Genomic DNA, 60,948 nt, shown 5'->3' with positions numbered 1-60,948 from the left:
GATCCCAAGTATTTAAAACACACTGCTTATGGTAACAGTCAGTCTGTGGGAGGCAGATTAATAAGTGATATTTTCCCTTCCTACTTTCCAAATTTTCTTAATAAACATATGTTATGACTATAATCAAAAAATATATATTTTTAAAACGTCTACTATGGGGCAAGCTAGGTTCAAAAAACAGAAGTCTGATAAATGTAGTTGACTTGCTATTGACAAGGAAGACATTTACACTGGAATTCTATATTTTGAGATATACCATTCTTCATAGAAAAATTGTAAAATACAGAAAATACGAAGATGGAAACAAATCACAATAATCAAACCACGTAGAGAGATTTAGTTGTTTTTTTAATAGAATTGGGCACAGGCTGTTTAGAAACAACCATCTTTCACATCCATCATAACGATAGCATTAGTGTAGTTTGTTTAGCAAATGTTTACTGTGTGCCTATTATGTGCTGAGCCTGCTATGTAAGAAGTGTGGCTCTCTGGACAGGAGACAGAATACTAAAAAAGACAACTATTTATCTTTGGCTGCCTGGCGTGCTTCCTCACTTCACATGGTATCAGCAGTTTAGCATTACAAACGTCCTTTAGAGAACCAGCCCTTTCTCATTCTTGGTTCTAGTGGCTTGAGTGGACTGATCCCAGCCTACCCAAAGTGGATTCAACTCCTAGCAATTCGTTAATCTAGCCCAATAAAATGTCAAGTACAGGACTCTTATTGAAAGCGTTCAGAAAAGAGGTGGACTCTCACACTAAACATTTGTAACTAAATAGAGGATGTCAGAAATTCCCTAGAAAGGAAGCTATGATAATAAATGGGTTGCTAGATGGGTCTAGTAGATGGTGGCCATACTTTGTTACTACCTTGTGTATTGCTCTACCATAGCCCTCCCCAAACCGTACTCTGGCTCCTGGCATTTGTCTCTTCAACCAGATGGTCTAAGGGAAGGAGACACATCTCCAACATGCTTGGTTCCAGCACAAACTGCTAAAGAAACTATCCTGATGGATTTAGCAGCATGGCCTTGAGGCATTGGGGTTCTATCACTGGGAACTCAGGTTTCTGGTGCTTCAGTACCTCTACTGGCTGATACCATATCCTACAGTTCACTTCATATGCTTGGGTTCCTGCTCTGGGCTGAATAGGTAGTCTACTCTGAGTCATCAGCTGTGGGTGCTGATGTGGTCACTGCATGATTTTCACACAAGCACCCAGAGGACGTCATCAGGCAGAAGCAGTGGGGGTGGGCAGCATTCACAGAAAATCTGTGATGAGACACCACAAAACCAGAGGGGAATATGAAGTCACGAGCCTGCTCCACCTCTTTCCTCTCCCAAGAGCTAAAAGAGAGCAAGGAGGAAACAACAGCAGCTCCAACCAGGACAGCCTTTCTGAGAACATGCAACCAATCCTGCTCCTGCTGGCCTTCCTCCTGCTGCCCAGGACAGATGCAGGTGAGTGATCGTCTCCACCCTCGGGGACCCAACCCCATCCCATAGGTCTCCTGCCCTTTCTCCACATTCCTGATCTATCTATCTACCAGGAATGTTCTGAACTCTAGCTCCCATTGTACCAAGACCCCCCAGGTGTGATGCTGGATAAGTTATCAGCAGGAATGGCAGAGCAGAAGGCCGTTCTCAAGAAGAACCAGTGGGTACTATCCCCTCTCCAGAGCCCACCTTTGTCACCTGGAGAGTGGGACTTTCCTAGAAGTAAATGGCAGAGGATGGGAAACTAGAAAAGAGAAATATTAAATTATTCTAGAGTAGGCCTGGCTTCTGTTTCTGGGATAACACAGGTCCTTCTCTCACCGTCTACTTAGGAGAGAAACCCAGAGCTCAGCTGACAGCAGAACTGGTGCAATCACTGTCCTCAGAACACTGTTAATGTGTTTGCTCAGTCCCATTCTCCAACTCTGCTTTTCTTCCCTGGCCTTTGGTGGCTCCCCTCTTTCCAAGAATGAGGCACTATGGCAAGCCTGAACTTCCCTGTTTTCTAGAATTCCACCAGCACTGCCCTCATCCAGAGGCTAACTGGAGCCAGTCCATCATACAGCCATGAACATTTATTGGGCACCCACTACATGTGAGGCTCTAGGAAATAGGATATGACAGTATCTAGATCCTTCCACTTATGCCCTGGCTATTAGAAAGCAGCACTATCCTAGAAACCATGGGACTCATAGGTCTTGGAAACTCACCTGAAACAAAGCAAAGTCAGGAAAGGAATGATCAGGAGCCTCTGGGATTTCACTGTCCCTAAGACAGGTATGCTTGCCTTTGGCTATACATGGAAGAAAGATTTACAGACCAAAGTCTGCTGTTCTTCCCTTTTACAGAGCAGGAAATTGAAACCCCTTCCTCCAGGCCCCTCCCAACTCCAGGCTATCCCAGGTTCCCAAATGCCCAGGAATTCTGGAGCCATCAAGCAGGTGCCCACCCAGCAGATTCCATGGGTGCACACAAGCAGAGAGACTTTTCCTTCAGGGGAGATCATCGGGGGACATGAGGCCAAGCCCCACTCCCGCCCCTACATGGCTTATCTTATGATCTGGGATCAGATGTCTCTGAAGAGGTGCGGTGGCTTCCTGATACGAGAGGACTTCGTGCTGACAGCTGCGCACTGTTGGGGAAGGTGAGGAGCAGAAAACAGCCCACACCTCCCTGGAAACACTCCACAGAGACCCCTGCCTTTTTCCCAAGGAGCTCCTTGGGCTCCTGGGAACACATATCCAGGAGGGCTCCTTAGAGGGTGAGAAAAGGGCAGGTAAGTTTGTGGAGAGGGGGGAAGGTTGGTTCCAGAGGCGCTGCTGAAGTAAGAAACAGCAGAGTGACCAAGCCTGCCATATTTAGAACTGGGGGCATACTTTGGCATAAGAATACAAACTGAAGCAATTCCACCTGTGTTTCAAGGGGGAACCGACCCCTGAGAAACATGGTGCAATTACCAGAATTCCAATTCCTGGGGACAGACTGTCCCCTTAATTTCCCCTCAACTGCAGCCCTGCCCCAGCTGTCACCTGCTCTTCACTGTCTCTGGGCTGTATCCTCTGTGACTCTGCCCCCATCCTCACTCTGCTTTCTGTGCAGCTCCATAAATGTCACCTTGGGGGCCCACAATATCAAGGAACAGGAGCGGACCCAGCAGATTATCCCTGTGAAAAGAGCGATCCCCCACCCAGCCTATAATCCTGAGAACTTTTCCAACGACATCATGCTACTACAGGTGAGGCACACTCCTGCCACTCTTGCTCTTCTTGAGCAAGAAGTCCAGTTGGTTCCACTCCCACTGTGATGCAGGCCCTTCCCTCCTTTCCATCCTGGCCTTTTGGTTAATTCCTGTGCCTCAGAGGAGAGAGAAGACAGCATAGTCCCATCACTGTGTCAGGGCCCAGAAGTTCGTTGGCTGACCTGAACTTTCTTGCCTCTTCCCCACCAGCTGGAGAGAAAGGCCAAGCGGACCACAGCTGTGCAGCCCCTCAGGCTACCTAGGAACAAGGCCCAGGTGAAGCCAGGGCAGGTGTGCGATGTGGCCGGCTGGGGACAGATGACCCCCATGGGAAAATACTCACACACACTGCAGGAGGTGAAGTTGACAGTGGAGGAAGATCAAACGTGCGAATCCCACTTAGGCCGTTATTACGACAGTACTGTTGAGCTGTGCGTGGGGGACCCAGAGATTCAAAAGGCTTCCTTTAAGGTGAGACTATGCATCTGCCTGCATTGGCTCTGGGGAGAAAGATGTTTGGGGAAGATCTGAGACCTGCAGACCTAAGTAGTGAGGGACTCATTCACCCACTAGACTGTGATCTTTCTCTCTGGAAAGAGAAAAGGGGACTAGACAGAGCTGGGGAGAAATTAGGGCCTCTGCAAACTTACAAGGAGGCTTATGGTGGATGGTGCTCCTTTGGAAGGATGAATTTGCAACACTCTACCCACTCCAGGTCACAGATAATTAGGAAACTGTGCCCACTGGGAGTGCAGTAATTATAACCAGGCGTGTCTTCAGAGGCCAGTACCCAACGTGGTTAATGGGCTGGTCCTCCATGGTAGATGTCAGCCCTCCTTGCCCGTTTCTGGGTCCTTAAACAGCCAACGGTCCCACATTTCTGCGATCCCAGGATCTGGGGGAGATGACGGAGGCTGGCCGCTGGGATGAGGTGAAGCAGTAACAATGTCCAGAGCCAGAGCTTGGCAGCTGGGGGCCACCAGCAGCCTGCCCTGCCCTCTCATCTCCCACATGCTCACTGTGCAAGTTGGCCTTTTCTAAGCGGGGACTTGAGATGGCAGAGAGGGCAGGACCCAGAGGAGCATCAGCTCACTCCTTCCACTCTCTATTCACAGGGGGACTCTGGAGGCCCCCTTGTGTGTAACAAGGTGGCCCAGGGCATTGTCTCCTATGGTCTAAGCAATGGCAAGCCTCCACGAGTCTGCACCAAAGTCTCAAGCTTTATACGCTGGATAAAGAAAACCACGAAACGCCACTAACTACAGAAAGCAAACTAAGCCCCCGCTGTGATGAACCACCTTCTCAGAGCCGAGTCCAGATTTACACTGGGAGAGGTGCCAGCAACTGAATAAATACCTCTTAGTTGAGTGGAAAGGCTGGTTTCTTGTTTATTCATTGACCCTCATTCTCAGGCACCAGTTCTGTGCTATGCAGGCCAATGACACAATTTAGCTGTCTTCTGCTTTCTCCTCTCCCCTCACCCCTTGCCTTGCCACCTCCCCAAACCCCCACACAAAGCTGATATTCAGCTGTTTCCCATCCACACCAGTTTCTCCAGGGCCTGCCCTTCTGCCAGGGCTGAAGCTGAGCACCATCAGGAGACAACATGGACCACTTTGGTCCTGGGGCTTAGCGAAAACTTCTTACCTCCTTCTCCAGTGTTACATGACAGAGAAAAAAGGGATAATACTATGGGACCTAACTCCTCATCCCCCACTGGGGCTCCTCATTCTCCCCTGGGCTTAGTTTCTCTACCCTCCTCTGAGCTCAAAGCTCAACTCGTCCTCCAGCCTCTTGGCTGCCCCTTCTCTTCATCCCTGCTGAGTGTTCTCAGAATCCACCAACTTTTGTCCTCTCCAGTCCACGCTGACCTGATCCGGGCCCTTCCTCATATCTACCCACCTAAGATACCCAGAGACCCATGTGGTTCCATAAGGGCCTTGCCACTTAGATGCCAGCTCATCTCATGCCCTGGCAGAGAGGGGCCTCAGAAAAACCAGGCCTGTGTGGCACCAGGTAAGACCCACGGAGGACAAGGCTGGCAAGGTCTCTCTCCAACCCTTGGCTCCATCTCTCCCCTAGGTAGGGCCAGCTGAACCCCTCCCATCCAGCCCAGTGTCCTCCCATACACTCAAGGTTCACTGCCCACCTGGGCAGTCAGCAGGCTGAGCCCCTTTAAACCTGTTCCTCCTGGTCACTGCTGGCCTCTAGGCTAGGATTCCCTGCTAGCCACCTGGGCTACATCAGCCCTTTGGGTTCAAAAGGACTCCTTTCTGCAAAAGGACTGGAAAGCACAATCTTTTCTATCAATCAACAAACAAATACTCATTGAGCACTTACTATGTATCAGGCATAGAGGGTAGTAAGAGAACACAATAACAGACTCTATCATCTGAACCCAAGTGAAACTGACAATGTTGAGAATTTCCATCCAAATTGTTTCGCTCCCTTTCTATCCTTCAGATTAGTTCACAAGATCGAGATTGCGATGCAATTAAAGTATTTGTATCTTATTTTTATTTCTGGTTTTTCTGAGGCCCCTCTCTGCCAGGGCATGAGGTGGCCTGGCATCTTAGTAGCAAGGCCCTTATGGAACCACGTGGGTCTCTGGGTATCCTAAGTGGGAAGATATGAAGAAAGGCCAGATATTCATACAGTTTGTATGAATATTGTCATGTGTGACTCCAGAACAACAATGTATGGGATTTGAAAACGACTTTAATCATTTACTTTCCAGACATGAAGTTGTCAAACTGTTCAATGGAGCATCGTCTTCACCTAGGGGAAGCGTAGCAGGGCAGGAAGAAGACAACTAGGGCAGGCTGATTTTCATTTGTTTAAAAAGTAGCAAGGATGAACGTTATTATAAAGATTCAAATTGTAGGAAAAACACCCATTTGATTGGACCACCAGAAGCATAATCCCTGTCATTACACAAGCTCCTGCCTGTACAGAATGAAAGTAGAATCAGGAAGGCTCACGCAGGCTGAGAAAATGGAGCAATGCCTCTATTGTTTAGGCCACTTGATTACTGCTACATTTGTAGTTTCCAAAACTACCTGGACTTGTGAATGTTAGGAAGTTCTTGGCTTGGAGGTCACCGATAGAGTATATGACATTTTGTTGAATGAGGGTTGCCCTGTGTTAAGCTCACCCTGCTAAACACTCCCAGCAGTCACCTCTCCAAGGTCTTGCCGCTAATATGGAGTACTGCCTGGGAGTTGAACAGAAGTACTAGCTCTAGGTTAGTGCTTCCCTGTCCCAAATATACACAGCACTACACTATTGTGGCATGGAGTAAAATCTCCCTCTAGGATCATGTAATTATCAAGATCATGCCCTTTCTCATCTCAGTGTGCACTAAGCATGCTGCAACACAATCCCTTTTTTTTTTTTTTTTTTTTTTTTTGACAGAGTTTCACTCTGATCAGCCAGGCTGGAGTGCAGTGGCGCAATCTCAGCTCACTGCAACCTGTGCCCCCTGGGTTCAAGCGATTCTCCTACCTCAGCCTCCTGAGTAGCTGAGATTACAGGCATGCACCATCACACCCGACAAATTTTTGTATTTTTAGTAGAGACAGGGTTTTACCATGTTAGCCAGGCTGGTCTTGAACTCCTGACCTCAAGTGATCTGCCCACCTCGGCCTCCCAAAATGCTGAGATTACAGGTGTGAGCCACCACACCCAGCCGCAACTCAATCTCTTAATCTTGGGCACTTTTATAAAATAAGTGGGTGTCACACAGTTTCTGATTTGGAACTGGAAAAAAAAAAAAAATCCCTGCACCTAAGAAATACTAATGACTTGGCTCCTTCATTGGAAAAGGAAAATGCAGGAAGCAAAACAAAATAATAGTATTTTTTAAAGTTGCCTGGTCACGTCCATAATCAGTTTAGGTATGATACTTACTTTGGGGAAATGGTTCTGTGGTTTAAAACAAGTTTGAAAACCATTGTTGTAGGCCTTTTTCCACTTCTGAGCAAGAAGAAAGAAACAAAGTTTCAGGAAAGGGTAGTGACTGACTGAAGATATCACAGAAGTTAGGACAGAGCCTGACCAGAGCCCACACCCCTTGATGACCAGGCCAGAAAGTAGCTTTAAAAGTCTTCGAATGCTCACCCCAAGATGACTTCCTGGAATCTCCAGACAATAATTAAGCTTGTGCTCAGACACCTCCCTGGAGAGAAAGACTGTGGGCTTCTCCAGCAGCTGTTTAGTGAGAAGTATTCAAAGCAATTCCCTTTGGTAAGCTGAAATCTGTCCACAGGTGTATTTAGGTGGACTCAGAGGCAGGTAAGTACTTTAAACATGCTGACTCCTTCAAATCTCCTTGGTCTGTGGAAGTTTGCCCCCAACCCCTACCATATGAAGAAATAATCTTTCCCTTGCTTAAAATCTCTATAGTGTCCCTACTGACTCTAGGAAAGGAAATGCCTCAGCCCACTGAGATCCACTCCCACCATGCTTCCTTTCCTCCAGGACCACAGGAAGAATCAGGTCCCAGCACAGCCAGGGAGAGAACTGCCAAGTGGGCTCATGGAGAATATAGACTCCAAAGAAAGCAAAATCTTGTTAATTTGTTTCTGGGAATATGTATTGTTATGACTGCCTTCCCAGCCCACCACTATGCTTCTCCCAGTACCACTCTGTGTGAACTTACACAACTTATAGGGTTTACTTCTTATCTTGGTAACCCACACAAGATTGTTTTTGACCAACTAACATATGTCACCATGACAGCAATGTACCATATCACTTAGAAGCAGCTGACCTGAGAGAATTGCAGAATAGCTTATTGAAGACTGAAAATAATGACAGCTGAGAAACAGCTACCTGCAAGATTGGGATGCTGTGCTACAGGATGTAGCATATGCTTTTAAGCAGTAATAAACATATAGTGTCGGTTCTTTCATAGCTAGAATACATGGTTTTGGAAACAAAGAACGTTTCCAAACATTCCTTGCCCCTTTGATTAGGAGTTACCCCCTGGTTATTAAACCTAATGAGCCACTTTTAGAGTTTTTGTTTCTGTCTCCATAATCTTGAGCTTTGCTGGTCTAGAGGTCTCAATTCCTGAGAAGGAAATCAACAGTCAGATAAGTAGGTTACTTTAGCAGCTGGGTGATTAATCCTGATTGCCACGGGAAGATGGGATTCACTGAGATACCTCTTAATATTTTCATGACCATTAGTGAAGGTCATTGGAAGACTACTGTAGCCCAATAAGATAAGACTACTAAGACCCTTTTTTTTTTTTTTATACTTTAAGTTCTAGGGTACATGTGCACAACATGCAGGTTTGTTACACATGTATACATGTGCCACGTTGGTGTGCTGCACCCATCAACTCGTCAGCACCCATCAACTCGTCATTTACATCAGTTATAACTCCCAATGCAACCCTCCTCACCTCCCTATAATAGGCCCCGGTGAGTGATGTTCCCCTTCCCATGTCCAAGTGATCTCACTGGTCAATTCCCACCTATGAGTGAGAGCATGCGGTGTTTGGTTTTCTGCTCTTGCGAAAGTTTGCTGACAATAACGGTTTCCAGCTGCACCCATGTCCCTAGAAAGGACACGAACTCATCCTTTTTTATGGCTGCATAGTATTCCATGGTACATATGTGCCACATTTTCTTAATCCAGTCTGTCACTGATGGACGTTTGGGTTGATTCCAAGTCTTTGCTATTGTGAATAGTGCCACAATAAACATACGTGTGCATGTGTCTTTATAGCAGCATGATTTAGAATCCTTTGGGTATATACCCAGTAATGCAATGGCTGGGTCATATGGTATTTCTAGTTCTAGATCCTTGAGGAATCGCCATACTGTTTTCCACAATGGTTGAACTAGTTTACAATCCCACCAACAGTGTAAAAGTGTTCCTATTTCTCCACATCCTCTCCAGCACCTGTTGTTTCCTGACTTTTTAATGGTTGCCATCTTAACTGGTGTAAGATGGTATCTCATTGTGGTTTTGATCTGCATTTCTCTGATGGCGAGTGATGATGAGCATTTTTTCATGTGTCTGTTGGCTGTATGAATGTCTTCTTTTGAGAAATGTCTGTTCATATCCTTTGCCCACTTTTTCATGGGGTTGTTTGTTTTCTTCTTGTAAATTTGTTTGAGTTCTTTGTAGGTTCTGGATATCAGCCCTTTGTCAGATGAGTAGATTGCAAAAATTTTCTCCCATTCTGTAGGTTGCCTGTTCACTCTCATGGTAGTTTCTTTTGCTGTGCAGAAGCTCTTTAGTTTAATTAGATCCCATTTGTCAATTTTGGCTTTTGTTGCTGTTGCTTTTGGTGTTTTAGACATGAAGTCCTTGCCCATGCCTATGTACTGAATGGTATTACTTAGGTTTTCTTCTAGGGTTTTTATGGTTTTAGGTCTAACATTTAAGTCTCTAAGCCATTTTGAATTAACTTTCGTATAAGGAGTAAGGAAAGGATCCAGTTTCAGCTTGCTGCTTATGGCTAGCCAATTTTCCCAGCACCATTTATTAAATAGGGAATCCTTTCCCCATTTCTTGTTTCTCTCAGGTTTGTCAAAGATCAGATAGCTGTAGATGTGTGGTATTATTTCTGAGGGCTCTGTTCTGTTCCATTGGTCTATATCTCTGTTTTGGTACCAGTACCATGCTGTTTTGGTTACTGTAGCCTTGTAGTATATTTTGAAGTCAGGTAGTGTGATGCCTCCAGCTTTGTTCTTTTGACTTAGGATTGTCTTGGCAATGTGGGCTCTTTTTTGGTTCCATATGAACTTTAAAGCAGTTTTCTCCAATTCTATGAAGAAAGTCTTTGGTAGCTTAATAGGGATGGCATTGAATCTATAAATTACCTTGGAGAGTATGGCCATTTTCAAGATATTGATTCTTCCTATCCATGAGCATGGTATGTTCTTCCATTTGTTTGTGTCCTCTTTTATTTCACTGAGCAGTGGTTTGCAGTTCTCCTTGAAGAGGTCCTTTACATCCCTTGTAAGTTGGATTCCTAGGTATTTTATTCTCTTTGAAGCAATTGTGAATGAAAGTTCATTCATGATTTGGCTCTCTGTTTGTCTGTTATTGGTGTATAAGAATGCTTGTGATTTCTGCACATTAATTTTGTATCCCGAGACTCTGCTGAAGTTGCTTATCAGCTTAAGGAGATTTGGGGCTGAGATGACGGGGTTTTCTAAATATACAATCATGTCATCTGCAAACAGGGACAATTTGACTTCTTCTTTTCCTAACTGAATCCCCTTGATTTCATTCTCTTGCCTGATTGCCCTAGCCAGAACTTCCAACACTATGATTAATAGGAGTGGTGAGAGAGGGCATCCCTGTCTTGTGCCAGTTTTCAAAGGGAATGCTTGCAGTTTTTGCCCATTCAGTATGATATTGGCTGTGGGCTTATCATAAATAGCTCTTATTATTTTGAGATACATTCCATCAATACCAAATTTATTGAGAGTGTTTAGCATGAAGGGCTGTTGAATTTTGTCAAAGGCCTTTTCTGCATCTATTGAGATAATCATGTGGTTTTTGTCTTTGGTTCTGTTTATTTGCTGGATTATGTTTATCGATTTGCATATGTTGAACCAGCCTTGCATCCCAGGGATGAAGCCCACTTGATCATGGTGGATAAGCTTTTAGATGTGCTGCTGGATTCGGTTTGCCAGTATTTTATTGAGGATTTTTGCATCGATGTTCATCAGGGATATTGGTCTAAAATTGTCTTTTTTTGTTGTGTCTCTGCCAGGCTTTGGTATCAGGATGATGTTGGCCTCATAAAATGAGTTAGGGAGGATTCCCTCTTTTTCTATTGATTGGAATAGTTTCAGAAGGAATGGTACCAACTCCTCCTTGTACCTCTGGTAGAATTCGGCTGTGAATCCGTCTGGTCCTGGACTTTTTTTGGTTGGTAGGCTATTAATTATTGCCTCAATTTCAGAGCCTGCTATTGGTCTATTCAGGGATTCAACTTCTTCCTGGTTTAGTCTTGGGAGAGTGTAAATGTCCAGGAAATTATCCATTTCTTCTAGGTTTTCTAGTTTATTTGCGTAGAGGTGTTTATAGTATTCTCTGATGGTAGTTTGTATTTCTGTGGGGTCGGTGGTGATATCCCCTTTATCATTTTTTATTGCGTCTATTTGATTCTTCTCTCTTTTCTTCTTTATTAGTCTTGCTAGCGGTCTATCAATTTTGTTGATCTTTTCAGAAAACCAGCTCCTGGAGTCATTGATTTTTTGGAGGGTTTTCTGTGTCTCTATCTCCTTCAGTTCTGTGCTGATCTTAGTTATTTCTTGCCTTCTGCTAGCTTTTGAATGTGTTTGCTCTTGTTTCTCTAGTTCTTTTAATTGTGATGATAGGGTGTCAATTTTAGATCTTTCCTGCTTTCTCTTGTGGGCATTTAGTGCTATAAATTTCCCTCTACACACTGCTTTAAATGTGTCCCAGAGATTCTGGTATGTTGTATCTTTGTTCTCATTGGTTTCAAAGAACATCTTTATTTCTGCCTTCATTTTGTTATATACCCAGTAGTCATTCAGGAGCAGGTTGTTCAATTTCCATGTAGTTGAGTGGTTTTGATTTTCTTAGTCCTGAGTTCTAATTTGATTGCACTGTGGTCTGAGAGTCAGTTTGTCATAATTTCTGTTCTTTTAAATTTGCTAGGAGTGCTTTACTTCCAACTATGTGGTCAATTTTGGAATAAGTGTGATGTGGTGCTGAGAAGAATGTATATTCTGTTGATTTGGGGTGGAGAGTTCTGTAGATGTCTATTAGGTCCACTTGGTACAGAGTTCAGTTCAATTCCTGGATATCCTTGTTAACTTCCTGTCTCGTTGATCTGTCTAATGTTGACAGTGGGGTGTTAAAGTCTCCCATTATTATTGTATGGGAATCTAAGTCTCTTTGTAAGTCTCTAAGGACTTGCTTTATGAATCTGGGTGCTCCTGTATTGGGTGCATATATATTTAGGATAGTTAGCTCTTCCTGTTGAATTGATCCCTTTACCATTATGTAATGGGCTTCTTTGTCTCTTTTGATCTTTGATGGTTTAAAGTCTGTTTTATCAGAGACTAGGATTGCAACCCCTGCTTTTTTTGTTGTTGTTGTTCTCCATTTGCTTGGTAGATCTTCCTCCATCCCTTTATTTTGAGCCTATGTGTGTCTCTGCATGTGAGATGGGTCTCCTGAATACAGCAAACTGATGGGTCTTGACTCTTTATCCAATTTGCCAGTCTGTGTCTTTTAATTGGACCATTTAGTTCATTTACATTAAGGTTAATATTGTTATGTGTGAACTTGATCCTGTCATTGTGATATTAGCTGGTTATTTTGCTCGTTAGTTGATGCAATTTTTTCCTAACATCGATGGCCTTTACATTTTGGCATGTTTTGCAATGGCTGGTACCAGTTGTTCCTTTCCATGTTTAGTGTTTCCTTCAGGGTCTCTTGTAGGGCAGGCCTGGTGGTGACAAAGTCTCTCAGCATTTGCTTGTCTGTAAAGGATTTTATTTCTCCTTCACTTATGAAACTTAGTTTGGCCGGATATGAAATTTTGGGTTGAAAACTCTTTTAGGAATGTTGAATACTGGCCCCCACTCTCTTCTGGCTTGGAGAGTTTCTGCTGAGAGATCTGCTGTTAGTCTGATGGGCTTCCCTTTGTGGGTAACCCGACCTTTCTCTCTGGCTGCCCTTAACATTTTTTTCTTCATTTCAACTTTGGTGAATCTGACAATTATGTGTCTTGGAGTTGCTCTTCTCAAGGAGTATCTTTGTGGCATTCTCTGTATTTCCTGAATTTGAATGTTGGCCTGGTTGAGGCCTGTTGTTCTCCTGGATGATATCCTGAACAGTGTTTTCCAACTTGGTTCCATCTACCCCCTCACTTTCAGGCACATGAATCAGACGTAGAGTTGGTCTTTTCACATAATCCCATATTTCTTGGAGACTTTGTTCATTTCTTTTTCCTCTTTTTTCTCTAGACTTCTCTTCTCACTTCATTTCATTCATTTGATCTTCAATCATTGATACTCTTTCTTCCAGTTGATCAAGTCGGTTACTGAAGCTTGTGCATTTGTCATGTATTTCTCATGTCATGGTTTTTATCTCTGTCAGTTCGTTTATGGCCTTCTCTGCATTGATTATTCTAGTTATCCATTCTTCCATTCTTTTTTCAAGATTTTTAGTTTCTTTGCACTGATTACATAGTTCCTCCTTTAGCTCTGAGAAGTTTGATCGACTAAAGCCTTCTTCTCTCAACTCGTCAAAGTCATTCTCTGTCCAGCTTTCTTCCGTTGCTGGTGATGAGCTGCATTCCTTTGGAGGGGGAGATGCGCTCTGAATTTTTGAATTTCCAGCTTTTCTGTCCTGCTTTTTTCCCATCTTTGTGGTTTTATCTGCCTTTGGTCTTTGATGACGGTGATGAACTGATGGGATTTTGGTGTGGGTGTCCTTTCTGTTTGTTAGTTTTCCTTCTAACAGTCAGGACCCTCAGCTGTAGGTCTGTCGGAGATTGCTTGAGGTCCACTCCAGACCCTGTTTGCCTGGGTATCAGCAGCAGAGGCTGCAGAAGATAGAATATTGCTGAACAGTGTGTGTTGCTGTCTGATTCCTGCTCTGGAAGCTTTGTCTCAGGGGTGTACCCTGCCGTGTGAGGTGTGAGGTGTCGTTCTGCACCTAGTGGGGGATGTCTCTCAGTTAGGCTACTCAGGGGTCAGGGACCCACTTGAGCAGGCAGTCTGTCCGTTCTCAGATATCAACCTCCATGCTGGGAGATCCACTGCTCTCTTTAAAGCCATCAGACAGGGTCATTTACCTCTGCCAAGGTTTCTGCTGCTTTTTGTTTAGCTATGCCCTGTCCCCAGAGATGGAGTCTACAGAGACAGGCAGGCTCCCTTGAGTTGCAGTGGGCTCCACCCCGTTCGAGCTTGCCAGCAGCTTTGTTTACCTACTTAAGCCTCAGCAATGGCGGGCGCCCCTCCCCCAGGCTTGCTGCTGCCTTGCAGTTAGATCTCAGACTGCTGTGCTAGCAATGAGGGAGGCTCCGTAGGCGTGGGACCCTCCCGTCCAGGTGTGGGATATAATCTCCTGGTGCACTGTTTGCTAAGAGCCTTGGTAAAGCGAAGTATTAGGGTGGGAGTTACCCGATTTTCCAGGTGTTGTGTGTCTCAGTTTCCCCTGGCTAGGAAAAGGGATTCCCTTCCCCCTTGCGCTTCCCAGGTGTGGGGATGGCTCGCCCTGCTTCAGCTCTCACTGGTCGGGTTGCACCAGCTGACCAGCACCAATTGTCCGGCACTCCCCAGTGAGATGAACCTGGTACCTCAGTTGAAAATGCAGGAATCACCCGTCCTCTGTGTCGCTCGTGCTGGGAGCTGGAGGCTGGAGCTGCTTCTATTCGGCCATCTTGCTTTCAAATCCTGAGACCCTTTAAAAGGAACTTTTGAGTCACTGCACCAGACAAAGAATCATACCAGATAGGCTTCTTGAGATAAAGTCTTCTGCACAGCTTCTCAGAAATGGTATAACACCCATCCGCATAATGACTTCCCAGCTTCCTTGGCCACGGGTCCTTCCAACCTTTACTCAGATACCTCCTTAGAGAGAGATCCTGAGGTCATCAGACTCGCATGCCATGACAGCTGAGCTGAGATCTGCCTACATATGACCTTCACTATTTGCAAGACAAAATAGTGGAAAAGTTGCATTTGGATACAAGTGTGTTCTGAGGGATTCCATTCTCCTTGGTGTACTAATGTTTCTTTTAAAGTGCTAATAATAGCTCCCATTTAGAATTTTTAAATAACATAACAAATGTAAAGTAACTAATGTGTCCTCTGGATCATGGTAAATAATGAATAAATTTAACTCCCTTTACCTTCTCCCTTTGCTATTTTTTCCATACCAGGATTTAAACATTTTTAAAAAACTAAATCTGCTACCAAATGACAGCTTTAAATTTAGTTTTTAAAATTTGTTATTGTATATATTTTTGGGGTATAAAGTGATGTTATGATATATATATACACAATGTACAGTGATTAAATCAAGTCAAGTAACATTTTACCACCTCAAATACTTAACATTTTTTGTAGTGAGAACATTTGAAATTTACTCTCTTAGCAATTTCAAAACATACAATGCATTATTATTATTAACTATAGCCACCATGATGTACAACAGATCTTTAAAAACTTATTCTTCCTGCCTAACTGAAACTTTGTACTCTTTGACCAACATCTTTCCATTCCCCCACTTCCCAGCCTCTGGTAATCACCATTACAGACTCTGCTTCTATAAGTCCAGTTGCTTTAGACTCCACATAATAAATGAGATCATGCAGCATTTGGCTTTCTGTGCCTGGCTTATCTTGCTTAGCATGATGTCTTACAGGTTAGTCCATGTTGTGGCAACAGAATCTCATTCTTTGTTAAGGCTGAATACTATTCCATTGGGTATATATACCACATTTTCCTTATCCATTCATCCACTGATGAACACTCAGGTTGTTGATTCCATATATTGGCTATTGTAAATAATACCACAATGAGCATGACAGTGCAACTATCTCTTTGAGATACTGATTTCGAATCCTTCGGATACATCTCAGAAGTGAGATTGCAGGATCATATGATAATTCTACTTTTAGTCTTTTGAGAAACTCCATACAGCTTTCCATATGACCATACTAATTACATTCTCATCAACAGTGTACAATGATTTCCTTTTCTCTACATCCTCACCAAAACTTATTATTTTTTCTCTTTTTGATAATAACCATTCTGACAGGTATAAAGTGATAGCTCATTGTAGTTTTAATTTGCATTTTTTGATGATTAGTAATGTTGAGAATTTTTTCATATATCTGTTGGCCAGTTGCATGTCTTCTTTGGAAAAATGTTTGTTCAGATCCTTTGCCCATTTTTAAATTGGGATTTTTGGTTTCTTGCTATTGAGTTGTTTGAATTCCTTATATATTTTGGATATAAATCCCTAATTAGATTTAAGGCTCACAAATGCTTTCTCCAAACAAAGCCTCCAGTTTTATTCTTTTTACTCAAGATTGCCTTGGCTATTATAATTTTTTTACATATTTGGCTGTCCTTGAGCAACCTCCATGAGGTGTGGCAGTCACAAAGCCATGTCTCCGTGTATGTGCTGCTAGAAAAGTCTTGAGGGTTGGTTCCTAACAGACTCACAGGGTTGCACTGCCATATTAAATTTACACAAACCATTCATTTTCAAACTTTCAGACTCAGAAAATTTCATCATCACATCAAGATCAGAGCCATATGTTAGGCTGGACTTACATGAGCCAAGATTAGAAAATTATGCATAGAACCAAATCACCATATTTTTGGTGAGAAACTGTTGTCATAGGCCTAAATTTCTCAAGTTTTCTATATGATTACCTAAGCATCTGTGAAGGCTCCTGTCACCCCACTTGAGCTTGGATACCACGTACTATATCACCCCCCCCCCCCTTGCATGAATGTCTTCCTCACTATAAGTGGCTTCCACTCCCACTGCTAGACTGCCCTCCCACAGGAAGGGCCTCCTCACCTTACATGTATTCTGACATCCCAAGCCCACTGGGGTTGCTTAGTGCAGGGTGTCCAAGCCCATGTGGGGTTAGGAGTGTGACCACATTGGAAGAAGGCCTGGTGTGAGTGCTTTCCCCACCCCACACAGATCTAGGCACCCTACTCTAGATTGCTGTGGCTACCCACCCTGCTAAGGTCACTGTTGACACTGTGCTTTGTTTCTTTCACAAAAGTTTTGTTGCTTTTTAAAAGAACTGGAATCAAGATACTTAGAACCAACAAGATTTTCAAGGTCATGACCCTTCTTTTTTCTTCCATTATGAGGGTGTAACCAGGAAAATTTGTTAAGCAAACAGTACAGTAGTCCTCCCCTATCTGCCAGGAATAAGCATTAAGACCCTCAGTGGATGTGAGAAACCACAGGTAGTACTGAAACCTATATACTGTATACTATGCTTTCTCTTATATATACATACCTGTGATTAATTTATAAATTAGGCATAGTAAGAGAATTAACAATAGTAACTAATAATAAAGTAGAATGGAGATGTGGCAAGATGGCAGAATAAGAACAGCTCTGGTCTTCAGTTCCCAGTGAGACCAATGCCGAAAGCAGGTGATTTCTGCATTTCCAACTGAGGTATCCTATTCACCTCATTGGGACTTGTTAGGTGTGGATGCAGCCCATGAAGGGTGAGCAGAAGCAGGGTGGGGCGTTGCCTCACTCAGAAAGTGCAAGGAATTGGGGGGGTCTCCCTATCCCAGTCAAGGGAAGCCATGAGGAACTGTGCTATCCAGTCCAGATACTACACTTTTCCCATGGTTTTTGCAAATCGCAGACCAGGAGATTCCCTTGTGTGCCTACACAACTAGGACCCTGGGTTTCAAGGACAAAACTGGGCAGCTGTTTGGGCAGACACCAAGCTAGCAGCAGGAGTTTTTTGTTTTTGTTTTTGTACCCCAGTGGCACCTGGAACCCCAATGAGACAGAACCGTTCACTCCCCTGGAAAGGGGGCTGAAGTCAGGGAGCCAAGTGGTCATGCTCAGTGGGTCCCACTCCCACAGAGTCCAGCAAGCTAAGAACCACTTGAAATTCTCACTGCCAGCACAGCAGTCTGAAATCAACATGGGAAGATCGAGCTTGGTGGAGTAAGGGGTGTCCATCACTACTGAGGTTTGAGTAGGCGGTTTTCCCTTGATAGTGCTTAGGAGGCCAGGAAGGTTGGACTGGGCAGAATTCACCACAGTCTGCCAAAGTGGCTGTGGCCAGACTGCCTCTCTAGATTCCTCTTCACTGGGCAGGGCATCTCTGAAAGAAAGACAGCAGCCCCAGTCAGGGGCTTATAGATAAAACTCCCATCTCCCTGGGACAGAGCAACTGGGAGGAGGGGTGGCTGTGGGCACAGCCTCAGTGGACTTAAACGTTCCTGCCTGCTGGCTCTGAAGAGAGCAGCAGATCCTGACAAAGAGAGTTCTCCCAGCACAGTACTCAAGCACTGCTAAGGGACAGACTGCTTTCTCAAGTGAGTTCCTGACTGGGACAGATCTCCCAAAAGGAGGTGACAGATACCTCATACAGGAGACTCCAGGTGACATCAGGTAAGTGCCCTTCTGGGATGAAGCTTCCAGAGGAAGGACCAGGAAACAACCTTTACTATTCTGCAGCCTCCACTGGTGATACCCAGGTAAATAGGATCTGGAGTGGACCTCCAGCAAACTGCAGGAGACCTGCAGAGAGAAGACTGCTGTGAGAAGAAAAACTAACAAACAGCAATAACATCAACATCAACAAAAAGGAACCACACACAAACACACACACACACACACACAAAGCCCATCCAAAGTAAATTCACGAGGATGAGGAAAAAGCAGTGCAAAAATGCTAAAAATTCCCTTCTCCTCAAAATGATCACAATTCCTCTCCAGCAAGATACAAAACTGGACAGAGAATGAGTTTGACAAATTGGCAGAAGTAGACTTCAGAAGGTGGGTAATAACAAATTCCTCTGAGCTAAAAGATCATGTTTTAACCCAATGCAAAGAAACTAAGAAACTTGAAAAAAGATTAGACTAATTGCTAACTAGAATAACCAGTTTAGAGAAGAACATACATGACCTGATGGAGCTGAAAAACACAGCATGAGAACTTCATGAAGCTAACACAAGTATCAACAGCAGAACCGATCAAGCAGAAGAAAAGATATGAGAGACTGAAGATCAACTTAACTGAAATACGATGTGAAGACAAGATTAGAGAAAAAAAAAGAAAAGGAAAGAACAAAGCCTCCAAGAAATATGGGACTATGTGAAAAGACCAAACCTATGATTGATTGAGGTCCCTGAAAGTGATGGGGAGAATGGAACCAAGCTGGAAAACACACTTCAGGATATTAACCAGGAGAACTTCCCCAACCTAGCAAGGCAGACCAACATTCAAGTTCAGGAAATACAGAGAACATCACTAAGATACTCCTCAGGAAGAGCAACCGCAAGACACATAATCATCAGATTCTGCAAGGTTGAAATGAAGGAAAAATATTAAGGGAGCCAGAGAGAAAGGTCAGGTTACCTACAAAGGGAAGCCCATGAGACTAACTGCTGATCTCTTTGTAGAAACCCCACAAGCCAGAAGAGAGTGGGGACCAATACTCAACTTTCTTAAAGAAAAGAATTTTCAACCCAGAGTTTCATATCCAGCCAAATAGAGTTTCATAAGCGAAAGAGAAATAAAATCCTTTACAGACAAGCAAATGCTGAGAGATTTTGTCACCACCAGGCCTGTCTTACAAGACCTCCTGAAGAAAGCACTAAATATGGAAAGGAAAAACCAGTACCAGCCACTGCAAAAACACACCAAAATATAAAGACCAATGACATTATGAAGAAACTCCATCAACTAATGTGCAAAATAACTAGTTAGCAAAATGATGACAGGATCAAATTCACACATAACAATATCAACCTTAAATGTAAATGGGCTAAATGCCCCAATTAAAAGGCACAGACTGGCAAATTGGATAAACTGTCAAGAACCATCGCTGTGCTTTATTCGTGAGACTCATCTCACATGCAAAGACACACATAGGCTCAAAACAAAGAGATGGAGGAATATTTACCAGGCAAATGGAAAGCAAAAAAAGCAGGGGTTGCAATCCTGGTCTCTGATAAAACAGACTTTAAACCAACAAAGATCAAAAGAGACAAAGAAGGCCATCATATACTGGTAAAGGGATCAATTTAACAAGAAGAGCTAACTGTCTTAAATATATATGCACCCAATACAGGAGCACCCAAATTCATAAAGCAAGTCCTTAGAGACCTACAAAGAGACTTAGACTCCTGCACAATAATAGTGAGAGACATTAATACCCCACTGTCAATATTAGACATATCTGGACCAAGCAGACCTAATAGACATCTACAGAACTCCCCACCCTGAATCAACAGAATATACATTCTTCTCATCACCACATCGCACTTATTCTAAAATCAACCACATAATTGGAAGTAAAACACTCCTCAGCAAATGCAAAAGAAATGAAATCATAAAAAACAGTCTCTCAGACCACAGTGCAATCAAATTAGAACTCAGGATTAAGAAACTCACTCAAAACCATGCAGCTCCATGGAAACTGAACAACCTGCTCCTGAATGACTACTGGGTAAATAACGAAATTAAGGCAGAAATAAGTTATTTAAAACCAATGAGAACAAAGAAACAACATACCAGAATCTCTGGGACACAGCTAAGGCAGTGTTAAGAGGGAAATTTATAGCACTAAATGCCCACATCAGAAAGCAAGAAAGATCTAAAATCGACACCCTAACATCACAATTAAAAGAACTAGAGAACCAAGAGCAAACAAATTTTAAAGCTAACAAAAGACAAGAAATAACTAAGATCAGAGCAAAACTGAAGGAGATAGAGACATGAAAACCCCTTCAAAAAATCAATGAATCCAGGGGTTGCTTTTTTGAAAGATCAACAAAATAGATAGACCACTAGTCAGCCTAATAAAGGAGAAAAGAGAGAGAGAAGAATCAAATAGACACAATAAAGAAATGATAAACGGGATATCACCACTGATCCCATATAAATGCAAACTACCATCAGAGAATACTATAAACACCTCTGTGCAAATAAACTAGAAAATCTAGTAGAAATGGTTAAATTCCCGGACACATACATCCTCCCAAGACTAAACCAGGAAGAAGTCAAATCCCTGAATAGGCCAGTAACAAATTCTGAAATTGAGGCAGTAATCAATAGCCTACCAATCAAGAAAAAACCCAGGACCAGATGGATTCATAGCTGATTTCTACCAGAGGTACAAAAAGGAGCTGGTACCATTCCTTCTGAAACTATTCTGATCAACAGAAAAAGAGTTACTCCTCCCTAACTCATTTTATGAAGCCAGGATCATCCTGATTCCAAAACCTGACAGAGATATAACAAAATAAAAAATAAAAATTCAGACCAATACCCCTGATGAATATAGATGCAAAAATCCTCAATAAAATACTGGCAAACCAAATCCAGCAGCACACCAAAAAGCTTATCCATCACGATCAAGTCAGCTTCATTCCTGGGAGGCAAGGCTGGTTCAATATACACAAATCAATAAACATAATCCATCATGTAAACAGAACCAATGACAAAAACCACATGATTATCTCAATAGATGCAGAAAAGGCCTTCAATAAAATTCAACACCTCTTCATGTTAAAATCTCTCAATGAACTAGGTATTGATTAAACATATCTCAATATAATAAGAGCTATTTATAACAAACCTATAGCCAATATCATACTCAATGGGCAAAAGCTGGAAACATTCCCTTTGAAAATTGGCATAAGACAAGGATGCCCTCTCTCACCACTCCTATTCGACACAGTATTGGAAATTCTAGCCAGGGCAATCAGGCAAGATAAAGAAAAAAAGCATATTCAAATATGAAGAAAGGAAATCAAATTGTCTGTTTGCAGATGACATGATTGTATATTTAGAAAATCCCATCATCTCAGCCCAAAAACTCCTTAAGCTGATAAACAACTTTAGCAAAGTTTCAGGATACAAAATAAATGTGCAAAAATCACAAGCATTCCTGTACACCAATAATAGTCAAGCCAAGAGTCAAATCATGAGTGAACTCCTATTCACAACTGCTACAAAGAAAATAAAATACCTAGGAATACAACTTACAAAGGACGTGAAGGACCTCTTCAAGGAGAACTACAAACCACTACTCAAGGAAACAAGACAGGACACAAACAAATGGAATAAAATTCCATGCTCATGGATACAAAAAATCAATATCATTAAAATGGCCATACTGCCCAAAGTAATTTATAGATTCGATGCTATTCCTGTCAAACTACCAACAAGACATCAGGAAAGTCAATGGTAGACTTTCCTCACAGAACTAGAAAAAAACTACTTTAAATTTCATATAGAACCAAATATCCAAGATATTTTGTCCATATATCCAAGACAATCCTAAGCAAAAAGAACAAAGCTGGAGGCATCACGCAACCTGACTTCAAACTATACTACAAGGCTACGGTAGCCAAAACAGATACATAGACTGATGGAACAGAACAGAGGCCTTGGAAATAACACCATACATCTACAACCATGTGACAAACCTGACAAAAACAAGAAATGGGGAAAGGATTCCTTATTTAATAAATGGTGTTAGGAAAACTGGCTAGTCATATGCAGAAAACTGGAACTGGACCCCTTCCTTACACCGTATACAAAAATTAACTCAAGATGGATTAAAGACTTAAACATAAAACCTAAAAGCATAAAAACCCTAGAAGAAAACCTAGGCAATACCATTCAGGACATAGGCATGGGCAAAGACTTTGTGACGAAAACACCAAAATCAATGGCAACAAAAGCCAAATTGACAAATGGGATCTAATTAAACTAAAAAGCTTCTGCACAGCAAAAGAAACTATCATCAGAATGAACAGACGACCTACAGAATGGGAGAAAAATGTTGCAATCCAACCATCTGACAAAGGGTTAATATCCAGAATCTACACAGAACTTAAACGAATTTACAAGAAAAAAATAAACAATCCCATCAAAAATGAGCAAAGGATATGAACAGATACTTCTCAAAAGAAGACATTTATGCAGTCAACGAACACATGGGAAAAAAAAAAAAAACTCATCATCACTGGTCAGTAGAGAAATGCAAATCAAAACCACAATGAGATAGCATCTCACGCCAGTTAGAATGGCAATCCTTAAAATGTCAGGAAACAACAGATGCTGATGAGGATGAGGAGAAATATCTTTACACTATTGGTGGGAGTGTAAATTAGGTCAACCATTGTAGAAGACAGTGTGGTGACTCCTCAAGCATCTAGAACCAGAAATACCACTTAACCCAGAAATCCCATTACTGGGTATATACCCAAAGGATTAGAAATCATTCTACTATAAAGATACATGCACACATATGTTTATTGCAGCACTATTTACAATAGCAAAGGCTTGGAACCAACCCAAATGCCCATCAATGATAGACTGGATAAAGAAAATGTGGCACATATACACCATGGAATACTATGCAACCATTAAAAAGAAAGAGTTCACATCCTGTGCAGGGACATGGATGAAGCTGGAAACCATCACTCTCAGCAAACACGGAAACAGAAAACCAAACACCACATGTTCTCACTCGTAAGTGGGAGTTAAACAATGAGAACACATGGACACAAGGAGGGGGACATTACACACTGGGGCCTATTGGGGGGTGGGGGGGCAAGAGGAGGGAGAGTATTAAGACAAATACCTAATGCATGTAGGGCTTAAAACCTAGATGACAGATTGATAGGTGCAGCAAACCACCATGGCACATGTATACCTATGCAACAAACCTGTATGTTCAGCACATGTATCCCAGAACTTAAAGTAAAATTTAAAACTAGAACAATTATAACAATATATTCTAATAAACATTATGTAAATCTGGTTTCTCTCTTAAACTATCTTACTGTTTTCAGAGCACTGTTGACCATGGGTAACAAAAACTGCAGAAATTGAAACCACAGATAAAGGAAGACTATCGTACAAGGATATCAGAAATGTGTCCTAGACAGAAATGTGAGGATACTATTTGACTCCCTGGCATCAGTTTTTACTTCACGTGGAATTAGTAATTCACTAAAGAGATTGCCTTTCTGGAAAACAAACCCTCCTTCCATTCATAGTACACAAAGTTTAGACAAAGCAAACCTCAGTCTATCAAAAAACTAAGCCCAAGGCTTATACCAATCATAGTAGTTTCAACTCTTCTCTGACAAATCCTTCATGCACCTAAAGCAATATGGCAGATTGTACTTTCTGTAATGACTGCCACTGCACAGCTCCCATCCCACCAGCTCTTCTTACATGACTTCAACACTCCTCTCACTGAGAGGCAAAGCCTATGTCCCTTTCTTTTAAATCTGAGAGGGGGCTTTAGATTGCTCCAAGCAATGGAATATTGTAGAATGGATACCATATGACTTCAAAGTCTAGGTAACAAAAAGGACACAGCTTCTGCCTGGCTCACTTTTTGGGAGGATGATCACTCTGGGAAAGCCAGCCATCAGGTTGTGAGAAACAATCCTGTGCAGTGAAGCAACATAGGGAGGCTGTCATGGAGAAGATATGAAGCTCCCAGCATCTACTGCTGAACCTGTGAATGAGTGAACCTTCAAATGATTCCAGCCTCCAGGCTTCAAGTCACCCCTGCTGACATGGAGGGGAGCAGTGTCAAACCATCCACACCAACCCTGATTAAATTGCAGGCTTGTGGGCAAAGTAAATATTGTTATTGTTTTAAACGACTAAAATCTTTCGTGTTGAAGCACACCTTCTTCTGCATTTCTCCACACCATTCTTTCCATTCCTCTAAGCATGGCCTTCACCATCCTTACCTAATCACTAGTGTTTTTGTCTCCTCCACCAGAGCCAAGGAATCTCATCTCCAGTATCTGTAAGTCTTACACAGAAAAGGGCCCCATAAGAGCTCTAGAAAAATCTTTGACCCTCCTTTTTTCCAGATTCCAGGGAATTTGGTGGTGTAGTGGTTAATATCAGATGCTCTGGAATCAAACTGTGATGCTCAAACCCTGGCTACTCCCTCCTCACAGTGTGAGATTGAGCAAGTTTCTTAACTTCTCTTTATCACAACTTTTTCATGTAAAAATAGAGATAGTATCAATACCTACCTTACATAATTGCTGGGATAATTCTATGATAGGATGAACATAAAGTACTTAAAAACGTAAGAACTCAGTAAATTCTCGTTGTTATTATGATGAGTATTTTCTCATTTATTCAGCAAACTAATTAGCCATGTACTCTTTATAAGGTACGTTTTAAGTTTTTTTCTTGCACTTGTTACTGTGTTTCATTTCAATCAACTTTAACATAATCAAGTCACAGATTTTTTGGCCATTATTTTATAACAATTTATTGTTTTAGTCATTTAAAACCATAACAATATTTACTTTGCCCACAATCTTCAGTTGCTTATTGATTGTATAGTTAGGCAGGCCAGTTAGAAATGTGATAAGCTCTGATATCCCCCAGCTTACAGGCACGAGCTCTCCTCAAAATATTAGAGAAAATGTATCCCAGCTCACATGTTTTGCACATCTGTGTTCTTCTGACCCTGTGACCTGGCCCTGACTGCCATTAGACCCCCTGATCTGACCCCAAATGACAAACTATGTACGTAATCTCTCTCTGGTACCTATACCCAGCATGTGGAGTGAGCCAGCTTAGCCAGTATCATCTAGTACACCACACACAGTTCCTGGGGACCCAGACCAGTTACCTCAGGATGTTATTTCCATCAGCCATCCACTAGGTGAGTGGACCAGAAACAAAACCACCAATCTAAGGTGGCTGTGCAAATTCCGAATCAGATAAGTGGGAAACATCACTAACACAACAAACACATAATAGGTACTGTCAATAATAGAACCTATAAATTTAAAAAAGAAAGAGAAAAGAAACATAAAACATGACTTGTTTTTAACTTTCCTTCAGAGCCAATGAGTCAAGTCTTCTTCCATCATCAGAGCAGGTGAAGATGCAGAAGAGAGCGGCCATGCTGGAAAGAGTGAATGAGAGTGGCAGGAGCCCCAGGGGAGGGACCTTGCCTCTTCAGAACACTGAAGCAGTGACAAGCGAAAAGAAGAAACCTTAGTAAACTGATTAAAGAGAGTTCATCTCCTCCATGAGACACAGGCCAGACCTGGATAATAAGGATGGTCATAGATAGCCCTGGAAATAGATATTATTTTCCTTGCATCACATCACTTTGGCCCACTGTGCCTTGGGCTGCCCCTCGAGTGCCCAGGCACCCAAGCACCTCTCAGCTTTTCTCTCAGGATGTTCTCTGGAGCTGTAAAAATTTGCTCTGTCAAAGAGCAGTCTTAGCCCTCAAATGAGAAAGAATTAATGCTCCTAGAGACAACACTCAACCAACTGGGAATGGGACTTATCAGGCAAATGACCCAGCCTCCTGAATTTTGGAAAGACAATGCTGACATCCATTCTTTATGGATTCTCAAAGAGTCCCCAGCAGGATTCAGCTCCAGATGCCCACAGCAATAGGTAGCTCGGTAATGCACTCAAGGTTAGCTCTCCTTACTTTCCCTGTCTCACTCTTCCTACTTCCTTGCTCCAGTCTCTTGGAATTATCTCAGAAAAAAAATTAATTACCTCTAACTAAATCCTTGGTTTGTTTTTTGAATGAAAGACTCAAACTAAGATCCAACTGTATGGGGTTGAATAGTGTCCCCCCAGATTTATGTTCACCCACCACCTATGAATGTGACACCATTTGAAAGCAGGGTTTTTGCAGATGTAACTAAGTTAAAATAAGGTCATACTTGATTAAGAGAGACCCTAATGAAATGACTGGCATCACTTTAAAACAGGTAAATGTGGACACGGACACACAGAGAACATCACCCAACAACAGATACAGAGATTGAAGCAATGCATCTACAAGCCAAGGAGTGGCAAGGATTGCTAGATACCTCTAGAAGCTAGGAGAAGCATGGGACAGACTTTGCCAGACACTTCCAGAAAGAACCAACTCTGCTGATAATTGATTTTGGGCTTCTGGCCTCCAGAACAGTGAAAGAATCAATTTCTGTTATCTGCTGCCACCAGTTTGTAATACTTTGTTATAACAGCACTAAGAAATTAATACAATACCCTAGAGTGTCTTAGTCAGGGTCCAAGAAAACAGAAACCACTCCGAATATTTGCAAACAGAAGGAGTTTATTACAGGGAACTAATTACATGAGAGAAGCCAAAGAGGGTAAAATGAATCAACCCAGAGATTAGCAATACCAAGAAGCCACTACCACACATAGCTGGAGGCATGGAGGGAGCAAGTAGTATTGCCAGGACCCTGATCACCTGGCAGAATATGAAACCATATCTAGCCTGCCAGGTGAGAGCTGGAGCCAGGAGAGCAGAGGAGTCATCCTGAAATAGTCCTCAAGCTAAGAAGAAAGAGTGGGAAGGAAAAAGACCCTCATTCATCAGCACCAACCATTGGCTTGGCCCAACAAGACAGAGCTGCCAGACAGAGAAATCTGTGTGATGTAGACTGTGTCACAGAGAACAGAAGGAAGATGAGGGCTGGATCTGAAAGCTACCTGGGCAAGGATCCAAACCAACAACTTCACTCCAACCCCATGAGACTCACAGGAAGAGAGTTTAAGCTTTTGCTGTTTTTTAAATAAATTACTAGGATCCATAATAATACCAGTACAAGGTGAGATCTGAAGGATGAGAGACACTATTAAGAAACAGTGTGAGACAGTAATAATGCATTGGTGATCATGGCAGTACAAAAAATGGGAAGTCCTTCATGTGTCAGGTTTCTTTAAAGGCACATGCAGCTCCCACTTAGATGGACACAACAGTATGTGAAGACTCACACTGTGATCTTTTGCTCCAAGAACTACCACAGGAACACACCAGGAAAACCAAAGGAATTCACAGATCCTTTGAAAGAAACAGGACACTGCAGCAAATTTTGCAAAACAGGTGAAAAACTGTAAGTTCCCAAAGTGTGAGAGGGAAAAAACCTGCCTCTGAATACACATCCCCACTGGGGAATCTGAAAATCCAGATCAAGGGAGAATTTAACCTTACCTAGAACTAAAATGAATGTAGATAGTCACACAAAATATAAAAGTAGAAGTATCAGGGGAAGTGCCTTGCAGGCACTTCCAGTCTTCAGCTTGAGCCGAGGGAAGCCATTCCTGACTATATGTCACAGGAGCTCTCAGGGAAGGCAGCCAGTGGAATTGGGGAGGGGTCACCAGGTGAAGGAAGCTTCCAACTGAAATTGGTAGTGGTTTCAATTGGACATAAATTTTCTTTAGTGGAGTCTGGGAGACAAGTGGGAGCTTTGGCAATATGAGCACATGAACTCAGAAGCAAAGAAGTCCCTCCCATTGAAGTGGGCAGATGGGGAGGGGTGATATCTGAAAGTCATGCTTTCTTTCTCAGTGGGAAAGCTCACAGCCTTGGGCAAGATCTGAGTGGCGCACTTTGGGAGTGAGACTGGCCTCACCAACTGTGTGGGAGCTGGGTGAGGTCTCTCACTACCAGCTTTCCCCCACTTCCCTGGTGAATTATATGACACAGCAGAGGTAGCCAAGATCCCCTCTGGGAAATAACGCCATTGGCCTAAGAACCACCCCCACATCCCCCACAGTGGCCACAACAAACCCCACCCAAGGAGACTCTGAGCCCAGACCCGCTTAACCCTACCCCAACATCATGGTATTTCTTTACTCACCCTGGTAACCAAACACAAAAGATAGAAACTCTTGGGAGCTTCAAGGCCCCACCCATGATCTGAGAAACTTTGGTTTCTTACCCTGGCCAACTTAGGGCAAACCTAGATCCCTCTACTACCACCGCAGCTGGTGCTCTCTTGAAAGCACCACCTCTTAACCCTGAACCCAGGAAGGAGAAGATAACACCTAATTCCAATGCCTGCAACATCCTGGCTAACCAGAGGTCCTGAGTGTGTCCACATGAAAACTTCACTGCTAGCATAGCCAGCATTCAAGAAACCCAGCACACTAAACATATCTACAACCAAGGACTCCCACAGAGTCTACTTCACTACCCTGCCACCTCCACCAGAGCAGGTACTGATATCCATGCCTGGGAGACCTGAAGACAGATAACATCACAGAACTCTTCACAGACATTCCGCAGCACCAGCTGGAACCTGGTAGCCCCACTGGGAGCCTAGACCCAGAAGAGTAATAACAGCCAATGCAGTCCAGTTGTCAGAAAGTTCCACCCCTAAGGGAAGGGGGGGAGCACCACATCAAAGGATCACCCCATTGGATAACAGAATCTGAACAGCTGGCCTTGAGTTCCAGACCTTTCCACTGAAATAGTCTACCCAAATGATAAAGAACCAGAAAGGTAATTCTGGTAATATGACAAAACAGAGTTCTATATCATCCCGAAAAGATCACACTAGCTCCCCAGCAATGGATCCAAACCAAGAAGAAATCTCTGAACTGCCAGATAAACAATTCAGAGGATTATTAAGCTACTCAAGGAGATACCAGAGAAAGGTGAAAAACAACTTTAAAAATTAAAATATATATATATATATGTGTGTGTGTATATATATACACACACACACACATATATATAGGATATGGGTGAAAAATTCTCCAGAGAAATAGATATCATAAAGAAAAAATCATCACAACTTCTAGAAATGAAAGTCATTAGAGAAACACAAAATGCACTGGAAAGTTTCAACAAAAGTTTCAGCAAGTGGAAGAAAAAACTTAAGAGCTCCAAGACAATGCTTTCAAATTAACCCAACCAGACAAAGACAAAGAAAAACTAATTTTAAAAAAATGAACAAAGCCTCCAAGAAATGTGGGATTATGTTAAACAGCCAAACCTAAGAATAATTGGTGTTCCTGAGGAAGAAGAGAAATCTAAAAGCTTGAAAAACTTATTTGGGGAAATAATTGAGGAAAACTCCCCTGGCCTTGCTAGATATCTAGGTATCCAAATATAAGAAGCTCAAAGAACACCTGGAAAATTCATCACAAAAAAGATTATCACCTAAAGTCCTATCCCAATTCAGTTAAAGTAATAGCAGGAATAGCATCTTATAAATACCTGGAAAAATAGTAGAAGAAAACATGCTTAAGCATTAATAATGATCTCTTGTGGTAGAATTCTCGGTAATTTTAATGTTATCATTTACATGTTCTCTACTTAACTATACATATATATTTTTATATATACATATACATAAATATACAAACATATGTATATATACACATTTTTGTTTATGGACAGACCATGACTGTGAGCCAAGGGACATCAGAGACATGGCTCTCTGGAAACTGAGAGAATACTTAGTGGACAGTTTTTTTGTTTGTTTGTTTGTTTGTTTTTTGAGACAGAGTCTCACTCTGTCGCCCAGGCTGGAGTGCAGTGGTGCGATCTCGGCTCACTGCAAGCTCTGCCTCCCAGGTTCAAGCCATTCTCCTGCCTCAGCCTCCAGAGTAGCTGGGACTACAGGCACCCGCCACCATGCCCAGCTAATTATTTTTGTATTTTTAGTAGAGACAGGGTTTCACCATGTTAGCCAGGATGGTCTCAATCTCCTGACCTCGTGATCCACCTGTCTCGGTTTCCCAAAGTGCTGGGATTATAGAGGTGAGCCACCGTGCCCGGCCTTAGTGGACAGTTATTATCAGGATGATCAGCATCCGTTTTTCCATCACCTGGCAACAACAACTAGCATTTCTCAAGGGAAATCCCCTCCTCATTCATAAGCAGCATGGATGGAGTGGAACAGTCCCTACCTCTGCTTAAGGAGGGCTAAATAACCAAAGCATAAAGCACTACACTTCAGTGGACGCAATGATGACAAATTTTGGTTCAATAAATATCAAGTCCAGAACTTTTGTGCAGAACCGTGGAATACAAAAGTTACCTTTGTCACAGAATATTTATATTTACAGAGGGGATTCTAAATATTCCAACAATATGAATCCAAGATAGTGGTAAGATAGGAATGGGTTGCCTTTTGGAGTATTTATTGGGTGTGTGCAACTCTGCATACTGGTAAGGCAAGTCCCGCCTCCATCTCATACCAACGAGCAGATTTCCCCACCATGGCCCTTACCATCTTGTGCTCTAACCACAGATTTTCAGTCTACTCTTGCTAACCATCAACTCTTCAACGGCAAGAGTCATGTCTCTCATATCCCTGGATCTGGCTTGCTAAATAATTATTCATGATTTTATCAGAGTAGAAAAAGAGCCAAGAACTGAGAAAAGGAGACATTCTTGGTTCTTCTCAGTCACCGAGGAGCTTCTGCGGCACCAGCCTTTCTGCTAGCTGCAGCCACAGCTTCAACAGTTCCACCTCCTTGTTCTTTATTCTTGCTTTCACCTTGTTACTCAGCAGCAGGGGTGTAAATGTGGTGACAGTGCCGTGTCGACTTAAACCAAACGAGAGAATTTTAATAAACCACCCTTTTAATGACACCCATCAAAGCCAGAAGGGGACAAGCCTAGGAGGTCTCTGAGGTTTCTGTACCCATCCCTCCTTCATCCGCCTCCAGCATTTTGTTTCTGAAAGGAGTCAACACCAACAGCTCTGACCCGGGCAGCCTTCCTGAGAAAATGCAGCCATTTCTGCTCCTGTTGGCCTTTCTTCTGATCCCTGGGGCTGGGACAGGTAAGTGACTATCCCTATTCTAGAGGCCTGAACCCACCTTATAAGATACCCTGTACCTATGAGCACTGGTCAGGAATTTTCCTCAATCTGAGCCCAGCTCCTATTCCACACCCAGACTTATAAATCTGAGGCTAGATAGAGACTCAGCAAAGATCGAAAAATGAAGGGTGTTCGCTAAAAGGTTTAATAGGTGTTAGCCTCTCCCTAGACCTCTCCTTTATGACCTGGAATGTGGATTGTTCTTAGAAAGGCATTTGGTGGGGAATGTGAAGCTGAAAAAGATCAGTAATTATTATTCTACACTCCAACCCAGGAAAGAGGAGCTCAGACACCAAGTTGCAGTCATGGGAGTTATCACTGGGCCCAGCTTAAGAACCACTTAAATTATTCAGTGCCCCCACCCAATCACCCCTGCCCAGGAGAGAAGTCCATGGTACAACTTATCTCAGAGGTGGCAAGATGACTGTGTCCATAGCTCTCCCGCTGCCTTGGCTCCACCTAGGCCTTGCAATTCATTTTTAGTTGGTTTCTCCACTCCCTTCTGCCTTTCCGGGCCCTCAGCTACTCCACTGACCTGGTGGTACCCCCTCTAACATCCCTGAGGTCCTGAATCCCATCAGCACTACCCCCACTAAACCTCAGCCAAAGACTAATTGGAGGCTATTCATTTACCCACCAAACAACACTTACTGAGAACGTAGAATGTGTTAGGCCCTGGCACATGAGAATTTTAGAAAATCCAACTCCAGAAGCTCATGGGTAGATCATTAGAAAATGGCACCAATCTGGAGGACAGCAGAGGCTCAGAGGGATCAGAGAGACTCACTAAAAAGGAGGAGCCTGGGAAGTACAGTCCAGGATCCTCTGGGGCTCTACCATTGTGAAAATAGATCTTTCTTCCTCCATGTATGTTTCTGCAGTAGGATGCAGAAGTCAAGCACTGTCCATTCTTTCTGAGAGAAGGTTCTGAGACTTAAAGTTCAGAAAAGCTTACTCTGCCTGCAAGGAGTGCTGCCTGCAGAGCTCAGGAGGACCCTCCCTCACTGTCTGCAGCACACAAAAGACTTCACCGTCAATCACTGTCATCCTAAGCCTTCTCTCCTGACCGCAGCCATCCCCAGCTACTTTATCTTCCGGCCTTTCCTTTCAGAGGAGATCATCGGGGGCCATGAGGCCAAGCCCCACTCCCGCCCCTACATGGCCTTTGTTCAGTTTCTGGATGAGAAGGGTAAGAAGAGGTGTGGCGGCATCCTAGTGAGAAAGGACTTTGTGCTGACAGCTGCTCACTGCCTGGGAAGGTAAGGAGCAACACCAGCTCACCTTCTGAGCCCCCCCTACAGGGACCCTTGTTTTCTTCTGGGGACTGCAGCCCAGGGGAGCTTCCAGAGTTCCTGGTAATGCAAGCCCATGAAAGCTCATTGGAACAGCCACCTGGGAATAGGACTAGGATGAGGAGAGGATGAGAAATAGGACAGGGTCAGAGGGTCAGAGGTCAGAGCAAGTGGCACAGTTTCACATCCTGGCCAAATAAAGCAGTGGTAAAGGTCGAATCCATGCATTAAGGATCAAAATGCAAACTCGAGCAATTTCATGATATTTCCTGAAGGCAAGAGAGAGCCCCCAGAAGCCCTACTCTTCATGTCTTTGTGAAGCAGAGGGCACAGTCACTCAGCCCTGGAGCCCTCCTGTCCCCTCAATTTCCCCTCAGCTGCAGCCCCACCCTGCCCTAGCTGTCATCTGCTCTTTACTACTCCTGGGCTGTATCCTCTGTGACTCCACCCCCATCCTCACTCTGCTCTCTGTGCAGCTCCATAAATGTCACCTTGGGGGCCCATAATATCAAGGAACAGGAGCGGACCCAGCAGTTTATCCCTGTGAAAAGAGCCATCCCCCACCCAGCCTATAATCCTAAGAACTTTTCCAACGACATCATGCTGCTGCAGGTGAGGCACACTCCTGCCACTCTTGGTCTTCTTGGTCCAGTTGGTTCCACTCCCACTGTGGCCACTGTGACACGAGCTCTTCCCTCCTTTCCATCCTGACCTCTTGGTCAGTTCCTATGCCTTAGAGGAGAGGGAAGATTGTGCAGCCCCATCAGTGTCGGGGCCCAGAAGGCCATTGCCTGACCTGGACTTTCTTGCTTCTTCCCCACCAGCTGGAGAGAAAGGCCAAGCGGACCACAGCTGTACAGCCCCTCAGGTTACCTAGCAGCAAGGTCCAGGTGAAGCCAGGGCAGGTGTGCAGTGTGGCCGGCTGGGGTCGTGTCTCAATGGGCACTTTAGCAACCACACTGCAGGAAGTGTTGCTGACAGTGCAGAAGGACTGGGAGTGTGAACGTCTCTTCCATGGCAATTACAGCAAAGCCACTGAGATTTGTGTGGGGGATCCAAAGACGACAAAGACCGGTTTCAAGGTTGGATTTCCAGCCCCTACCCAGAAAGACCACAGGGAGAGAGGAACTTGAGGGAGTTCTGGGGTATGGCAGTGGCCAGATCCTTATGCTCTCAGCCCAGAGCTTGGGCAGCCTGTGTCCACTCCTTGGGTGGATTGGGGTGGCTGGAGGGGAGGGATTTGTCATCCCACAATCACTTATCACTGAAGTGTCCGTGAGAATTGCAGAGAAAGGCTTGGTCTGGGGAGAGCCAGAAAGCACAGCCAGGGCCATGCTGGAGACCCAGGACCCAGGGAGGTGACAAGGCCTGCCTGGCACTGAAGTCTCACAAAATCCGTAACAGAGACCAACGATCCCAGGGAAGGCCAGCTCAGTCTTTCCTCTCTCTGTTCACAGGGGGACTCCGGGGGGCCCCTCGTGTGTAAGCGTGTGGCCCAAGGTATTTTCTCCTATGGACGCATAAACGGGACACCTCCAGGAGTCTACATGAAGGTCTCACACTTCCTGTCCTGGATAAAGAGAACGATGAAGTGCCTCTAACAGCAGGCATGAGACTAACCTTCCTCTGGGCCTGACCATCTCTGGGACAGAGGCAAGAATCCCCAAGGGGTGGGCGGTCGGGGTTGCAGGACTGTAATAAATGGATCTCTAGCGTAAATATGACTGAAGTCTTATTTATTCACTGAACCATCTTCAATATGCCACAACACTGCTCCAGGCAGCCATCTGCTGACAGTCCTGGCTTTTGCTTCTTCCTTTCTCCCCCAGCCCTCCTTCATCCCTAAACTCCATGCTGTACAGTTTTTTCACCAATTTCTCAATCACATGTCTTTGATACTGAACCCTCTGTCACAGCTGGTTTGAACTCCATTATAAACAATCTTCACCCCCCTCCCCTCACAAAAAATAAATAAATAAACCTCTCTGGACCTTAGGAATTTCTTACCATCTCTAAACCAACCACCTACTCCCCTAACAACGTAGCAGAGAATGGAGCAGGGCAGTGGAAAGGAAATAACTCCAGGGACCCGGAAGGCCAGGGGCCATGCCATGAGTACCCAGTTTCCCATTTCCAGGAAACTATGCCGTGAGTACCCAGTTTCCTTTTTCCTATTTCCTGTCTCTCTGGCTGGGACAGGCTTCTCCCACAGCCAGGTCTGCCTGCAGCTTAGGAGGTTGAGATGCTCCTCTGCACCTAGGTCCCATTTCCCTGCCCCAGGCCCAGCCTTGAGCTCAGTCAGCCTTATTCCTTCCTGGCTGGCCTTCCCAGCTCCCAAGTGTTTTTCACCCAAGTGCCCTGGCTACCAGTTTCTTTCCCTTCTAGCTCACCCTGTTCTGAAGCCAGTCTCTCTCTCATCTCACTAACAGAGTTCCCAGCTCTGTGTGAATTCTTCTCCACTGCTTGTTCCAGCCAGACCTGGGCTGCCAGCCCATCTGATGCTGATCAGAGGAGCCAGCTCTCACCTTCCACCTGGGCAAGGCTGGCTGAGCTTTCCCCAGGGGCTCAGGTATCACTTTCTGTGGAGCCACTCAGCACCCTCAACATCTTTCAGCCTAGCCTGGCCTCAGACCCAGACTCCCCCTGTTGGCAATCCGGCGTTATGGCAGCTGTGCCCCAGAGGGCTCCAGGAAGTAACACTGGAAGTAACACTATGCCATTTATCAATAGACGAATACTTGCTGATTGATCTCTCTCTTTGTGCCGGGCATATAATAGGCCCTGTCTCTGCTTTTGGAAATTTTACAATAATAAAAAATTTCACCTCAATTCTCCTGGTTCCTCTGCTTCTACCAGGCAGGTCAGTTTGGCACAAATGGATCTGTATTTATAATCCACAAGAAATCGTGTTTTAAAAATAATTAAATTATCTATATTCTACCTGTAGTGTTCATTACAGCCTCACATGCATGATCTGGTTTGATCCCAGAAGGACAGTGTGTGAAATTAGAAGAGACTTGGAGATTCTCAGGTCCTAAAGTTTTTAATCTATGCTCAGTGGAGTCTGGGTCCAGAGGTGTGGAAATATATTAGTCTGTTCTCACACTGCTAATAAGAACATACCTGAGATTGGGTAATCTATAAAGGAAAGAAGTTTAGTTGACTCACAATTCCACATGGCTGGAGAGGCCTCACAACCATGGCAGAAGGTGAATTAGAAGCAAAGTCATGTCTTACATGGTAGCAGGCAAGAGAACTTGTGCAGGGGAACTCCCCTTTATAAAACCCTCAGATCTCGTGAGACTTATTCACTATCATGAGAACAGCACAGGAAAAACTGGCTCCCTTGATTCAATAACTTCCCACCAGGTCCCTCCCACGACATGTGGGATTATTACAATTCAAGGTGAGATTTGGGCGCGGATACGGAGCCAAATTATATCAGGAAGGAAGAAGACAACCAGAACAGCCTTAGCTTTGCTTATTCTGCATATAGAAGACATTAACCTCAGTCCACAAACCTAAGAAATGCTGCAGTTCAAGTGTGAGACAGTTAACATAATAGTGACCCCATTGACTTTAATTAGGATCCTGAGCTCTCAAATAGTACTGCTAATCAGTTAAATGTGAAAGAACACTATAAACTCACCATAGCTGGCAAACACTGAATCAAATGGGACCAACACTGAAAAAAATAGAAACTTCACTGAAAAGAATAACAAATAAATCACCTGCATACAGGGAAAAAATCCAGCACATTGAAAATAAGAGGAAAAACAAATAGACTTATTTTTCACATAAGGCAGTCCTGATGTCCATCTCCCAAGCCTTTCCCTGGGAAGCAGCACTGGCAGTAGGGCAGGTGAGAAAGGAGTAAACACATGCAGAGATAAGCAAGTGACCAGCAGCACACGTAGGAGTCAGGGGGCCATCACATAGAAGAAGCACAAAGACCCCAAAAAGCCAGCCAAGCAGAGCTCTGTGGAGTCCCAGGGTATAAGTCAGAGACAGCAGCAAAGTGATCAAAGATTTCTGCCACCAGCTCCAAAGGACCCTGGCAGGAGAGCGCCTGGTGGGTCAGTCTTCCCTCTTAGATCTGACAGAAACACTTGACATTGAGCATGGGATTTTATCCTATGTAAGATCTGAAGAGTGTGTGTGTGTGTGTGTGTGTGTGTGTGTGTGTGTGTGTGTGAAGGTTATTCATAAATATGTTCATTGCAACATTATCTAATAATAGGTCCCAAATTAGAATCAGCATTAATGTCCTAAATAGGGAAATGTAAAATATCATGCATTCAACATATCCATTTTGCAGCCATTAACATCTACATTATCCACAGCTATAAAAAACTAGGCTAACAACATTAATAGGCAAGTTCATTTTTTTAAAAAAACCACTAATAAACATTTGGAAAAAGTAAACGTTCAATAACTAACCAATACAAATTAAAATAGTAATAATTTTGCTTATCTGATTGGGAAGGATTTACAAAAACGATGATATTCAGATTCAGCATGAGCATTGAGAAAATGGTATTTTCACAGCTTGTACACAAAGATCCAAAAAAAGAAAAGAGATTCTTTGTCCTGCAGAAGCTGGATTTTATGTGGAAAAAAAGAAGTATTTGACCTAGCCATCAACCACACCAAGAAAACTGAACACAGTTGTTCCTTATAACAACCTTGGTACACAAGTAAAATCTTAGAACCAATGCAAATATGCAGCACTAATTGGCGGATTCATTTTTTAAAGCTGCATATTATTAAACACTATGGAATCCCTGAAGTTATGACATATAACTATATTTTGTCACATGGAAGAATATTCACCATGTATGTTTATGTTAAAAGTAGATTATAGATTGGCATATACTACAATTAAATTTGTGCTTATATACACATTTTTTCTTTTTGTTTTTTCTTCTTTTTTTTTATTTTTCCTGAGACAGAGTCTCGCGCTCTGTCACCCAGGCTGAAGTATAGTGGCATGATCTCGGGTCACTGTGGTTCAAGTGATTCTCCTGCCTCAGACTCCCAAGTAGCTGAGATTACAGGCATGTGCTACCACGCCCAGCCAATTTTTTGTATTTTTAGTAAAGAAGGGGTTTCACCATGTTGGCCAGGCTGGTCTCAAACTCCTGAGCTTAGGTGATCCACCTGCCTCAGCCTCCCAAAGTGCTGGTATTACAGGTGTGAGCCATCACGGCTGGCTGTGCTTATATACACATTTTTCCTGTAGGATTTTTGCTTCCTACACATCTGTTTTCTTAATTTTTCTATAACTTTTATGTATTATTTAGTAAATTAAAATCTGTTTATTAGATATGAATGACATTTTAAAATGATATTCACTAATACATTTTTAATAAAATGAGGAAAATGTGTTAGTTTAAAATATATGGTTCAAAAATAAATATATTTTAGTCACATCTATGTAAAAATATACAAAGAAACAATCTGGGTGAAAATACATCTCTGTTAACGGTCAGTTGGGTGATAGGATTAAGGCTGACATGATTCGTCTTTCTATTTTGTAATGTGTTTAACTTTTTATGACTATTACATTAACTTTATATTTTAACAATATTCCATATGAGAAAAAGGTTGGCTTAAGTTTGTACACATGTCAGTTAAGATAACCCTATTATAACAAATAAGCTTCAGAATTTCAGTGACTAGCACAACAGAAGTTGATTTCTTGTCCACACACAGTACAAATGAATATTCCCAGTGAACAGTTGTGTCCTTTTATTCTCACGTGTTCCAGTTTGGCCAACAAATTACATAGTCAGCCCAGTATTAAGAGATCCAGGCTCAGTTCTCTAAAAATGCTTCCCCAACTTCTTCTGCATCAAACCGTGGAAGAGGAAAAGCCTAGATAATCAGGCATAGGAATGTGTTCTGGGCCAGGTCTGGAAGGTGCCCACATCATTTCCACTCACGTCCATTTATTGCAACAATCGCACAGCCACACCTAATCCCAAGCAAGGCTGGACAATGTAGCTCATCAATGAAATGAACTGCATTTCTTCCCTCAGAAGAAAAGGAAATTATTTTGCCAAACTGCCAGCTTGTCTCTATCAAAATGCTTAATGGTGTTTACTGTTTATAAGGATCATGTGCTCTACATTTCGTTTCCGGCTTGTGAAACGAACACATATCCATTATAGAAAAATCAATAATATAAAGATGAAAATAAGAATCACATAAAATTGTTGTTCTGATTATTGCCCTTTTCCCACAATTCTGTCAAATTTGTGTCAAATTGTACACAGTTTTACATTCTACTTTTTCCATTTAATATTAGGTGACACAAGATAGCTGGCTAGAGGCACTAGCCAGAAGCACTCGCTTCCTCCACAAAGAAGGACCAAAACAGTAGGTAGATAATCACATATCAAATAGTATTTCTAAGACAGAACATAAGAATTCACAGGAAAGTGACAGGAAACCTCCAAATCATGGAAGGAGTGGGAAGTGAAGCAGCCAGCCTGGCTGGGGTCAGGTTGAAGCCAGGAGAAACTCCGCAGTGCAGGGAAGAGGTAAGTGAGAGACAAACAGGAGTGCAATTCCCACCATGGACTTCTGCAACCCTAGCCACAAGAGAACCTTTGAAAGCTTATGGGCTCTTAGACTAGTATAGGGAGCTCCCTGGAATCCATGTGATGGCATTGTTCCGAAAAGGGAGTTCATGCTGAGTCCCACACACCCCTTGAGACCCAAGCAGCTAAGCATGGCACCATTTTGAGAGCCCATCTTCCATGAGACTACAGCTTGCCCTGGGGCCCAAGAGCCCCTGCATCTCAACATCCCTGAAGCCACGCTGACATCCCCCCACATCCACCTAAAGGAATTCAGCATTGCAACACTGGCTGGACTCACCATGCAGCTGGGTCCCCAGCACTCTGGCCCACACAGTGTCCTATAACCTAGGGAACAAGAGATACAGTGCATCAGGGAGCCTGTCCCTGAGACAAAGTGAGCCAAAGTACATGTTCCTCAGAGCCTGAGAGCCATCTGCCTGGGACCACTGCCACTGACAGCAACCCTGTGTCCCCGCCCTCCCCAACTCATACAACAGTGCCACTGTGAACCAGCATGCACCTTCTAGGGTCCTGGGGACTGGCCCACATGGACTCTGTCCCAGAGCTTGTGGACAGGCCCACCCTACCCACTGCTGCTACCATCACCTCTGCTACCACTCAAGTGTACCATTTGGGGGCCTGGATATCAACCCACCCCACCCATTGCAGTCTGCACCAGCACATATCATCAGACGACTTGACGATAGGACTACTTTGGCTGGCACTGCCCCTGTCAGTAACAACATACATCATCCGGGTGCCTACAGATGGACCTGCCCCTTTTGCTACTACAGGCTCCCATGCACACCTTCTGGAAGACTGAGATCATCCCCACACAGCCTAATGGCACTCACACACATCATCTGGGTCCCAGAGATTGACCCATTCTGCCCACCACCACTGGCACCTATGCACACTCACCAGGAGCCAGATGACAGGCCTGCCCAGCCTGCTGCCACCACCACTACCATCAACCACTTGCACATGCCACCTGAGAGCCTCAGGACTAGCCCACCCAGTCTACTACTTTCACCACTAACACATGCACATGCTTCTTGAGAGCCTGAGGGTTGACCTGACACTGCTACTGCCATCACAAATGCCAAACAAACCACCCAGAGACCCAAGGACCCTCTTTCCTTGGGTCCATCACCAAGACCTGGCGCACTCCTGCCACTGCTGGCACCCAAGCAAGCCGCAAGCCATCTGGAGGTTCAAGAATTGACCTGAAAAAACCCACACCATCAATGCTCATGTACACTGCCCAGGGGCCCAAGGATCAGCTTATCCTACCCACCACTGCCACTACTGGTGCCCAAAGACCAGCCCACCTGGTGTCCCCATTTAATAAAAGTTTTACCATAGCCTCCACTAACAACTGCAGCCTAAGATACTGAGGAACTCACAGGCACCACTGATACTGATTATACCCAAAGAAATCACATAGAGACTACACTACTGCCTCTTCCCAGAATCAAAGCCAAAGTACTTTACCCAGCCAACACTATAGATACACCTATAAGGAAAAAGTATTGTCCTGTGAAAGCCAATCCATAAAATTGGAAAAAGTGGCTGTTATACCAGATATGTAGATACCAATGTAAGAACGCAGGAAACATGAAAAAGCAAAGAAATATAATACCCCAAAGGAACAAAATAATTATCCAGCAAGAGATTCCAACAACAACAAAAAAAATCTATGAAATGCCTGAAAAAGAATTAAAAATAATGATCTTTAAGACGCTCAGTGATACATGAGAGAACATAAACAATACAAAGAAATCAGAATAAGAACTCATGATCTAATTGAGAAATTCAACAAACAGATAATTATCATAAAGAATAACCAAACAGAAATTCTGCAACTTAACAATTCAATGAACAAAATTTAAAAAAAAAAAAATCTGGGCCAGGCGCGGTGGCTCAAGCCTGTAATCCCAGCACTTTCGGAGGCCGAGACAGGCAGATCATGAGGTCAGGAGATCAAGACCATCCCGGCTAACACTGTGAAACCCCATCTCTACTAAAAAATACAAAAAACTAGCCAGGCGAGGTGATTGGCGCCTGTAGTCCCAGCTACCCAGGAGGCTGAGGCAGGAGAATGGTATAAACCTGGGAGGCGGAGCTTGCACTGAGCTGACCACTGCACTCTAGCCTGGGCCACAGAGCAAGACTCCGTCTCAAAAAAAAACAAACAAACAAAAAACAAAACAAAACTGAAAGCCTTAACAATAGACTAGCATGAGAAAGAATTTCTGAACTCAAAGACAAGTCTTTTGAAATAACTCAGACCAAAAAATGAAGAAAGCTATGTAAGACATGAGACACCATAAAACCACCAAATATTTGAATTTTGGGCATTCCAGAAGAAGAGATGAGAAAAGGCATAGATAACTTATAAAATGAAATAGCAGCTAAAAACTTCTCAAGTCTTACAAGAGATATAGGAATCTCAAAGATCCACAAATATTGGGTTGGTGCAAAAGAAATTGGGGTTTTCATCTGATCTTTGACAAACCTGACAAAAACAAGCAATGAGGAAATTATTCTCTATTTAATAAATGGTGCTGGGAAAACGGGCTAGCCATATGCAGAAAACAGAAATTGTACTCCTTCCTTACACCTTATACAAAAATTAACTCAAGATGGATTAAAGACTTAAATGTAACACCCAAAACCATAAAAACCCTAGAAGAAAACCTAGGCAATACCATTCAGGACATAGACATGGGCAAAGACTTCATGACTAAAACACTAAAAGCAATTGCAACAAAAGCCAGTATTGACAAATGGGATCTAATCACACTAAAGAGCTTCTGCACAGCAAGAACCATCAACAGAGTGAACAGACAACCTACAGAATGGAAGAAAATTTTTGCAATCTATTCCTCCAACAAAGTTCTAATATCCAGAATCTATAGGAACTTAAAAAAATTTACAAGAAAAAAACAAACAACCCCATCAAAAAGTTGGCAAAGAATATGAACAGACACTTCTCAAAAGAAGACATTTATGCAGCCAACAAAACTCTGAAAAAAAGCTCATCATCACTGGTCATTAGAGAAATGCAAATCAAAACCACAATGTGATAGCATCTCACATCAGTTAGAATGATGATCATTAAAAAGTCAGGAAACAACAGATGCTGGAGAGGATGTGGAGAAACAGGAATGCTTTTACACTGTTGGTGGGAGCGTAAATTAGTTCAACCATTGTGGAAGACAGTGTGGTGATTCCTCAAGGATCTAGAACCAGAAGTACCATTTGACCCAGCAATCCCATCACTGGGTATACACCCAAAGGATTAGAAATCTTTCTACTATAAAGACACATGCACACGTATGTTTACTGCAGCATTGTTCACAATAGCAAAGGCTTGGAACCAACCCAAATGCCCATCAATGATAGATGGGATAAAGAAAATGTGGCACATATACACCATGGAATACTATGCAGCCATAAAAAAGGGTAAGTTTGTGTGCTTTGCAGGGACACGGATGAAGCTGGAAACCATCATTCTCAGCAAACTAACACAGGAACAGAAAACCAAATACCACGTGTTCTCATTCATAAGTGGGAGTTGAACAATGAGAACACATGGACACAGAAATGGGAACATCATACACTGGGGCTTGTTGGGGAGTGGGGGGCTAGGAGAGGGATAGCATTAGGATGGATACCTAATGTAGATGATGGGTTGATGGGTGCAGAAAACCACCATGGCACGTGTATATCTATGTAGCAAACATGCACGTTCTGCACATGTATCCCAGAATGTAAAGTATTTTTTAAAAAGATACAGAACTGCAGACTGGATAAAAACAAACCAACTATCTTCTGCCTTCAGGAGACTCACCTAACACATAAGAACTCACATAAACTTAAAGTAAAAGGGTGGAAAAAGGCATTTCATGTAAAAGGACACCAAAAGCAAGCAGCGTAGCTATTCTTATATCAGACGAAACAAACTTTACAGCAACATCTGTTAAAAAGATAAAGAGTGACATATAATTGTAAAAGACCTTGTCCCACAGGAAAATATCATAATCCTAAAATATATGCACCTAACACCGGAGCTCCCAAATTTATTAAAAAATTACTAATAGACCTAAGAAATGAGATAGACAGCAACACAATAATAGTGGGGGACTTCAATACTACACTAACAGCACTAGACAGGTCATCAAGACACAAGGCCAACAAAGAAACAATGGATTTAAACTATACATTGGAACAAATGGACTTAACAGATATATACAGAACATTTCATCCAACAACTGCAGAATACACATTCTATTCAACAGTGTATGGAACTTTCTCCAAGATAGACCATATAATAGGCCATAAAATGAGCCTCAATAAATTTAAGAAAACTGAAATTATATCAAGTACTCTCTCAGAGCACAGTGGACAAAAACAGGAAATCAGCTCCAAAAGGAGCCTTCAAAATCATGCAAATACATGGAAATTAAATAACCTGATCCTGAATGAGCACTGGGTCAAAAACAAAATCAAGATAGAAATGAAAACTTCTTTTTTTATTATTATTATTATTATACTTTAAGTTCTATACCTATGGAAATTAAAAATTCTTTGAACTAAATGATGATAATGACACAACCTATCAAAACCTCTGGGATACAGCAAAGGTGATACTAAGAGGAAAGTTCATAGCTCTGAATGCCCACATCAAAAAGACTGAAAGTTCACAAACTAATATTCTAAAGTCACAACTTAAGGAGCTAGAGAAACAATAACAAACCAAACCCAAACCCAGCAGAAGAAAGGAAATAACCAAGATCAGAGCAGAACCAAATGAAATTGAAACCAAAAAAAATACAAAAGATAAATGAAACAAAAAGCTGTTTCTTTGAAAAGATAAATAAAACTGATAGACCATTAGCAAGATTAACCAAGAAGAGAGAAAATCCAAATAACCTCATTAAGAAATGAAACAGGAGATATTACAATTGACACCACTGAAATACGAAAGATCATTCAAGGCTACTATGAACACCTTTATGCATATAAACTAGAAAATCTAGAAGAGATAGATAAATTCCTGGAAAAACACAACACTACTAGCTTAAATCAGAAAGAATTAGATACCCTGAACAGATCAATAACAAGCAGTGAAATTGAAATTGAAAAATTATCAAATTTGGTTGGTAACTGAAAAATTACCAACAAAAAAAACATTCAGGACCAGATGGATTCACAGCAGAATTCTTCCAGACATTTGAAGAAGAATTGGTACCAATCCTTTCGATACTATTCCACAAGATAGAGAAAGAAGGATCCCTAATTCATTCTATGAAGCCAGTATCACCCTAATACCAAAACCAGGAAAGGACATAACCAAAAAAGAAAACTACAAACCAATATCCTTGATGAACTTAGATGCTAAAATCCTTAACAAAATACCAGCTCACTGAATCCAACAACATAAGAAAAGGATAATCCATCATAATCAAGTGGATTACATACCAAGTAGCAGGGATGATTAACATAGGCAAGTCAATAAACGTGATACACCACATAAACAGAATTAAAAACAAAAATCACATGATCATCTCAATTGATGCAGAAAAAGCATTCAGCAAAATCCAGCACCACTTTATGATTAAAACTCTCAGCAAAATCAGCATACAAGGGACACACCTCAATGTAATAAAAGCCATCTATGACAAATCCACAGAGAACATGATACTGAATAGAGAAAAGTTGAAAGTAGTCCCTCTGAGAACTGGAACACAACAAGGATGCCCACTGTCACCACTTCTTTTCAACATAGTATTGGAAGTCCTAGCCAGAGCAATCAGACAAGAGAAAGAAATAAAGTGCATCCAAATGGGTAAAGAGGAAATCAAACTGTCACTGTTTGCTGGTGATAGAATTGTTTAGTTTGAAAACCCAAAAGACTCCTCCAGAAAGCTCCTAGAAGTGACAAAAGAATTCAGGAAATTTTCTGGATACAAGATTAATGTACACAAATCAGTAGGTCTTCTATACATCAACAGCGACCAAGTGGAGAATCAAATCAATAACTCAATCCTTTTTACAGTAGCTGGAAAATAAATAAATAAATAAATAAATAAATAAAATACTTAGGAATATACCTACCCAAGGAGTCAAAAGACCTCTACAAGGAAAACTACAAAGCACTGCTGAAAGAAATCATAGATGACACAAACAAATGGAAACACATCCCATGCTCATGGATGAGTAGAGTCAATATTGTGAAAATGACCACACTGCCAAAAGCAATCTACAAATTCAATGCAATCCCCATTAAAATACCACCATCATTCTTTACAGAATTAGAAAAAACAATTCTAAAATTCATATGAAACCAAAAAATAGCCCACATAGCCAAAGTAAGACTAAGCAGAGAGAACAAATCTGGAGGCATCACACTGCCTGATTTCAAACTATATTATAAAGTCATTGTCACCAAAACAGCATGGTATTGGTATAAAAATAGATACATAGACCAATGGAACAGAATAGGGAACCCAGAAATAAACCCAAATACTTCCAGCCAACTGATCTTTGACAACGCAAACAAAAACATAAAGTGGGAAAAGGACACCCTTTTCAACAAATAGTGCTGGGATAATTGACTAGCCACATGTAGGAGAATGAAACTGAATTCTCATCTCTCACCTCATATAAAAATCAACCAAGATGGCTTGAGGACTTAAATGTAAGACCTGAAACTATAAAAATTCTAGAAGAAAACATTGGAAAACCCCTTCTAGACATTAGCTTAGGCAAGGATTTCATGCCCAAGTACCCAAAAGCAAATGCAATAAAAACAAAGATAAATAGTTGGGGCTTAATTAAACAAAAGAGCTTCTGCATGGCAAAAGGAACCATCAGCAGAGTAAACAGACAACCAATAGAGTCAGAAAATCTTCGCAATCTATATATCTGACAAAGGACTAATGTCCAGAATCTACAACAAACTCAAACAAATCAGAAAGAAAAAAACAACCCATCAAAAAGTGGGCAAAGCATATGAATAGACAATTCTCAAAAGAAAATTTACAAATGGCCAACAAACATATGAAAAACTGTTCAGCATCAATAACGATCAGGGCAATACAAATGAAAATCACAATGCAATACCACCTTACTCCTGCAAGAATGGCAATAATCAAAAAATCAAAAAACAGTAGATGTTGGCATAGAGGAATAGATGCAAGGAACAGGGAACACTTCTACACAGCTGGTGGGAATGTAAATTTGCACAACCACTATAGAAAACAGTGTGGAGATTCCTAAAAGAACTAAAAGTAGAACTGTCATTTGATCCAGCAGTTGCACTACTGGGTCTCTACCCAGAGGAAAAGAAGTCATTAAACGAGAAACATGCTTGCACATGCATGTTTACAGCAGCACAATTCACAATTGCAAAATCGTGGAACCAACCCAAATGCCCATCAATCAACAAGTGGATAACAAAACTGGTATATTTGGCGCCCAAGATGGACGAATAGGAACAGATCCAGCCTCCAGCTCCCAGCATGAGTGAAACAGAAGACAGGCGATTTCTGCATTTTCTTTCTTTATTTATTATTATTTTTTTTTTTTTGAGATGGAGTCTTGCTCTGTCGCCCAGGCTGGAGTGCAGTGGCCGGATCTCAGCTCACTGCAAGCTCCGCCTCCTGAGTTCATGCCATTCTCCTGCCTCAGCCTCCCGAGTAGCTGGGACTACAGGCGCCCGCCACCTCGCCTGGCTGGTTTTTTTGTATTTTTTAGTAGAGGGGGGGTTTCACTGTGTTAGCCAGGATGGTCTCGATCTCCTGACCTCGTGATCCACCCATCTTGGCCTCCAAAAGTGCTAGGATTACAGGCTTGAGCCATCGCGCCCGGCCAGTGATTTCTGCATTTTCAACTGAGGTACCGGGTTCATCTCACTGGGCAATGCCGGACAATCGGTGCTGGTCAGCTGGTGCAGCCCGACCAGCTAGAGCTGAAGCAGGGCGAGACATCATCTCACCTGGGAAGCGCAAGGGAGAAGGGAATCCCTTTTCCTAGCCAAGGGAAACTGAGACACACAACACCTGGAAAATCAGGCAACTCCCACCCTAATACTGTGCTTCACCAAGGGTCTTACCAAACTGGCACACAAGGAGATTATATCTCACACCTGGACTGGAGGGTCCCACACCCATGGAGCCTCCCTCATTGCAAGTACAGCAGTCTGAGATCTAACTGCAAGGCAGCAGCAAGGCTGGGGGAGGGGTGTCTGCCCTTGCTGAGGCTTAAGTAGGTAAATAAAGTCCCCGGGAGGCTTGAATTGGGTGGAGCCCACCACAGCTAAAGGAGGCCAGCCTGCCTCTGTAGACTCCTCCTCTGGGAGTCTCATTTACCTCAGCAGAGGTAAATGCCCCTGTCTGATAGCTTGGAAGAGAGCAGTGGATCTCCCAGCATGGAGGTTGAGATCTGAGAACGGACAGATTGCCTGCTCAAGTGGGTCCCTGACCCCTGAGTAGCCTAACAGGGAGACATCCCCCACTAGGTGCAGACCGACATCTCACACCTCACACGGTGGGGTACGCGCCTGAGACGAAGCTTCCAGAGCAAGAATCAGACAGCAACACTCGCTGTGCAGCAATATTCTATCTTCTGCAGCCTCCGCTGCTGATACCCAGGCAAATAGCTTCTGGAGTGGACTTCAAGCAAACTCCAACAGACCTACAGCTGAGGGTCCTGACTGTTAGAAGGAAAACTAACAAACAGAAAGGACACTCACACCAAAACCCCATCAGTACATCACCATCACCAAAGACCAAAGGCAGATAAAATCACAAAGATGGGGAAAAAGCAGTGCAGAAAAGCTAGAAATTCAAAAAATCAAAGCGCATCTCCCCCTCCAAAGGAATGCAGCTCATCGCCAGCACCGGAACAAAGCTGGACGGAGAATGACTTTGACGAGATGAGAGAAGAAGGCTTCAGTCAATCAAACTTCTCAGAGCTAAAGGAGGAACTATGTAACCAGCACAAAGAAACTAAAAACCTTGAAAAAAGAATGGATGAATGGATAACTAGAATAATCAATGCAGAGAAGACCTTAAAAGAACTGACAGAGATGAAAACCATAACATGAGAAATATGTGATAAATGCACAAGCTTCAGTAACCAACTCGATCAACTGGAAGAAAGAGCATCAGCAATTGAAGATCAATTGAATAAAATGGTGTGAGAAGAGAAGTGTGGAGAAAAAAGAGTAAAAAGAAATGAACAAAGGCTCCAAGAAGTATGGGATTACATGAAAAGACTAATCTACATCTGAGTGGTGTGACTGAAAGTGATGGGGAAAATGGAACCAAACTGGAAAACACTCTGCAGGATATCATCCAGGAGAACTTCCCCAACCTAGTAAGGCAGGCCAACACCCAAATTCACGAAACACAGAGAACGCCACAAAGATACTCCTTGAGAAGGGCAACTCCAAGACACACAATTGTCAGATTCACCAAAGCTGAAATAAAGAAAAAAATGTTAACAGCAACCAGAGAGAAAGGTCGGATTACACACAAAGGGAAGCCCATCAGACTAACAGCAGATCTCTCGGCAGAAACTCTCCAAGCCAGAAGAGAGTGGGGGCCAATATTCAACATTCATAAAGAAAAGAATTTTCAACCCAGAATTTCATATCCAGCCAGACTAAGTTTCATAAGTGAAGGAGAAATAAAATCCTTTACAGACAAGCAAATGCTTAGAGATTTTGTCACCACCAGGCCTGCCCTACAACAGATCCTAAAGCAAGCACTAAACATGAAAAGGAACAACAGGTAACAGTCATTGCAAAAACATGCCAAAATGTAAAGTCCATCAATGCTAGGAAGAAACTGCATCAACTAGTGAGCAAAATAACCAGCTAACATCATAATGACAGGATCAAGTTCACACATAACAATATTAACCTTAAATGTAAATGGTCCAATTAAAAGACACAGACTGGCAAATTGGATAAAGAGTCAAGACACATCAGTTTGCTGTATTCAGGAGACCCATCTCACATGCAGAGACACACATAGACTCAAAACAAAGGGATGGAGGAAGATCTACCAAGCAAATAGAAAACAGAAAAAAAAGCAGGGGTTGCAATCCTAGTCTCTGATAAAACAGATTTTAAACCATCAAAGATCAAAAGAGACAAAGAAGGCCATTACATAATGGAAAAGGGATCAAATCATCAGGAAGAGCTAACTATCCTAAATATATATGCACCCAATACAGGAGTACCCAGATTCATAAAGCAAGTCCTTAGAGACTTACAAAGAGACTTAGATTCCCATACAATAATAATGGGAGACTTTAACACCCCACTGTCAACATTAGACAGATCAACGAGACAGAAAGTTAACAAGGATATCCAGGAATTGAACTCAACTCTGCACCAAGCGGAACTAATAGACATCTACAGAACTCGCCACCCCAAATCAACAGAATATACATTCTTCTCAGCACCACATCACACTTATTCCAAAACTGACCACATAGTTGGAAGTAAAGCACTCCTCAGCAAATATAAAGGAACAGAAATTATAACAAACTGTCTCTCACCACAGTGCAATTAAACTAGAACTCAGGATTAAGAAACTCAATCAAAACCGCTAAACTACATAGAAACTGAACAACCTGCACCTGAATGACTACTGGCTACATAACGGAATGAAGGCAGAAATAAAGACGTACTTTTAAACGAATGAGAACAAAGATACAATATACCAAAATCTCTGGGACACATTTAAAGCAGTGTGTACAGGGAAATTTATAGCACTAAATGCCCACAAGAGAAAGCAGGAAAGATCTAAAATTGACACCCTATCATCACAATTAAAAGAACTAGAGAAGCAAGAGCAAACACATTCAAAAGCTAGCAGAAGGCAAGAAATAACTAAGATCAGCACAGAACTGAATGAGATAGAGACACAAAAAGCCCTCCAAAGAATCAATGACTCCAGGAGCTGCTTTTTTGAAAAGATCAACAAAATTGATAGACCGCTAGCAAGACTAATAAAGAAGAAAAGAAAGAAGAATCAAATAGACACAATAAAAAATGATAAAGGGGATATTGCCACTGACCCCACAGAAATACAAACTACCATCAGAGAATACTATAAACACCTCTACACAAATAAACTAGAAAACCTAGACGAAATGGATAATTTCCTGGACACTTACACTCTCCCAAGACTAAACCAGGAAGAAGTTGAATCCCTGAATAGACCAATAGCAGGCTCTGAAACTGAGGCGATAATTAATAGCCTACCAACCAAAAAAATCCAGGATCAGAGGGATTCACAGCCGAATTCTACCAGAGGTACAAGGAGGAGCTGGTACCATTCCTTCTGAAACTATTCCAATCAATAGAAAAAGAGGAAATCCTCCCTAACTCATTTTATGAGGCCAACATCATCCTGATACCAAAGCCTGACAGAGACACAACAAAAAAAGACAATTTTAGACCAATATCCCCAATGAACATTGATGCAAAAATCCTCAGTGAAATACTGGCAAACTGAATCCAGCAGCACATCAAAAAGCTTATCCTCCATGATCAAGTGGGCTTCATCCCTGAGATGCAAGGCTGGTTCAACATTCGCAAATCAATAGACGTAATCCAGCATATAAACAGAACCAAAGACAAAAACCACATGATTATCTCAATAGATGCAGAAAAGGCCTTTGATAAAATTCAACAACCCTTCATGCTAAAAACTCTCAATAAATTCAGTATTGATGGAATGTATCTCAAAATAATAAGAGCTATTTATGACAAACCCACAGCCAATATCATACTGAATGGGCAACAACTGCAAGCATTCCCTTTGAAAACTGGCACAAGACAGGGATGCCCTCTCTCACCACTCCTAATCAACATGGTGTTGGAAGTTCTGGCTAGGGCAATCAGGCAAGAGAAAGAACTAAAGGGTATTCAGTTAGGAAAAGAAGAAGTCAAATTGTCCCTCTTTGCAGATGACATGATTGTATATTTAGAAAACCCCATCATCTCAGCCCAAAATCTCCTTAAGCTGATAAGCAACTTCAGCAAAGTCTCAGGATACAAAATCAACGTGCAAAAATCACAAGCATTCTTATACAGCAGTAACAGACAAACAGAGAGCCAAATCATTAATGAACTCCCATTCACAATAGCTTCAAAGAGAATAAAATACCTAGGAATCCAACTTACAAGGGATGTAAACGACCTCTTCAAGAACTACAAACCACTGCTCAATGAAATAAAAGAGGACACAAATGGAAGAACATACTATGCTCATGGATAGGAAGAATCAATATTGTGAAAATGGCCATACTCTCCAAGGTAATTTATAGATTCAATGCCATCCCCATTAAGCTACCAATGACTTTCTTCACAGAATTGGAAAAAACTGCTTTAAAGTTCATATGGAACCAAAAAAGACCCTGCATTGCCAAGACTATCCTAAGCCAAAAGAACAAAGCTGGAGGCATCACGCTACCTGACTTCAAACTATACTACAAGGCTACAGTAACCAAAAGAGGATGGTACTGGTACCAAAACAGAGATATAGACCAATGGAACAGAACAGAGCCCTCAGAAATAATACCACACATCTACAGCCATCTGATATTTGACAAACCTGACAAAAACAAGAAATGGAGAAAGGATTCCCTATTTAATAAATGGTGCTGGGAAAATTGACTAGCCATAAGCAGAAAGCTGAAACCGGATCCTTTCCTTACTCCTTATATGAAAATTAATTCAAGATGGATTAGAGACTTAAATGTTAGACCTAAAACCATAAAAACCCTAGAAGAAAACCTAAGTAATACCATTCAGGACATAGGCATGGGTAAGGACTTCATGTCTAAAACACCAAAAGCAATGGCAACAAAAGCAAAATTGACAAATGGGATCTAATTAAACTAAAGAGCTTCTGCACAGCAAAAGAAACTCCCATCAGAGTGAACAGGCAACCTACAGAATGGGAGAAAATTTTTGCAATCTACTCATCTGACAAAGGGCTAATATCCAGAACCTATAAAGAACTCAGTCAAATTTACAAGAGAAAAACAACTCTATCAAAAAATGGGCAAAGGATACGAACAGACATTTCTCAAAAGAAGACATTCATACAGCCAACAGGCACATGAAAAAATGCTCACCATCACTTGCCATCAGAGAAATGCAAACCAAAACCACAATGAGATATCATCTCACACCTGTTAGAATGGCAATCATTAAAAAATCAGGAAACAACAGGTGCTGGAGAGGATGTGGAGAAATAGGAACACTTTTATACTGTTGGTGGGACTGTAAACTAGTTCAACCATTGTGGAAAACAGTGTGGCGATTCCTCAAGGATCTAGAACTAGAAATACCATTTGACCAGCTATCACATTACTGGGTATATACCCAAAGGATTATAAGTCATGCTGCTATAAAGACACAGGCACCCGTATGTTTATTGCAGCACTATTCACAATAGCAAAGACTTAGAATCAACCCAAATATCCGTCAGTGACAGACTGGATTAAGAAAATGTGGCACATATACACCATGGAATACTATGCAGCCATAAAAAAGGATGAGTTCACGTCCTGTGTAGGGAGATGGATGTAGCTGGAAACCATCATTCTCGGCAAACTATCACAAGAACAGAAAACCAAATACTACATGTTCTCACTCTTCGGTGGGAATTGAACAATGAGATCACTTGGACACAGGAAGGGGAGCATCACACAACGGGTCCTATTGTGGGGAGGGGGGAGGGGGAGGGATAGCATTAGGAGATATACCTAATGTAAATGACAAGTTAATGGGTGCAGCACACCAACAAGGCACATATATACATATGTAACAAACCTGCACGTTGTGCACATGTACCCTAGAACTTAAAGTATAATAAAAAAGTATCCATAAATAGCTCAATAGCTCACAGCTTAGTATATAAAATCAGATATGTAAATAAGTAATCTGTAATTAGACTAATTACAGTCAGATAATTCCTATTTTATAATATCTAAAAAAAAAAATTGTAAAAGAAATAAAATCCTTCCTCAGGAAAAAAAAAAAAGAAACTGGTATATTTATACAATGGAATACTACTCAGCCATAAAAAGGAATTAATTAATGGCATTCACAGTGACCTGGATGAGATTGGAGACTATTATTCTAAGTGAAGTAACTCAGGAATGGAAAACCAAACATTGTATGGTCTCACTGATATGCAGGAGCTAAGCTATGAGGATGCAAAGGTATAAGAATGATACAATGGACTTTGGGGACTTGGGAGGAAAAGTGGGAGGAGGACAAGGGATAAAACACAACAAATATGGTGTAGTGTATACTGCTCAGGTGAAGAGTGCACCAAAATCTCACAAATCACCACTAGAGAAATTACTCATATAACCAAATACCACCAGTACCCCATAACTTATGGAAAAATAAAAAACAAAATAAAATGAAAGGACATCTCATGCTCAGGAAAAAGAAGAATTAATATTGTGAACAATAACCATATTACCCAAAGCAATCCCTATCTATGAATTCCATGCAATTCCTATCAAAATGTCAATGACATTCTTCACAGGTATAGAAAAAAAATCCTAAAATTTATATGGAACCAAAAAAGATCCTGAATAGCCAAAGCAATCCTGAGCAAAAAGAACAAAGCTGGAGGCATCATACTACTTGACTTCAAATATACTACAAAGCTATAGTAACAAAATCAGCATGGCACTGGCATTTAAACAGACATTTAAACTAATGGAATATAATAGAGAACCCAGAAATAAATCCATGTATTTACAGCCAGCTGATTTTTGACAGTTGCCAAGAGTATACATCGGGAAAAGGACACCCTCTTCAATGAATGATTCTGGCAAAACCAGCTATCTACATGCAGAAGAATGAAACTAGATCCCTATCTCTTTTCATATACAAAAACCAACTCAAAATGTATGAAAGCCTTAAATGTAAGACCCAAAAATATAAAACTACTAGAAAAAAACATAGGAGTAATGCTTTAGGATTTCAATCCAGGCAAAGATTTCATGGTTAAGACCTCAAAAGCACAGACAACAAAAACAAACATAGACAAAATAGACTATATTAAAATAAAAGCTCTGCACAGCAAAGGAAGTAACAGAATAAAGAGACAACCTGTAAAATGGGAGAAAATATTTGCAAACTATTCATCCAGCAAGGAGCTAATATCCAGAATATACAAGGAACTCAAAAATTCAACAGCAAAATAATAATAATAATCATCCTATGAAAAAGGGCAAAGGATAGGAATAGACATTTCTTAAAAGAAAATGACCAACAGAGATATGAAAAAGTGTTCAACATCATTCATTACCAGGAAAATGCAAATCAAAACCACCATAAGATATCATCTGACTTCAGTTATAATGCTATTATCAAAAAGACAAAATATAAGGAATGCTGGCGAGGATGCAGAGAAAAGGAAACTTATCCACTGTTGGTGAGAATATAAATTAGCATAGCAATTATGGTAAACATATAGAGGTTTCACCCAAAAATAAATAAATAAATAAATAGAGCTACCACATGATCCAGCATTTCCACTACTGGGTATTTATTCAAATGAAATTAAATCAGTACATCAAAGGGATACCTGCACTTCCGTGTTTATGCAGCACTACCCACAATAGCAAAGATATGTAATCAAGCTAAATATTCACCAATGGATGAATCGATAAGGAAAAAAATTACATATATATATGCACACACACACATATCTATACACATACACAAACATACACACACACATCACCTTTACGTCTTTCTCACATCTACCCAGGATCTCAGAGGCACTGCTCAATCTTAGAAGTAAGCCTTTCTGCCAGGAAACATGAAGGACCTTGAATCTTTTTTCAAATCTTTCTCTGCCATAGCCAGGGCTTCTGCTTGCCTGTTTCCCTCTGACTACTCTGATGAGAAGATTTTAAGCAACTCCCAGTGATTTTGCTACAGCAAATTATGTATTTCAGGACCCTCTGAGGGGTTCACTCTTTCCTTTGTCACCTTTTCTTTCCTACAAGAATGCCAACACAGGCCAGTTCTTGGCAAGAAAGCATCTGGCTCCCTGAAGACAACTGTGGTTGGAAGACAATGACTCTGGCACACCCCTCTCTCAGCACTGACCCTTAATAAAGCAATCACAAAGTTCATCAGTGGGAACTTCCCAAGGAGCTTCCAAAATGTCCTTTTAAGAGTGATTTTAAGGTAGCCCTGAGGGTCTGGAGCGATTCAGTACTATGCTGGTCTCCTATAAAGCCAAGAGGAACTAAATTGGTTACTGACTAGAGTAGCATCAGAGGAAAGGAGGGGGATTTGACCCAGCAACAACTGGCAACTGCCTTCTCAGAGGATTTGCATTGTCAGCGGCTTATGGGGCCCAGGGAGGAGGTGGAAAACACTCTACATTAATGTCCCAACATCCCAGAGGAGAAAAAAATTATAACTGACGGAAATGTAATAAAACAGTCAAAAGCAGATGTAACCAGTTATAGATATTGTGAAACATATTGGTCTTTTTGTTCAAATATTTTAATTTTTATTAAAATAAAAAATAAATTAAAAGTATGTGCCCCACTCTACTCATATATTCCCCTCTCTATCTGAATGTTCTCTCTAATCCCCATCCTCTGGCAATCAGATTTTTTTAAAAATGTATTACAAAATGTACGCACACGAGTTCATAAAACATAAATTGAGAGTTTAAAGAGTAATTATAAGGTAAACACTACATTTTATGTCAGGAAATTGGGTTTGTTTAACACTACTGAAATCTGCCATATGTCTTTTCCTACTCAAAATGCACTCTCTGCCCTCCAATTCCAGAGTTAACTACTTTTCTGACTTTGGTGATAACTATTTCCTTGCTTTTCATCATACATTTACCCCATATACATATATATATATATATATATATATATATATATATATATATATAGCTATCCAATATACTTTCATTTTGCCTAGTTTTAAACTTTCTATAAATAAAATTAAAGTAGTCTTCTTGGGTTCTTTTAACATTATGCTTGTAAGATTCATTTGCACAGCTGCATGAAGGAAGAGTTTTATTTTTATAGCTAAGCAATATTCCATTATATGAATATACTACAATTTGATTATTCATGGTGCTGTTGGTGGACCTTCCAAGTGTTTCCAGTTTGAGGCTATCATGAACATGCTGCTATGACCTTCTTGGACACGTGTGTGGTAGAAATTTGTACCCAATGTTTCTCTAGGGTGTATACCTAGGATTGGGAAAAGAGCCAACATGGTAGCTATAACTGGTATTGCACTTTTTTCTTTTTTCTTTCCTTGAGACAGGGTCTTGCCTTGTCACCCAGGCTGGAATGCAATGGCACAATCATGGCTCACTGCAGCCTCAACTCCCACTACAGCCTTCCAAGTAGCTGGGACTACAGGCACATGCCATCACACCCAGTCTCCAACTCCTGGGCTCACGTGATCCCCTCACCTTGACCTCCCAAAGTGCTGGGATTACAGGCATAAGCCACCATATGTGGCCTTCATTATGCTCAAATGAGTGCTTCTCTAATATCTAGTCAGAGTAACACGTTTTCATGTTTACTGATCACTTCGATTTCCTGTTTTGAGATAAAACTCTTCAAGTCTTTTGGCTACTGTTTTATTAAGTTAATTGTCGTCTTCATTGCAAGTTTTTTTTGTTTTGTTTTGTTTTGAGACAATCTCGCTTTGTTGCTCAGTGAAGCAATCTCGGCTTACAGCAACCTCAGCCTCCCCAGTTCCCCAAGCGATTCTCCTACCTCAGCCTCCCAAGTAGCTGAGGTTACAAGTATGTGCCACCATCCTGGCTAATTTTTTTGTGTATATTCCTAGTAGAGACGGGTTTTCACCATGTTGGTCAGACTGGTCTCCAACTCCTGACCTCAAGTGATCTGTCTGCCTTGGTCTCCCAAGGTGCTGGGGCATGGATGAGCCACTGCACCTGGCCAGATTTATACAAGTTCTTTATATAATTTGAATATAAGCCCTTTGTTGGTAATGTGTATTTCAAGCATCTTTGCCTACTCTATGAATTGTCTTTTGTTTCTCTCAATTTTGATGTGTCAAATTCGTCAGTCCTTTTCTTCATTATTAGTACTTTATATACAGTACTAAAATCTTTACCTATCATGAAGATATTCTTCCATTATATATTCAAATCATTATTCCTACTTGGATCCATAATCTACCTAGAATAGGTTTTTTGATATTTTGGGAGAAGAAGGTCAAGTTTTATTTTTCCACATAGAAAATATGAGTCTCTATAGGACACCATAAAGGCACTTTATTATCCCAGTACCATTTACTGGGGAGAAAAATGGAAAACAGTCTTTTCCCTATTATGATGAAAGGTGCAACATTCATCATAAATCAATCCATCCATGTGTATGTCAGTGTCCACATGCATGTGGAGTCCTTATTTCTGGTCCATTAGTCTATGTTTCTATGCCTCATCAGTACCACACTATCTTCATTCCCATGGCTTTCTTCGCTAAAACAAGTCTTCCATCTTATTCTCATTCTTTAATGGTGTCCTGGCTATCATTAGCCATTTGTTTTCCAAATATACTTACAATCAGTTAAGTTCTATAAAATCCCTCTCATTGCAATGAATCTATATAGATCAATTTTGGCAGCACTGGTATTTGTACAATATTTAGTCTTCTTCCAATCTATGAACATGGAATCTCTCCACGTTTAGGTCTTCTTGAATGTCTCTTCATTCAGTTTTATAATTTTCACTAAAGAGGTCTTTCACATATTCTTTTAGATTTATATTTAGTTATTTGATCATTTCCATGCCATTTAAGTATTACTTTCTAAAAATTTCTTTCTAACAGTGTTGCAGTACATGTAGAAATATGATTGTTTTAAATTGATTTTTTCTAGCAAATCTGTAAAACTCTTATTAATTATGATAATTTACCTGTAGATGCTTTTGGATTGTCTACATATACTACCATTTCCTCACATCATTGCAATTTTGTTTTCTCTTTTCCTGTCTTTATACCTTTCATTTCCATTTCCTACCTAACTGCACTGGCTAAAACCGCTAGTGTACTGTTGAACAGAACTGATAATAATTTGTATTCTGGCATTCTTGTAATGTTTTGCTCTCAGAAAAAGGTTTTAACACTTTTCCATTAAGTATAATGATTGCTGTGGGAATTTTGTGGATCACTTCTATCAGATTAAAGACATTTCTTTTTATTCCTAGTCTGCTAAGAATATTTTTTAAGTAAACAAGGGTAAATTTTAGAAAATGTTTGAGGACTTCGTTGTTTCACTTAAATAATCACATGATGTTTCTTCTTTCATCAGTTCATATGATGTGTTACAGCAATTTTGCTTTTCAAATGGAAAATCATCTATGTGTTTCTGGGATAAACCCAAGTTACTTATGATATATTAATATCTATTTGCTTATTGATTGATTTGGTTTGCATCAATATTCAAAAGTTATATTGAGCTATAATGTTTCATTTCTATATTGTCTTTATTGGGTTTGGCATGGAGGTTATGCTAGTCCCATAAAGGGAAGGGTAGCATCCATTCTTCAGAAGAAACCATATAGCATTCTTTAAATATTTTCTATAGATTACTCCTTAATGTAACCATCAAAAAAAAGTTGAAATTTTGTGGATTCAGCACATTCCCTTGGCACAACAGTAGCTTCCTAACTAGACTCTCATTATTCTTCAACTTGATCTGATAGTCACTTCAAGGCTGGTAGTTCTTCGAGGTTTGTAAAGTTTTTAGATATCTTAAACAACTTCGATTCCTTTTAACAAGAAGATTGCATGAAATTCTAGGTCACTATTAATGAAATTTCCTAATCAATATTACATGACTGAATGCATATATTTTACTCCTCTTTTTTCGTATGTGCAGGTTTTTCTTTATCCCGTTCTTCTGTTTTTAAGTTAAACTAACATTTTTAAAACAAAACAAAATGTTGAAAAATTTTAATAAATTAAACTATGCCAAATGCTAAGGCACTAATAAAGGTGCTATACTGTTCTCTCTTTGTTCCCTTCTTCTTCACGTTACTTTTCAGATGCATAAAGAGATTTTATAGAGCCTGTACAAAAGAAGAGGTTAAGCTCTGTGCAGCTCTAAAAATAAGCGAAAAAATTATATATTTATGCATAAGGAAAGGAACACTAACATTCATGAGATTTTCAAGAGGGCCTATTATACTCCATAAAGACTGGGAATCGTATCTCACACCAATTAGAATGGTTATTACTAAAAAGTCAAAAAATAACAGATGCTGGCAAAGTTTCAGACAAAAGAGAACATTTACACACTGTTGGTGGGAGCAGTTAAACCGTTGCGGAAAGCAGTATGGTGATTCTTCAAAGAGCTAAAAACAGAACTACCATTCGACCCAGCAATCCCATTACTGGATATTTGCCCAGAGAAATATAAATCATTCTACCATAAAGACACATGCACACAGATGTTCGCTGCAGCACTATTCACAATAGCAAAGACATGGAAACAATCTAACTGCCCATCAATAGACTAAAGAAAATGTGGTACATATACATCGTGGTACATATACATATGCAGTCATAAAAAAGAATGGACTCATGACCTTTGCAGAGACATGGATGGAACTGGAGGCTATTATCCTTAGCAAACTAACACAGGAAACCAAAGAGTACATGTTCTCACTTATACGTGGGAGCTAAATGATAAGAACTTATGAACACAAAGAAGAAAACAACAGACAGTGGGGTAAGAAGAGTGAGAGGAGTGGAAAAGATAACTATTGAGTGCTGGTCTTAATATCTGGGTGATAAATATGTACAACAAACCTCCATAACGTGTGTTTACCTATGTAACAAACCTTCACATGCACCCCCAAACCTAAAATAAAAGTTAAAAATAAATACATAAGTAAAAGATTTTAAAAATAAAAGACAGAAAAAAGAGATTGGGAATTCTATTAGTCTTCAATTCTGCTATTTCTGCAAAAATTATACTGGATTATAACGGTTTTCTGTGCATACACAGAATCTTCTAAATATTTTTAAGTGTTTTTAATAATCCACTGTGTTACTCTGCAGTAATTTGCTGTTCTTTTCTCCCATTGTTGAGTATGTGGCTCTGGTTCCCTTATAGGTAACACAGCAATGAATGTACCTCCTTCTCAGAAGCTTTTGCTCCTGGGATTAGGTTGATGGGCCTCTAATGTCACCAATGAAATGGGATCTTAGATATTTTCCAGCTAGGATATGACAGCTCCCAATAAAATCAAGTCACTAAACCTTCACTGCAAGCAAGGAGCCATTCTGGAACATAAAGACTTTAACCTCGGGTAGGAAGCAGGCAAGTAGAAGTCTTCAATTGCGTCATAACTTTCACTGAGGCCTCCAGTGACCTGAGAAAGTAATTGTGAGTATCAGA

General features: G+C 41.6%; 2 protein-coding genes across 2 annotated transcripts; both read left to right on the top strand.

The window, feature by feature from the left end:
• Positions 1 to 1,305: 1,305 nt before the first annotated feature.
• On the top strand, positions 1,306 to 4,609 carry GZMB (granzyme B). The gene is made up of 5 exons (XM_007986355.3): positions 1,306 to 1,461; positions 2,494 to 2,641; positions 3,097 to 3,232; positions 3,446 to 3,706; positions 4,351 to 4,609. The coding sequence occupies exons 1-5, from the start codon at positions 1,407 to 1,409 to the stop codon at positions 4,492 to 4,494; spliced, it is 744 nt and encodes a 247-aa protein (XP_007984546.2). The 5' UTR covers positions 1,306 to 1,406; the 3' UTR covers positions 4,495 to 4,609.
• Positions 4,610 to 31,035: 26,426 nt separating this feature from the next.
• Positions 31,036 to 34,596, top strand: GZMH (granzyme H). The gene is made up of 5 exons (XM_007986354.3): positions 31,036 to 31,546; positions 32,697 to 32,844; positions 33,354 to 33,489; positions 33,702 to 33,959; positions 34,335 to 34,596. The coding sequence occupies exons 1-5, from the start codon at positions 31,492 to 31,494 to the stop codon at positions 34,476 to 34,478; spliced, it is 741 nt and encodes a 246-aa protein (XP_007984545.3). The 5' UTR covers positions 31,036 to 31,491; the 3' UTR covers positions 34,479 to 34,596.
• Positions 34,597 to 60,948: the final 26,352 nt, after the last annotated feature.

This window comes from Chlorocebus sabaeus, chromosome 24 (assembly GCF_047675955.1).
Source record: "Chlorocebus sabaeus isolate Y175 chromosome 24, mChlSab1.0.hap1, whole genome shotgun sequence".
In the NCBI taxonomy this organism is placed as follows: domain Eukaryota; kingdom Metazoa; phylum Chordata; class Mammalia; order Primates; family Cercopithecidae; genus Chlorocebus; species Chlorocebus sabaeus.
This window is presented reverse-complemented; position numbering and strand designations above follow the sequence as displayed.

Excerpts from the sequence above, each read along its gene's own strand:
- GZMB (XM_007986355.3), top strand. The coding sequence starts at position 1,407 with ATGCAACCAATCCTGCTCCTGCTGGCCTTCCTCCTGCTGCCCAGGACA. Across the intron at positions 1,462-2,493 it reads GCTGCCCAGGACAGATGCAG|GGGAGATCATCGGGGGACAT; the intron begins GTGAGTGATCGT and ends CTTTTCCTTCAG. Across the intron at positions 2,642-3,096 it reads GCTGCGCACTGTTGGGGAAG|CTCCATAAATGTCACCTTGG; the intron begins GTGAGGAGCAGA and ends CTTTCTGTGCAG.
- GZMH (XM_007986354.3), top strand. The coding sequence starts at position 31,492 with ATGCAGCCATTTCTGCTCCTGTTGGCCTTTCTTCTGATCCCTGGGGCT. Across the intron at positions 32,845-33,353 it reads GCTGCTCACTGCCTGGGAAG|CTCCATAAATGTCACCTTGG; the intron begins GTAAGGAGCAAC and ends CTCTCTGTGCAG. Across the intron at positions 33,960-34,334 it reads CGACAAAGACCGGTTTCAAG|GGGGACTCCGGGGGGCCCCT; the intron begins GTTGGATTTCCA and ends CTCTGTTCACAG.